This window comes from Hevea brasiliensis, chromosome 5 (genome assembly GCF_030052815.1).
Source record: "Hevea brasiliensis isolate MT/VB/25A 57/8 chromosome 5, ASM3005281v1, whole genome shotgun sequence".
Taxonomy (NCBI): Eukaryota; Viridiplantae; Streptophyta; class Magnoliopsida; order Malpighiales; family Euphorbiaceae; genus Hevea; species Hevea brasiliensis.
In genome coordinates this window covers 39,923,492-39,995,580 of record NC_079497.1, presented here as the reverse complement: position 1 = coordinate 39,995,580, position 72,089 = coordinate 39,923,492, and positions in this window count along the sequence as shown.

Genomic DNA, 72,089 nt, shown 5'->3' with positions numbered 1-72,089 from the left:
GTCATTAAAATTCGGCATTTCAGATGGTAAAAGTCAAAATTCCCATATTCTAATTAGAGTGTTAGATAAAATTTCTTCAATTGCAAAAATTTTGATTTAATTGTCCAAAATTAAAAGATTTGAATAAAATGAGCAATCAACGGAAAAGTTTGGATTTTTCTGACCAATAACTCTCAAGTAAATTATATTTTAATTTAATATTAATTTAACAATTAATTAATTATTATTACTATGATAATATTATATTACATATGAAAAATTAAAAGAAAATTACTAATAAAAAAATTCCATTACAAGTATGTACAATGGGTATAAATGTGGAATGCATGTTCTAAAAAAAAAAAACTAGTTCTTGTTATAAAAGGATGAGTTATATAAGACTGGCATTAAAACTCATAATGGCATACACTAAAATTTTCTACTAACAAAGCAAATATTAAAAATTTCACCATCAAAAAGCCTAACAATACCAAAAAAAAAAAAAAAAAAAGGCAAATGTACCCACAACAAATCTGTGCAATTTTCATAATCTTTTTCCCTTTGGCTCTATTGGTTTCACTAAGATTTGCTACTAAATTAAAAATTAAGTGGTCTCAGGTTCGCAATTTTGAAAGTGTCTTGGGTTGGATTGAACATTTCCTAAATCCACATGGACTTGGATCAAACTAATAAATCACAGCATTAACCCCCCTAAGTGTGTCCCATTCGACTAGTGTACACTTCCACATGAAGTACTAGAGATAGGCAAATGGCATAATTCAATGTGGGGAGTTAATAAATCAAGTAAGGGAGGGCAACTAAAGGTAGAGCTGATGAGAGGAACTGAAAGGGAAAAGCATTTTATGTAGAGGACAAAGAAACATCTTATGTAAAGCCCTCACTTTAGGCAGTTCCGTGCATTCTACTATTCCAGCGACTTACGTCTGTTTAAAGGGCCAAAATGTCACACTTTACCCTTTCATAAGGTATGACATGCTCCCGTAATATGTTTAATAAATTACCGAAACACTCTCTACCGATAATCCATTAAAAATATTACAAGAGATTTAACGATTTCAAATTCATTTTTTATTTAAATTAAACTTGTCGATAAAAGGTTTAATATTTATTCTAAGATTTAAGAAAAATACCATGGAATTAACAAAAAAAATAAATTCAATATTTTTAAAACTAGAAAAAAAAAATTCGGCATGATAACAGCTAAAAATTGATCTACTTAAAAATTTTAACCTGTTAAACAAAACCTGTAGCAATATATGTATATCACAAATTCATCAAATCAACATTTCATCAAATGCTTTTCTTCATTCACAACCAAAAGAAATACAATCTTATAAATTTATATTCATTTGATATCAATAAAATAATATTACATCACTTTTGCATAACTACTCAAATATTTCTTACATACATATAGTCATTATTTACATATAAAACAAAATTTAAAAGAGTAAATCTAGAATTGTACCCTGCTTGTAAAATGAATACGGCTTTTACTACGCTCACTCGGGTGTTTTCTCTTTTTCTCTACCTGCGATAATATAAAAATAGCCATCACTGAGTACAAGGACTCAGTGGTACAAAACCATCAATTTATAAAATCAACATAAAATATAAGATGTTAAAGAAAAACAAAGTATTTAATATGTTCAAATTTTTCATGAAATATGAAAATAATAATATTCACAATCATCAACAAATCATTTATTTTCAATAACACATTTATTGTAACATTTAAGAATAACTAGTGTTGCCAACATCTCACATTTAAAGCAATGACACAAAATTTCCAATCAATGCCATATTGTAGACCGCGACAAAGCTATCTCAATCCCATTTAGCCAAAACTAACTAGGGAAGCAAAGCTAGCTAGCAAATATGAGTGCACCCATCCGATCTCAACCTCAACTGGTAAACTAGAGAGGGAGGATAATATAACCAATCTCAACCCCTCAAGTAGAGAAGGAACATATCCAATCTCAACCTCATAAAATGAGGGAAGCAATCAAAATCTGTTATGCCAACTGTGGTTTTAAAACAATTTCCATTCAAATAATAAACATTTCAAATCATCACAAATCATCATATATTGTTGGCAACACATCAATTTTATAAACACTTGTAAATCACATACATCCGGCCACCCCCATGCTACAATATAATAAATGGCCAAACGTCCGCCTTTTCAGCACAATAATAAATTCCTTTCAACATTAAAAATTTCTCAAAACAATGTAAATAATTCTCAAAGACAAAGGAAATTCATATTTAAGATTGAAGAAAATTTATTCTTTTCAATTGCAAATTTAAAACACAAGAAAATTATAATTGTGTACAAACCTTATCTTAGTCTCCTTTCTTTGACCTATTTCTCCTTTTACTTCAAACTTCTCTTCTCCATTGAAACACATAATTTTAAAAGCTTCGATACTTATTCTAACTTTCACCAATAACTAACCAAATAAATTCCTAATGAATTCCTAAAATAACTACACATTCTAACTATTTCAGATTACAGGGCAGAATTTGAACATGTCTTTAGAACTCAATTTCAGTCTAGTTCCAGTCATAATTTGTCAAATTGGTCTTCATAAAAGTTGTTCCTCTATGTCTTAGATTTAATTATCATTTTCAATCACTCAATTTGGAGGTCTAGATTATTAGTTATAGCCAAAATACCAGGTACTGCTCCTAAATGCCTTATCCTGAGATTTTAAAGTTTTCTAGATTTTTACCTGAACTTGCACTCAATATCCAAGCACTTTATATCCAAAATTTGCAGCACCTCAATTGGAGATGTACGAAGGAAGATTGGCCTATTTATTACACAGAGATCATAGGGCTGAATTGCTGAATTGCAAGAACTTCAGTTTTGCAATTTTGACTTACTCTAAAATTTCAACCACTTTGTCCTAAGAATTTGGTCTGTGTAACACCCCTCTTTGTATAGCCTGGTATATTTCACTATTCCGGTGACCGGTGTCTGTCCAGACAATTAAGGAGATTAGAATCACATCTAAGACAACTAGATAAGCCCTGAAACAAATAATTAGTAATTGTTAATTAGTTAAGTATAAATAAGAAAAACAGAACATAATAAGTTAATTGAGCCGAGAGTCACAGCGATGGGTGACCTTCTCGAGAAGGACTGCGAGGTCGATTTAAACTCAAATTTTGAACCGTAAAATGTGATGCAGTGGTCCTTAGGACTATTGCGAACACAGTGGAAAGAGAAAATCACAAAAAAGAATTGTTAAGCTGGTCAAATAATTAGGTCAGGGATCCAAAAGAAATATTGAATTATTTGTAAACCGGATCGAACTGGCGAGGGGCAATCTGGTCAATTGACCCCTGGAGGTGACTCCTAACCTAACTATCAAATAAAATCGGAGAAAAGAAAATTTTGGGATTAAGAATTAAATTAAAGAACTAATAGAAAAATAAATGCAAAAGTAAAAAAAAAAAGAAAGAAAAAGTTTATGACATCACCTTCCATGACATCATGGATGACCTTATAAATAATTATTAAATTAATGAATTTATTTTGACCAAGTCAAAAATGAGGATAAAACTAAAAAATTGAAAAAAAGAAAATTATTCTTCTTCCTCACCCAATGCCGGCTCATCTCTCTCCTCACCCTCTCCCTCTCTAAACCTCCATTAGAGCTTGATTTCAAGCTTTTCAAACTCCCTAAATTAGACATAAAATCCCCCAAATTTCTAAAGAAAACTTGCTATTACCACTAGATAAGAAGATTGAAGGAGAAAATAAAGGAAAAAAGATAGAGAAATTAAGGATTTAAAATTCAAAGAAAGGTTAGTAAGCTAAACTTGAAATTTCTAGTTTAATTATTGTGTTTATAGTTGAATAAACTTAGAAATTATGAAAAAATGAAAAAAAAAAATCATACTTACAAGTAACCCCTAGAGAATTCAGCCAATATGGGAATATTGAGGTTCATAGAGTTTTAATGGAATTAAACATGTTAGAATGTTTGAATAAGTTGAGAAGTTAGGGTTTTGGACCTAGGGTTTAAGAGATAAAATTTTGAGAATTAGTCAAACGGTGTGTTTGACCTTGTTTGAGCTGAAAAATGGTCATGGATGACCAATTGTGGTGTGTTGGAACCAAATAGAAATTCGGATTGGTTATGGACATTCTGCAGGCAGCATGATCAAGGTCCCTTTTAGGGACCAAAACTAAAAATTTACAAACCCAATTGGTGTGAGGCAAATTGGGAATGAAACAAGACACAAAATGGAACATTTTTCATTTAGGAATCATGCCCAGAAGGTGACCATAACATAGTGAACAAATTGGCCAAATTTGGATTAGGCAATCTGACCTGTACAAAAATGACCAAATGAATCTGTTCATTTGGCCATAACTTGGGCTAGGCAGGTCCAAATGACCTGAAATTTTACCAGTAGAAAGTTGAGACATAGCCCTACAACTTTCATGAAGAAAAAAAGTCCAAATTATGCTCATAACCAAGTTATTTAGCCACCCAAAGTTAGTGACCTAAAACTGCTAGAACCAGGTTTAGTGCCCAGAAAATCTGGGTTAGGCCAATCCGGCCAGCCATGTTCAAATGGCTATAACTTGAGTTACAAAACTCCAAATGGAGTGATTCAAAAAGGGAAATAAAGTTAAGACAATAAGGAACAATTTCTATGAAGAAACTTAGCCAAATTCTAACAGCAACATGACCAATGGAACAGTGTAAAATAGGACACCAAAACTAAAAATTTGCAATTTTGCCTAAAAGACTTCAAATTTGAGAAAACAATCAAAACCAACAAATTAGGTAACCAAAATGTGGTATGTGAGTGAAATTGGAATTCCCATACCTATTAAGCATTAGAAAGTCAATAAATTGACTTGAATAGTATTATGAATAGTAACCCCTAAATACAAATTTTAAAGAACGTCATGTTTAGCATATTAAAGCTAGGTATAAGTAGATTTGAATTTATTTTTGGAGTTATGATAAATTGTGATACTGAAACACTGTGAAACTGTGTGTTTCAGTGGAAAGGAACATCAGGAAAGAACCTGAGGTTTCGAGTCAAGGCCAAGAGGCGACTCGTATAAGGTTTGTGCACAACATAGAATTTCTGTAAATTTTCTTCTGCAAATTATTTTTGAATGAATTGAGATATTAAATTGTGACACAATTAGATTGAAATGTTTAGTTAATTGTTAAGATAGTTTTGAAACCACAGTGTCATGACCATATATTTGAATACCTCACTAGCACAACTAGTGGGGGAAATCAGTTTCGAATTTTGATTCCTTCTCTGGCTGAAGTGTTGAGGTGTGTGCCAGTAGAAGAAGAAAAAGAATGGGTTCCCATATATTTGAGCTAGCTGGCCTTGTGATGTGACTTCTCATAAGCCTCTGGCTATTGAGATTAATATGTTTCGAATGACATGATATAACTATGTGTTTTTATGAAATTTGTTTTGAGACTTTCAAAATGAAATTATTTGGATTAAAATTTTATTAGTCATGTTTTGAATTTATTTCTCATGTTCAGTTTAATTTTTGAATTTCTCATGTTCAGTTTAATTTTTGAATAAGTATGATTTAAATTTCGCATAAAGATTATTTTAGTATGTTGTGCACCATTGAGTCATAGTACTCAGCGATGGCTGTTATTGCTGTCGCAGATATAGAAACTAGAGGAGCAGCAGAGTGAGCTGCTAAGGATTGTGGAGCCACCTTCCCTGAAGTTCCATCAGGTATATTTTATACCCTGATTGTAAAAATTATTTTGATGTATGTAAATGTAGAAAATAGTCATGAGCAGTTGCATAAAGTTCGTAATAAAATTAGTTTGGAATTTTCTAATGTAAATTTTGGATGAATGTAATTTGTTTTAATTTTAATGAAGTATGAATGAAAGTATTTTGTTTTAATTTGAATGAAATTACTTAGTATTATTTTGGATGTTATTTGTAGCACCCTCACTGTAGCAACTCCGTACATTCTACTGTTCCAGTGACCGGTGTCAGTCCGGACAGCTATAACGTCTGAAAAAATATTTAAACTAAAGTGAGGAACTATAATTAACTCAAATATTAATAAGAAAAATTTACGAAAAATTTTAGAAATAAAATACAACCGAGTTAAATGAGCCGGTGCTCTAGCGATGGGTAACCCAGTGGGAAGTTGCGGTCTTTGCAACTAAGAGCCCTACACCCAGGAGAAAATTCATAAAATAATTTTTGGGACTCCAAAGAAGAGTCATTGAGGGTTCTATGGCATTAGAATGCCAAGAAAATGCTTAGAAAATTTTTTTTAATCAGTACAGACAATTTTAGTTTGTTAAGCCAAACGGAGGGCATTTTGGTCATTTCTTATTTAGAGATGATTTTTGGCTGACTTGTCCAGTTAAGTAAATAATTATTATGACATAAAATGTGAATAAATATTGCTAAAAATTTAATTGAAAATGAGTAGAAAAGAAAAGAAAAGAAAAATGAAAGAAATTAGGAATTATGACATCACATGATGTCATTAAACACTCTCCACCCAATCACAACTTGACAAAATAATTAAAAGGGATAAAACTAAATAAAAAGAGACAAAATGAAAAACCAATCTGCACTCCCATCTTCATCCTTTGGGCAGCCAAAACGTAGAGAGAGAGAGAGGAGAGGATTTCCACCATTTTTTGGTCTTGCAAGCTTGATTTCCCCAAGTTTTTCACCCCAAAACCCTTAGGCCCCTTCACAAAATATTATTCTTACACCTTGAGGAAGTTTTTGGCTTCCAAGAAAAGCCAAGAAAGTGAAGGAAAATTTAAAATTCTGCTCACACAAGGGTTAGTGCCTATTTCTTCTCTTTTTCTTTAGATTTTATGCTAGTAACATTATTTATACTAGGAAATTGAGAAAATTGAATAAATATGTGCATGTTTGGGAATCTACAAATTTTGGCAGCTATATGGGGGGAAGTAGTTATGATTATTTTGATGGATTAAAGTGGATTAGAGGTGGTGTTTGAAGTGTATATGTAGAGTGATAATGAATTAGTATGTTTAATTGATGTATATGCATGAATGGACATTTGAAAACTAGGGTTTGAGGCATGAAGTTAGGGTTTTGCTCATATGTTGGTGAATGGAAGTCTTAATGGTCAATTAGTGACCATTTGGCTATGTTTGATTAGGAAATGAAGTGATTTCTGCCATAGGAATTGAGGTTAGGTATGCTATCCAATGTGCACTGCAGGACTGGTTATGCGTCCCGCAGGTTTGGGCAGCCATAAATGGAGTTGTATTTAAATTGGTGCAAGACCAATTGGAGATGAAACTAGATACATAATGGCACAACTTTGGTGAAGAAACCCTGTCCAAAAAACCAAATCAAGTTGACCTAAAAATTACTCTAATCTGGGTGACCAACATGCTGTCTCTGGAAAATGACCAAATGAATAGTATTTATTTAAATGGTCATAACTCAATGTAGAAAAGTTCAATTGATTTGAAATTTTACCAGAAGAAATCTGAGACATAGCCCTACAACTTTCATGAAGAACATAAATCCAAATTCTGACCATAACCTAGTCAAATTTCCAACCAAACTTAGGTCACCAAATCTAGCAGAACCAAATTGCCCAGAAATTCTGGATACAGGTCAATCCGGCTAGTTATGGTAAAATGACCGTAACTTGAGCTACAAAACTCTAAATGGAGTGATTTAAAAAATGAAATGTAACTAGACACAATAAAGAACAACTTTCATGAAGACAATGTTGCCAAATTCCTACTACACAAATGACCAATAGAGCAGTAAACTTAGTGCTTGAAATTTAGAAATTGTAAATAAACAACACTAAGCTTTGAAATAGTATTGGCAGCCAATACCAATAACTTTAGAATGCAAAATGTCGTATCTTGGTGAATTTAGGTTCAATAAATTTATTATGTATTAAAAAGTCAACAATTTGAGTGAATAGTAATACAAAGATACAAAGTGTAAAAACTAAATTGGTAGAGGAAATTAAGGCATGGAATTTGGAATCCATGAAATCTTCATGGATTACTTGGAATAGAAGTAGAAATTTACCTAAATGACTTAATGAACATTTAAGTTATGTGAATATATAATTAAGAGTTGTATTCCCATTACTAGTAGGTCTAATAAAACATGAGTGATACAACTTGAATATGAAATGAAATTAACCTAGATGGATTGTTGAGACTTATACTCCCAACACCAATGGAGTTCATAATATATTAGCAATACAACTTGAAGTATGAAATGTACTTTACATAAATAGATTGTTGAATGAATAAATGTGATAAAAGTATCATTTGGGATTTAGGTTCCCATCAAGAGAGAAAGGAAAGATGTTTTGAATGTGAATGGTACATGAGATTAAATGAATGAGAATTGTAATTAGTATGAATATTACAATGAATGCATAAATTACCTAGAAATGTGAATTTGGAAATTATGTTTCCATTATAAACAAAATTAGAATGCTATAAAAATATAAACAAAAAATATAATGAAATGATGAAACATATCAACTCTTAATAGTACTATGTGCCCATGTATTGCCTAGACAAGTATGTCAGATTGGATAGATTGGCATGCCAATAGGGTATTGTTTTAGCAGGACTGCAAAAGGCTTTATGCCTGTATTCATAACTTTATGCCCATATTTATGGCTTTATGCCCGCATTCATGGCTTTATACCCACACTCATGGCTTAATGCCCGATTATGTGTTATCATGGCTTTTTAGCCATACTGATTTCATACGTGGTTGACATTCTATGTTCCATGGTATGACAGCCCGAGACACTGCGGTGTCCAATGCCAACGACCCATTATCCAGTTTAGTCAGCCTACTGTAGGTTACTTGGGCATTCTAATTTATTAAAATAAGTTAAGAATATTAGCAATTGAAAATGCTTGAAAGCAAATAAATGAGTAAGAAGTTCTGAAATAAATTAGATTAGCTCCAAAAATTTATTTCTTAGAAGGGTCTGAAGTAAATTAAATTAGTTCTAACAATTTTAAATATTTCAAAATGATTGTAACAATTTAGAAAGTATCAAGGAAGTGATAAAAAGACTAGTAGAAGAATTATAACTTAAATAACATTACAAATGTGACTTACATAAGAATATAAGCATAAGTTTAAATTTTAGATTATTCGTATCTGGTACATTATTAATGCAAACTTCTGAACTGAGCACATCCAAAGAAGAGCATGGCAGGATAGAGGAAAGTTAATATTAGAAACTAAATTAATTATAAATATAAATTTTTCGAACTATGGTTTATTTCTACCCTCGTTTGTATATTATTTTCTTGCTATATTATTGCACCACTAAGCAGCAATGCTTAGCGTGGTGGATTTGTTTCATCGCGCAGGTACTGAAGTTACCTCCTCAGCAATGCATGTAGATAGGGCCCATATAGATTATATTATGTATTTTGTACATTATAATTAGTTATTATCTGTAAGGTAAACTATGAATTGTATGTCGAAATATAGATTATGGAACTGTAATTAATTTGTAGATCATGTAAATTATGAATTTATGTAATCAGTTTGTAAATCATGTAAATTAATGAAACTTGAGAATTTATATATATAAATTGTGCATGAATGGAAATGCATGGAAATGAATATGAAATTGAGATATAAAAATGAGTATGTGAATTACAAGAATTGAATATGAGATGAATATGATAACATGAATGATATTTTTATTATGAAATTATTATTGAATTTTTAAACAGGTGAATAGTAAATCACGTCAATATTTAATAAAATAGGGGGAACTCCGCTGGTTTCTCCATAGAAAAATAATTGATATTAAATTAAACGAATTCAAAATTACTAAAATAATAAAGTAAGATAAGATAGGGTGCTCTGGCACCGAATGTAGCACACCTCGCTCGGTTACACTGTAGACGGGTGAGGAGTGTTATATTTATAAAGGTCCCTTAGGCAAATCCCACATCGGCAAAGCACGGCGATGGTCTTGGGCTCAAAAAGTAATGATATATAAGATGGGGGAACTAATCACTAGAGGCGCCTTTTGGTGGAATGGCTTAGAGAGTTGGAAGAACTCTAGGGTTAAGCGTGCTCACTTGAGAGAAATCCTAGGATGGGTGACCTCCTGGGAAGTTCTCCATTCCACCTATGGGACAAAACCGTGAGGCTTATGGCCAAAGTGGATAATTCCTCTAGTGGTTGGAGCTCGATCATTACAATTGGTATCAGAGCCGCTCACGTGTCCTCTTGGGCGATGGTGGGGCAAACCTCAGTGAGGACGTTGAGTCCCGAAAGGGGGGGGGAGAAAGGTCCCTTAGGCAAATCCCACATCGGCAAAGCACGAAGATGGTCTTGGGCATAAAAAGTAATGATATATAAGATGGGGGAACTAATCACTAGAGGCGCCTTTTGGTGGAATGGCCTGGAGAGTTGGAAGAACTCCAGGGTTAAGCGTGCTCACTTGAGAGAAATCCTAGGATAGGTGACCTCCTGGGAAGTTCTCCATTCCACCTATGGGACAAAACCGTGAGGCTTATGGCCAAATCGGACAATTCCTCTAGTGGTTGGAGCCCGATCGTTGCATTATTTGAATTGGTAATTACTGATTTGAATTTTTGGAATTTGAGAAATGATGTTGAAATTGGTTGTGATGGAGGTTGATTTGATGAAGTTGATGAGATAAATCATTGGAAGTACTTTTTACAGGTATTTGAAGAATTGTTTTCTCAAAATACAGATGGCACTCTGCCGAAATTTTTCTAAAATTTACGGAAAAATAAAAAGGGATAAAAATTTTAACTAGTTTTTAAACTCTAATTAAATATTTTGATACCTATTAGAAAATGCTCACCACTTATTAAAAGTAAGAAAATTGTTTTAAAATCCCTTGTAGGGTACTTAATGAGTTATCGGTAGGTGAAGTTCGGTAGTTCATTAGGCATTCTACGGGATCATGTTATGCCTTATAGAGGGATAAGGTGTGACATGTTTTAGTGGTATCAGAGCAAATTTTTAAAGTATTTTTAACTTGTGAATTTGTGTCTTTTCTTTGCTAAGTACAACTGCTCAATGTCCTTATTTGTTATATACAGTGCATTACATCATAAATATGAACTAACGAAGGGAAATCTCCTTGTGTTATTTGTTCAGGAGATATCCTACTCCAGCCTATTATGGAAGAAGGGGATTGCTCAGTTGAGCAATCTGTTGAAGCTGAGGCACAAGGGTAAGCCCCACAAATGTCAGTGGCACCAGCCCCACAAATGTCGCAGTTTCCTGCACAGTTTGCACAGCAGATGGCGGCAATATTTCAACAAATGGCTGGGGTATGCCTGCTCAAACTCCACCCCAGACTACTGTGGTATAACCTCAAGCTCCAGTCAGATAGTATGACAAGCTGTTGAAGTATGTGGCCACGGAATTTAAGGGTATAGTAGACCCTTTAGAGGCAGAGTAGTGGTTAGAGAGGATGGATCGAGTGTTCAAGAAGCTGCACTACCCAGATGAACTAAAATTTGAGTACTCAGTATCGCTACTGTAAGGGGATGCGTATGATTGGTGGAAGACAATCCCCCATAGCTTGGCTAAACCACCAGTACTGACCTGGGATGACTTCATCAGAGAGTTTAGACAAAAATACATCCCAGATGCATATGTTGACTAGAAACTATAAGAATTTCTGAGTTTGAAGCAAGGTAACAGAACAATGGCAGAATATGAGAGGGAGTTCTCCCGCTTAAGCCACTATGCTGGGAGTCTCCAGTCTACCAGAAAGGAAAGGTGCAAGAGATTTGAGATGGGTTTAAAGCCCAGCCTACGGATGCAAGTAGTGGGATTCAGACACAGTAATTTCTCAGAGCTCATCTCTCAAGCACTTGAGTTGGAAAGAATTGAATCAGAAGAGATCCTAGTAAAAGAAAAATCAAAGAAAGCTAGAAAATCAGAGAAAGACAAGGGGGAAAAGTCAGTAGAGCAAAGTCCTAGTAGTACCTCTGGAAAGAAGAAGAAATTTGGGGGACCTAGGAGAAGTCGAGGTGGAAGATTTGGAAGGGGTAGATTCTCTGGACAGAAACCCCCTAGATCTGGTTAGCAGTCGACTAGGGGTTCATAACCTCCTCACCCCTGTGAGACTTATGGCAAGATTCATGGGGGAGAATGCTATTGGGCAACAGGAACCTACTTTAACTATGGAGGCAATGGCCATCTTGCTAAGGACTGCACCAGTGCCCCTAGATTTGGGCCAGCTCCTACAACTGCAGAAGGGTCTATTCAGAGTCCTACATTCAAAAGTTCACAACCGGTTGGCAGAGGAAGAGGCAGAGGTAGAGGCAATGCTTCCGGTCAAGATCAAGATAGTCGATAGTCACAAAGACAAGGAGTGCTCGGCCCAGTCTACACTATAAGACAGTGAGAAGAAGCTGAAACTTTTGACATTGTGGCCGGTACATTCTCTATCTCTGATCAAGAAGTATGTTAGTGCCAGCATAGTCAGTTCACTTGCTGTTCTATGTGTCAAAATGGGTTTTGAAGTGCTAGTAACTAGTCTGTTAGGACAAGAGATTCGGGTCAACAAAATCTATAGAGACTATCCTTTGGCGATCCAAAGACATGTTTTTCTGTCAGATTTAATTGAAATGCCCTTCAGAGATTATGATATCATCTTAGGCATGGATTGGTTAGCCAGGCATCATGCCATGATTGACTGTAGACTGAAGACAGTCACTTTTGGTCTCCCTCTATACGGTGATGTGGTAATACATGGGGAGAGGCAGTTACTGTAGGAGCAGAAGCATGAAAAACACAAGTTTATACCATTGAATTTAAAAATTTTCACTTAGGTTCACATGCATCATGTAAGATTTATTTTTATCTATTTGATTTCAATGATAAACAAAATATTAAAACACTTTTAATATGTTTTTGGATCTGTATTTGCCATTTAAGATTTTAAAATTAATCAGATTAATTTTAGAATCTTAGATTAGATCAAGAACAAATACACTAACCTCTTGATGCACTGCAGTGTATTTGTGCCTTTCGGATGCGTCTTCAGGACACCAGATGTTGTCCCTCTAGCTTGTCCACAATAAGAACACCTATGGCAGCCCTTGAATAGCTTCTAAAGCTTTTTTTATTAATTAGAAAATCAAGTTTTGCCTTTTAAGAGATTGAAGATGTAAACAGGACACTAGAAACGATTTCTAGTATTTTTAATTGAAGAGATTGTTTGCTAATCTCTTGGAATAGATGAGAGATGAAGAAGAAGAGAGGGAGAGGAGCCTTTGGGTGACGGCACAAAGAGGAGTAGCTACTGGTTGTATTGTTTTTCTTTTCATAACAACACTTATATAGCTAGGTCAACACATTAAACCCTTGCCACATGTCACCCTCTGATTAGTTCTAGGTTTAATTGACCCAATCACATTGTGCCAAGTGTCAAACCTATATTTAATCTTAATTTTAATCATCTTACATGATTAAAAGACATTTGGCAAGCTTATGTATAATGCCATGTGTCACCATCAAATGTCAAACCTATATTTAATCTTAATTTTAATCATCTTACATGATTAAAAGACATTTGGCAAGCTTATGTATAATGCCATGTGTCACCATCAAATGGTGCCACATGTCACCCTGTGAAATGACCAAAATGCCCGTGTCTTAATTTTGAGTTCTCAACCCAAAATAATTATTTCTCTTCTTCTAATCAATTTATATCAAATATAAATTAATTAATTAATCTCTATTAATTAATTTCTCGTTAATTAAATTCATATTTAAACACTTTAAATGTAAATTTAACTTAAACTATACATCCAATAACCTAAATTTGGTTTCAATCCATGCTAGGAACTTTGCAATCTAATTGCAAACCAAACCTATTTAATTAATCAATTAAACTCTTCAATTAATTAATTAAACCATATTTAATTTGGTGATTACTTGTGTATGTGTGTGACTTACTAGGCTCATCACTAATTGGCAATGAGACATGATATTAACTCTTAATATCATCAGAACTCTTTCTTACCATAAATGATTTCTCTAAATCATTTTATGCACCTCATAGACCATGGTTAACACCTAGCATAGCATGCCATGGCCACCCAATTAGTAATAAGTATGTTACCATGCACTAGAATCTCTCTGTTACAAAATCCCAACTCAAGCTGGAGTCATGGTTTATGTCAAACTCCATTTGCTATGAATATTATGTTCTCTTTTAATTCCAGTTCTTGATTAAAAAGATTTTCTCATCAGAAACTGTTTTTGAATAAATCTATCTGTCCTGGCCAGGAACTTGAAACATCAAGAATAATTAAATGAAAATAGGATTTTATCTCTATTTACTTAGAGGAACAGATTCCATCTTGATCAACACCTATCTCCATATATAACTAGTAGGAGCCAACACATGCCCATATACCCATGCATAGTACAAGTATGAAAGCAGTATCAAACTCAAACCACCTATACACAAGATAACTGTGCTATCTCAGGTCTAAAGATTATATGCACTGATATGATTTATGACAATGCATTGACAAGAGTAAACTCCATGTACTTGTCATAAGTGTCACTGGTTCAGCCTACTTATCATGTATAAGTGCCTATCATGTTTGTTATATGGCATGAGACTCACCATTCCATCTTATCTATATCTCATATAAATAACTTGGGAACAAACATGAATATAATCTTTCTGGATAAGTCATGTCCTTATTGTAACATCCCTCACCCGACTACAGTGTAGCCGAGCAAAGCGTGCTACATTCGGTGCCGGAGCACCCTAACTTATCTTACTTTATTTCTTTAAAAATTTTGTTCTCGTTATATTTAATATCGATTATTTTTTGACGGAGAAACTAACGGAGTTTTCCCTATTTTATTTTCGTTTGACGTGTTTTACTATTCACCTATTTGAAAATTCACCAATATTTTCTAAGTATAATCTCATCCATACTCATATCATCATTTGAAAAATCATTGTGTAATTCAAATATATACTTATTTGTACAAATTCATTCATGCTCCATTCTTATAGCAAAATTCTCAAATTTGCATTAATTTACATCATTTGCAATAATTAAATAAATCCTTAATTTACATTATATACAAATTAATTACAATTTGCTAATTTACATTACAATATAAGAAATAAATAGCATACATAAAATACATGATATGCTTAATGTGAGCCCTATCTACATGCATTGCTAAGGAAGTAACAACCTTGAACGCTCTGCAGATCAGAACTCCAAAATCTCTGTTTAGTATTCGCTGGGCTTTAACTTCAGTACCTGCGTGAGGAAACAATTCCATCGCGCTAAGCATTGCTGCTTAGTGGTGCAATAATATAACAAGGAAATAATATACAAGTAAAGATAAAAATAAAACATAATTTAAATAATTAAGATTTATTTATACTTCACATGCGGTTTCTAAAATTTAATATGTTTTATCCTAATTTAGTCTTCTTTGGTGGTGTTTATTTTGCCAATGTACAGTAATAATGTACATAGAAAAATGATCTAAAAATAATAAATTTAAGCTTATATTATCATGTAAGTCACATTTGCAATATTTATGTATATTATAATTTTCTTTGCTAATCTTTAAGCATTTTCTCAATACTTTCTAGGTTGTCTCAGATTATTTCATAATAAGTAAATTTTGATATCGATCCAGTTCATTTCGATTCTTCTAATAAATAACTATTCTAATTTTTTTTTAGGTCATCTTACTCATTTATTTAATTTCTAATATTTTTAATTACTAATATTCTTAACTTATTTCATTAAATTTCATTGCCCAAGTAACCTATGACAAGCTGACTAAACTGGATAATGGGTCGTTGGCACTGGACACCGCGTTGCCTCGAGCCGTCATACCATGGGATGCAAAACGTCAACCACGTATGCAGTCAGTATGGCTAAAAAGCCATGATAACACATAATCGGACATTAAGCCATGAGTGCGGGCATAAAGCCATGAATACAAGCATAAAGCCTTTCGCAGTACTGCTAAAACAATACCCTATTGGCATGCCAATCTATCCAATCTGACACACATGTCTAGGCAATACAAGGGCACATAATATCATTAAATATTAATATATTGTGTTTCATGACTTCATTATTTCATGACAAATTCCATAATTTATACATTCATCATAATATTCATATATTCCTTACATCATTCATATTGATCACAATTCACATTCATTTGATCTACTATTCAAATTCAAAACATCTTTCTTTTCTCTCTTGATGGGAACCTAAATCCCAAATGACACTTTTATCACATTTATTCATTCAACAATCTATTCATGTAAGGTACATTTCATACTTCAAGTTGTATTGCTAATAGATTATGAACTCCATTGGTGTTGGGAGTATAAGTCTCAATTAAAAAATTTTTGGTATTCATTAAGTCATTCAAATTCACCAATTACAATAAATATTTATACATTACTCATAATGACTTCTTTAATTTCTTTTATTATTTCTTATGTCTTTAAGGTTACTATTCACACATTACTATTCACTCAAATTGTTGACTTTTCATATATAATAGGTGTGTTAATTCCAATTGTACTAAGATCCCACATTTTTTGTTCTAAATTTGTTGGCATTGATTGCCAATTGCAATTCAAAGCCTTCTAAAAGTATTTCCAAATTTTCAGTTTTTATATCATATGTTTACTGTTTCATTGGTCTATGCTAAAGTGAGAATTTGGCTAATCTTTCTTCATGAAAGTTGTTCCTTTATGTATCTGGTTTAATTTCTTTTTTTGAATCACTCCATTTGGAGTTTTGTAGCTCAAGTTATGATCAAATAACCATAACTGGTTCATTTCCTAGTTCTGGTTCCTTAGCTAGGTAGATTTTGTAGTTACATTTTACAAATTTTATTGACCAAGTTGCAGTCACATTTAGGTCTAGTACTCCTCATAGAATTTGTTTCTCTATGTCTTATGGTCACTCAAAATTTTGAATCACAATTTTTCAAGTTTTGTAGAATTTATTATACCAATTTAATTGGCCTAGACTCCAGTCCCTTGTGTCTTCAGGGTCCAGATTCAGGTCAGTGACTACGAGTGGATTTTTAGGGTTCTTACATGCATAATTTGAGGAAGGTTTCTAAAACAAAGTTAGATCCCTCTATCTTACGATTCTGAAAACGTATGGCTCATCCTAAATGGAGTTTTCTAGTGGAAGATATGCTATAATGCTAATCCGGGGTCATATGAAATTGGGTAAATTTCCAAGTTTGGATATGCTAAGTTCTTTTAAGCATTTGACCTAATTCCTTTGGGTTCTATGTTTTGGTCAAAATACAAATATTGTAGACCTATGTCTTACAAAACTTTTGCCATTGGTTTCATTACATTTAAATTTTTATAGACCAAGTTATGGCTATTTTACCAAAACTGGTCGGGTAGTCTATGTCCAGAAAATTCTAGGCAGAATGGTTCAGGTCAGTTTGGTGTCCTAATTTGAGTCAACAATTTCATTAGGTTAGAAGCTTTCTGGGCTTGGTGTTCTCAATGAAAGTTGTAGTACTATGTCTAGGCTTTCTAATTATAAAATTCAGATCATTTGGACCTGTCTAAAGAGAGTTATGGCCAAATGAACATGTAATATTCATTTGGTCATTTTTCTGGGTTCAGTGTTTTAATATCCGGATTGGACCTACAAATTGGTCAACTTATGGACAGAATTTGGGCAGGGTTTCTTCATGAAAAATGGGGCATTTTGAGTCTAGTTTCACCTCCAATTGGCTCATACCAATTGGAGTCACACAACTTCAGTTATAGGTCAAATAATACCCTGGACTCATAGGTCCGAATTTCCTACATAAGAGAAGCACTCCCAATTTTCAATTCCACCCAACTTCCAAATTTCAATTCACATTTATAGCACTTCTAATAGTCAATAATCAACCTCAACATCATCAAATTCAAGTCACAACACAAAATTTCATATTTGAGCAAACCCTAAATCAACTTGCATAAATTTTAAATTCTAAGAGAATTTCTAGCACTAACCTTATTCTTCTAGCTCCAAGCAACCTTCAATCAACCCAACACTTGATTCACCTCTTTGGGGCTGCCAACCAGATTTTCCTTTCACTTTTCTTCCCACTTTCCTTGGGTTTTATGGCTAGGTATGGAGGTTTATCAACGCTGCCAACTATTTTTGTGAAGGAAGGTAATGATTTGGAAGCTTGAAATGGTGTTTTAATGATAGGAAAATGAAAGAATTTGAGAGGAAATGGAGAAAGAGAGGGTTGGATGGGAGAATGCTGGAGAAGAAGATGGATTTTTCATTTTTTTTTACTCATTTATCTCCTTTTCATTTATTTATTAAATGGTTGTCTCATGGTGATTGGTGGGGAGCTTTTTAATGATGTCATCCTATGTCATAAATCTATTTAATTCCATTTTCTTTTTCTTTTCTTTTCTACTCAATTTCGTTTTAATTTTTAACAATGTTTATTCACATTTTGTGTCATAATAATTATTTACTTAACTGGACAAGTCGGCCAAAAATTACCTCTGAAGGTGGAATGACTGAAATACCCTCCGTTTGGCTTAACAAACTAAAATTGTCTGTACTGATTGAAAATTTTTTTTAAGCCTTTTATTGGCATTCGAATGCCATAGAAACCTCAATGACTCTTCTCTAGAGTCCCAAAAATTATTTTATGAATTTTCTCCTGGGTATAGGGCTCCTAGTTACGAGAACCGCAACTTCCCACTGGGTTACCCATCGCTAAGGCACCAGCTCATTTAACTTGGTTGTATTTTATTTCTAAAATTTTTCCTAAATTTTTCTTATTAATATTTGAGTTATTTATGACTTCTCACTCTAGTCTAATTATTTTTCCAGACGTTCTAGCTGTCTGGACTGACACCGATCACCGGAACAATAGAATGTGCGGAATTGCTACAGTGAGGGTGTTACACTTATTATAAAGTATCCTCGATTGTGAACCTATTTATGATACTTTGTACTAGAAATACTGTCACTCATATTCTTAACAACTTAAGAATAGAATTTCTAACAAAATATCAATGGACCTTTTCTATTACACATAAATATATTATGTAAATGGAAAAGTGGAAATGCCTTTTATTAATAAAAACATGTACAAGATACATACTAAATGATATGCTCTAGGAAAAACTATTAACAATCTCCCACTAGCACTAGAGCCATTCATTACAATATCTTAGACCCATCTTCTCAAGATGTCTGTCTAACTAAGTCTGTGACATAGGCTTAGTGAATGGATCAGCTGGATTTTCAGCTGATGCTATTTTCTGCATGGCTACATCACCTCGTCCAACTATTTCTCTGATAATGTGGTAGCGCCTTTCTATGTGTTTGGATTTCAAGTGACACCTTGGTTCCTTAGCTAGTATGACTGCTCCACTGTTGTCACAGTGTAGTGGAACTGGTGACTTAATGGAAAGAACTACTACAAGTTTTGTCACGAACTTCTTTATCCAAATAGCTTCCTTTGTAGCATCTGATGCAGCAATATACTCAGCCACTGTAGTGGAATCTGCAGTCGTGCTCTGTTTGGAACTCTTCCAACTGACTGCACCTCTATTACAAATGAACACATATCCAGAGGTAGACTTTCTATCATCGATATCTAATTGGAAATTAGAATCAGTATAACCATCCAATTGCAAGTCTCCACCTCCATAGATCAAGAATAAATCCTTAGTTCTTCTCAAGTACTTAAGGATATTCTTGATAGCTATCCAGTGTTCTAAACCTAGATTGGATTGATACCCGCTAGTCAAACTAACAGCATATGCGATATTCGGCCTAGTACACAACATTGCATAAATTAAACTTCCAATAGCCGAAGCATATGGAATCCTGGCCATTTTTATCTCTTTCTTCAGGTGTCTTTGGAGACATCTCTTTAGAAAGATGGATACCATGTCTCACTGGTAACAATCCTTTCTTGGAATCAAGCATGTTAAACCTCTTTAACACCTTTTCTAAGTATAGACTTTGGGATAAACCAATGATTCTTTTCGCTCTATCTCTATAGATGCGAATCCCAAGAATATAGGTTGCCTCCCCTATGTCTTTCATGGAGAATGTATTTGACAATCATACCTTTACAGTTGTCAACATACTTGTGTCATTACCCATCAACAGTATATCATCCACATATAAGACAAGGAAAGTGATAACACTGTCACTAACCTTCTTATATACACATGGCTCATCTTCATTTTTGATAAAACCAAATGATTTAATGGCTTCATCAAAATGGATGTTCCAACTCCTCGAAGCTTGCTTCAACCCATAAATGGATAGCTTTAGCTTGCATACCTTGGAACCATCTTGGGATTCAAAACCCCTAGGTTGTTCCATGAAAATGTTTTCTTCAATGTATCCATTGAGAAAAGCTGTTTTGACATCCATATGCCAAATCTCATAATTATAGTATGCAGCAATTGCTAATAGAATCCTAATTGATTTAAGCATGGCAACAGGTGAGAAAGTCTCCTCATAGTCAATTCCTTGCCTTTGGTGAAACCCATAAGCTACTAGCCTTGCCCTATAGGTCTCTACCTTTCCAACAGAACCAATTTTCTTTTTGAAAACCCATGTAACACCCTCCCGGTAGCAACTCCGTACATTCTACTGTTCTGGTGACCGGTGTCGGTTCGGACAGCTAGAACGTCCGGAAAAATATTTAAACTAAAGTGAGGGACCATAATTAACTCAAATATTAATAAGAAAAATTTAGTAAAAATTTTAGAAATAAAATACAATCAAGTCAAATGAGCCGGTGCCCAAGCGATGGGTAACCAGAGGGAAGTTGCGGTTCTCGCAACGAGGAGCCCTAGACCCGGAAAAAAATTCATAAAATAATTTTTGGGACTCCAGAGAAGGGTCATTGAGGTTCCTATGGCATTAGAATGCTAAGAAAATATTTAGAAAAATTTTTCAATCGGTACAGCCAATTTTGACCCTTTAAGCCAAACGGAGGGCATTTTGGTCATTTCGCCTTCAGAGACGATTTTTGGCCGACTTGTCCAGTTGAGTAAATAATTATTATGATCTAAAATATGAATAAATATTGCTAAAAATTGAATTGAAAATGAGTAGTGATGAAAAGAAAAGAAAAATGAAATAAAAAGCAAATTATGACATCATATGATGTCATCCAACACTCTCCAACCAATCACTATTTGACAAGCAAATTAAAAGAGATTAAAATGACATAAAAAATGAGGTAAAAATAGAACAATTCCAGCAGTCCTTCTTCTTATTCACGCACCAAAGAGAGAAACAAGAGGAAAACCACCATTAAAGCTCCAAATGAGCTTGATTCCATAGCCAACTACACCAAAACCTCACCCTCTCTTCACAAAAAATTTTCCTTATCACTAGAGCTAAATTTGGGCAGCCATTAGAAGAGAAGAAAGTGAAAGAAAGTGAAGTTAAGCTTGGGAAAATTCTGCCCTACAAGAGGTTAGTGCCTATTATGCATACATCTTTCTCTTTCCATGATTAGAGACCTAAAATAAGCAAGAATTTGTGAATTAAATGAATGGAATTTATGTGTATGTATACAATGAATTTTGGCAGCACTAGGGAGGAACAAGATTAAGTGTTTTTGATGGACTTAGAGTGGACTAAAGATGATGTTTAAGGTATATATATATATATGTATGATGAATTGGTGTGCTAACTAAGGTAGTTGGTGTAATCCTTGAAAATGAGCTAGGGTTTGGGAGTGAAACTTGGATTTAGCTTAGGAAATTGTTAGAGAACATTTTAATGGTCAATTAGTGACCATTTTAGGTAAGTTGACCACAATTTGGACTAAAATGTAGCATGGCAAAGTGAATGTGTAGGCTGCCTTAGGATAGCAGCAGAGTGACTGAAATTTCAGTCCACTTAGACAGCCATAACTTTGGCTGTGTTGGTCCAATTGGTGTTTGGCCAATTGGACATGAAACTAGGCTTATAATGGCACATTTTTGCTGAAGAAACCATGCCCAAAAGACCAAATCAAGAGGACCAAAAGTTGGCCCCAATCCGGATACCCTGCAACAGCACCTGCAGAAATGACCAAAAGAACAGTAACTGTTCATTTGGCCATAACTCACTGTAGATATGGTCAATTGACCTAAAATTTTTACAGCAACAAAATAAGATATAGACAAACAACTTTCATGAAGAACATCACCCCAAATTATGCCATTAACCCATTCAAATTATTGAGCAAAGTTGAGTTATCAAACCTGCAACTCTGCAGATTTTCATTTGAGCAGTAATGTTTAGATGGCTATAACTCTCTCCAGAAAACTCGGATTTAGGCGATTCTTGAACCGATGGAAACCTGAGGCATGGTAGAACATTTCATATGAAAAACGTTAGGCCAAATTATGAACTTAACTTGATCAAATTACTGACCAAAGTCGGATCAAAATCTGCCAGAACTTAAGATACCAGTATAAACAGTGCATGTGAACAATAAACTTCATTTGGCCATAACTCACTGTAGAAAATGGTCAATTGACCTGAAATTTTTACAGCAATAAGTTAAGACATAGAAAAACAACTTTCATGAAGAAACCTACCCCAAATTATGGCCAGAACCTATTAAAAAATGCAATCACATTCACTGTTCATGTTACTGTAGATATGGTAATTTCGGCAGAAATGAAATCCGGCCAGCTGTGGTTTTTGGACCATATCTGGACCTACAAAACTCCAAATGGAGTGATTCAAAAAAATAAATTCAACTAGACAAAATAAGGAACAACTTTCATGTTTACCATTTCCTCAAATTCCCACTGCAACAAGGCTTAATGGAACAGTAAAATGGGGCTTCAAAAACTGAAAATTCTGCCCTCTTGGTTTTAAGCTTAGAAATGGTAATGGCAATCAATTCCAACAAGTTTTAAATGCAAAATGTGGTATCTTTGAGAACTTAGGTTCAATAAATTTATTATGTATGAAAAAGTCAACATTCTGGTTGACTAGTAAGGTGAATAGTAAACAAAATGACACATAATACATAAGTAATACAACTTGAAATATAAAATGTAATTAACACAAATGGATTGTTTAGAGTATAAATGAAATAAAGTTATCATTAGGATTTACGTTTTTATTTCAAATAGGATTACAATACCTTGTACAAAAATTGATACATGAGGGGTAATAATGTGAATACTAATTCATATAAATATTGTAACGATTAGATGAATCACATGGATGTGTAAATGGGTTAATTGCTCTCATCATGAGAGAAATGAAAATATTTCGATGTACAAATAGTACATGAAAATCGATTGATGTAAATTGTAATTAACGTGAATGGTATGATGAATGCATAAATTATATAAAAATGAGATTTGGAGATTTATGCTTCTACTATAAATAAAATTAAAATACTATGAACGATAAATGGAACATATAATGAAATAATAAAACTTATGAACATTTAATGGTACTAATGTGCCCTTGTATTGCCTAGACATGTGTGTCAGATTGGGTAGTTTGGCATGCCAATAGGTTATTGTTTTAGCAGTACTGCGAAAGGCTTTATGCCTGTATTCATGGCTTTATGCCCGTATTCATGGCTTTTATGCCCGTATTCATGGCTTTTATGCCCGATTATGTGTTATCATAGCTTTTTAGCCATACTGACTGCATACGTGGTTGACGTTTTGCGTCCCATAGTATGATGGCCCGAGGCACTGCGGTGTCCAGTGCCAACGACTCGTTATCCAGTTTAGTCAGCCTGTCGTAGGTTTACTTGGGCAGTGTAATTCATTGAAATAAATTAAGACTATTAGTAATTAAAAACATTAGAGATCAAATAAATGAGTTAATAAGACTTCAAAAGAATTAGTTACAATTATGAAATGATCCAACCACATAAAAATTGTTAAGTAAAATGATAAGAGAGTTGCAAAAATAGGTATAACTTAACTAAATATTTTAAATGTACCTTCTATTGCCATATGAATATAAATTGAGTATTTTTATTAATCCTGTATATCGTACATTATCACTGTGAATTTCGGAATTAAACGCTTCCAAAGCGAAACAAATGAGAACAAAAGATAATTAACATTAGACACATTGTATTAAATTAAATTGATTCTTAAGTATTCAAATTATGCTTCGTTCTTTCTTTATTTGTATATATTATTTCTTGTTATATTATTGCACCACTAAGCAGAAATGCTTAGCGTGATGGAATTGCTTCCTTGTGCAGGTACTGAAGGTAAAAACCAGTAGACTATCGACTGAGATTTTTGGAGTCCAGATCTGCAGAAGTGTTAGAAGAGTTTAAGATTGTCACCTCCTCAGCAATGCATGTAGATAGGGCTCATTTTTATACATGTTATGTATATTGTTCATTTCTAGCACATTGTAAATTATTTGTATATCTTGTACAAAATAAACTCATGTAATTAACCTATGAATTATGGGAGCTACTCAAAGTAAGTATTTTAATATGTAAATTAAAGCAGTTTGAAAATTTTACTTATGTGATTTGAGCATGAATGAGATTGTATGGACTCGAAGACAGATTTGAAATATATAGATAATGCATGGAAATGAATATGAAATTGAGATATATGAATGAGATGTGAATTATGAGAAAATTTTGAGAATGATTGATGAGATCATTATGATTAGCAAGGATAAGATTTTATTTTGAAAATATTATTGAATTTCAAACAGGTAAATAGTAAAATACGTCAACTGGTAATAAAATAGGGGAAACTCCGCTGGTTTCTCCGTAAAAAAAAAATTAATATTAAAATATAATGAGATCAAATTATGAAAGGAATAAAGTAAGATAAGATAGGGTGCCCCGGCACCGAATGTAGCACACTTTGCTCGGCTACACTATAGACGGGTGAGGGGTGTTACAACCCATTTGTTCCCTATATGTACAATACCTTCAGGTGGGTCAACAAGATGCCAAACTTAATTCTTATACATGGAATCAATTTCAGATTTCATAGCATCAATCCATTTTGAAGTCCATATTTGATATAGCTTCTTCATAGGTAAGTGGATCATCTCTATGATCTACTTCTTCATGAGTAGACAACTCTTGTTCTTCTTCATGAAGGAAACCATATCTCACTGGTGGGTGAGATGCCCTGGTTGTTTTATGAGGAATAGCTGTAGATGTTTCATTAACGGGTGTAGGTTGACTAGAGGGATCTATATCTATCTGATCTGTTGGTTGGTCAGAATTCTCCAATTCCAACTCTATTTGCTTTCCTTTGCCTCCTTCTTGAACAAACTATTGTTCAAGAAATGTAACATCTCTACTCACCACAACCTTTTGTGATGTAGGCAAATAAAAATAATATCCAAAACTATCTTTTGGATATCCAATAAATCGACCTTTTTCTGATCTGCTTTCCAATTTATCAGTGTTCAGCTTTTTGATATAAGCTGGACAACCCCAAATCTTAACATGCTTAAAACTTGGTTTTCTTCCATGCCATATCTCATAAGGTGTGGAAGAAACTGATTTTGATGGAATCCTATTCAGAATATACAAAGCTGATTCTAATGCAAATCCCTAAAAGGAGATTGGCATATTAGTATAGCTCATTATACTACATACCATATCCAATGGGGTACGATTTCACCTTTCAGATACACCATTTAGCTGCGGCGTTCCTAGAGGAGTCAGCTGGGAAACAATGCCGTGCTCTCTCAAGTATTCATCAAATTTAGTACTCAAATATTCACCTCCACGATCTGATCGAAGAGCTTTAATACTCTTTCCTGTTTGATTTTCTACTTCAGATTTCAATTCTTTGAACTTTTTAAAGGATTCATGTTTGTATTTCATCAAATACAAATACCCAAACCTTGATTTATCATCAGTAAAGGTAATAAAGTAATGAAAACCGCCTCTTGCCATTTCCTTAAATGGACCACATACATCACTATGTATTAGCTCCAAAATATTTTTAGCCCTTAGCCCTTGTCCAACAAAGGGTGATCTAGTCATTTTGCCCTGAAGGCAAGATTCACAAGTTGGAGTAGGCTCAGAGCCCAATGAGGATAGAATACCCATTTTCTCCAATTTTGCAATCCTATCTTCTGTAACATGACATAACCTTAAGTGCCAAATATATTTTGAACATGAGTTGGTTTTCACCATGGCATTGCATTCATTTAGATCACTTGCATTCATTTTGTGTTTGTCATTATTATTCAAATAATAAGGACCATCATTCACATAACCTGAACCAACATATTTATTTCCAAAATAAATATTGCAAACATCATCTGTGAATTGAAATTCATAACCATTTCTAGTCAAGCTAGATATAGAAATGATGTTCTTAAAAGCATCAGGTAAATATAAAATATTATCCAAACACAAAACATGTCCAGACATGTAAAAAGATTTAGATCCTATGGCTAAAGCTTTAATAGTTGAGCCATTGCCAATCCGGAGTCAAACATCTTGAGAACGCAAGCTGCTACTATTTGCTAGTTCCTGCATATCATTAGAAATGTGAGAACTGACACCAGTATCTAAAACCCAAGCTATAGATGAACTATGAGTATCATCAGAATCTAAATAACAAGATATGGACATACCTTCCAAAGGTGTATCCTTCTTGTCCTTCAGAGAAGCAAGATACTCTGGGCAGTTCCTTTTCCAGTGCCCATCCTTCTGGCAGTGGAAACACTTTCCTTTGCCACCATCAGCTTTAGTCTTCCCTTTCTGTTTAGCTATTTTCTTGGAAGGACCAGGAATCTAAGATTTCTATTTCTTATTGCCCTTCTTCTTGTTGGACTTTCCAGGAGAAGAAGATGCAATCAAAGCAACCTCTTTTCCTTTATTGCCTGGCATATTCTTTTGGGCAATAACCAGCATGTTGAGTAAACCAGCTAAGGTGCATTCCTATTTAGTCATATGGAAATTTGTCACAAAATTCCCAAAAGACTCAGGAAGGGACTGAAGGATCAAATCCGTCTATAGTTGGAAATCCATGTTGAAGTCAAGATGTTCCAACTGCTCAATCAGCTGAATCATCTTGTGGAAATGATCCCCAACATTCTGTCCCTCAGACATCCTCATGTGAAATAGCAGCCTAGATATCTCATACCTAGTATTCCTGCTGTGCTCACCATACAATTCTTGTAGGTGAATGAGGATCTCACTCGCACTCTGCATGTTCTCATGTTGCTTTTGTAACTCATTACTCATGGAAGCAAGCATGTAACACTTAGCTCTCATATCATGCTCCTTCCACTTGTCCAAAGTTTCATGTTCCTTTTGAGTGGCCTCTGGAGGTAAGGGACCAAAAACATTTGAATCTAGAACATATCCTATATGTTCAAGGTTCAGGACAAGTTTCAAATTTCTTAGCCAATCAGAGAGATTAGGTCCTATCAACCTATTGTGATCAAGTATGCTTGCAAGGATATTGGATGGTGGTGGTTGTTCTGTGCTCATTATTATCAGAAAATTAACTGCAGAAAATAACCAGATTAATTAGTAAATGTATCATGTAATTAACCAAAATGATTATGGTCTTTTAATCAAATTGGTCCTCTCACTAACTTAGCGAATCCTACACTTCCAAAGTAGAAAATGGAAATCCTAGTTGGATGGATTTCTAATGGATGATTGAATTCTTATAATTCTATTGATCATTCTTAGGTACATCCATTATTGGAATTACAATAAACTATAAGTGAGCAACTCCTTGCCCATCACATCTCATGTGAGGTTCAATCCTTTACTTAGCCCCTAATGCTCAAAATCTCAGGTACATCCATTATTGACTTATCTTGCATTAGTTAAGTTGATCCCATTGAGCCAGTAATTATGCAAATAATTTTAATGTTCTCAGGTACATCCAATATTGGCCAACAAACCATTTACATATTTACAACATCTCATGCTTAATAATTATTCTTAAAAAAATCTTTTAAATTAATTACATCTTATGCAACTATTTAAAATTTCATAAAATAATTGCCCCAATGGAGGGCCCATATTATAATTACTTTAATTATAGTATTTCCAACTTAATCATTTGTTTGGAAGATTTTAAGGTCATCCTAATTACTATTAAGGTCTCACTTTGCACATTATCCATTTAGCATGCATATATCATATAATTGTATATATTCCCATACATCTCATGCATTCATGAATAAGCGGTAAATATGGTATGATCATGGACTTTCTAAGGGATTCAATTTTGAGCCACTAAGAATTGAATCAGGGCATTCCTAGGTGCATTTCATTCATTCATTTTACAAGAGTTGCTGAAGGAGTACATTATCAGCACTTGATATTGAATTCCTCCCACTGGTCCCACCAATGCTCTTGACCTCCTTGATCTTCTTGCAATCCAATATTGCATAGTAATCCTTGGCATACCAAGAAGAATTTACAAGAACTAAATAAATGAAATTACAGCCCAAAAATTATTACAACCTTAATAATACATGCCCAAAATAAATTAAAATAAATAAATTAATTTACAATCCCAAAGAAATATAAAAGAAATAATCCAATCACATTGGTCTTTTATAGTCCATGATCATCCATCATGCATATCACTATTTAATAATTAAATAAAATATACATACTTAAATTAAATTAAATATCTCATATTCAACTTAAAAATCCAGATTTGAATATGATTCAAATAAATTTAAAAATTTAGATTTGAATCTCATTCAAACAAATTTAAAATCAGATTTGAATCACATTCAAACAATTTTTAAAAATTCAGATCTGAATATTATTCAAACAACTTTAAAAAATCAGATTTAAATATGATTCAAACAACTTTAAAAATTCAGATTTGAATAACATTCAAACAACTTTTAAAATTCAGATTTGAATCACATTCAAGTAATTTTTAAAATTCTGATTTGAATCAAAATTTAATTGTATGATTAAAATTCTAATTAAACAATTTAATTAGACATACAATGAGCTTTTAGATCATACAACAATTGCAAATTAAAAAGCCAAACCTTAAGCCACCCATGGACAGCTAGAAAGCCCAGAAAAATATTTAAATTAAAGTGAGGAACCATAATTAACTCAAATATTAATAAGAGAAATTTAGGAAAAATTTTAGAAATAAAATACAACCAAGTTAAATGAGCCGGTGCCCTAGCGATGGGTAACCTAGTGGGAAGTTGCGGTTCTCACAACTAGGACCCCTAGACCCGAGGAAAAATTCATAAAATAATTTTTGGGACTCCAGAGAAGGGTCATTGAGGTTCTTATGGCATTAGAATGCTAAGAAAATACTTAGAAAATTTTTTCAATTGGTACAGACAATTTTAGTCTGTTAAGCCAAACGGAGGGCATTTTGGTCATTTCGCCTTTAGAGGTGATTTTTGGCCGACTTATCCAGTTAAGTAAATAATTAATATGACACAAAATATGAATAAATATTGCTAAAAATTGAATTGAAATTTGGTAGAAAAGAAAAGAAAGAAAAAGAAGTTAAATTGGGAATTATGATGTCATGCTTATGTAATTAAGAGTTTCCACCCAATCATCACTTGACAAAATGACTTAAGAGATAAAAGGGACACAAAATAAGATAAAAAAAAAGAAGAAAAATTCCAGCAGCCATTTCTTTCCAAACCAACGGGAATATTAGAGAAAGAGAAAGAGAAGAGAAACTCCATGGAAGCTTAGGAAAGCTTGAAATCACCCACTAAATTACCTTGAAACTCAACTTTATCTTCACAAAAAATTGTTCATACATCTTGGGCAAGCTAAAGACAGCAAAAAGAAATAGAAAGCAGGAGCTTTGATAAGCTTGGAATTTACTTCATTAAAGGTTAGTGACTAAACTCACTCATTCTCTTTTGATTCATGTTAAAGGAGTGGTGTGGAATGTAAATTTGCATGAAAATTAAAAATATACCATGTGTAAAATTTTCTTAAAATTCCAGCAGCCTTGGGCTTGGTAGGGTTTTGAAGATTTTCTTGAATTAAAATGGTGCCCTAGCTGCCCTTAACACTAACCTATTGTTTAGGATGATGAAATGCAAGTTAAATACATGATTTGAGATGTTAGGGTTAGGGTTTGGGTATAAAATAAAGACTTTGGTCAAGTAATGATGAAAGTAAGTTTTAATAGTCAATTAGTAACCATTTGGTTATGTGTAAACAAGAAATGAAGTGGTTTGATTAATGGGAATTGCAGTTAGTGTTACTGCCTTGGCTGACCTGCAGGACTGAGCATGAGTCTAGCAGGTTTGGGTAGCAATAACTGGAGTTGTAGAGGTTCAATTGATGCAAGGCCAATTGGACATGAAACTAAAAACATAATGGCACAACTTTGGTGAAGAAATCATGCCCATAAAACCAAACTAAGTCGACCTAAAGATTGCCCTAATCTGGGTGACCTGCAATCTACCTTGGTAAAATGACCAAATGAATAGTGTTTAGTCATTTGGTCATAACTCAGTGTAGAAAGGTCCAATTGGACTGAACTTTTACCAAAAAGAAGCTGAGATATAGACCTACAACTTTCATGAAGAAACCTAGCCCAAATTATGATCATAACATATTCAAAAAGTAACCTATAGTCACTGCTCAAAATACTATAGATTTGGTCAGTCTAGAAAATCTGGAAAATTTGTAATCCGGCCAGTTGTGGTTTTTGGGCCATAACTTAAGTTACAAAACTCCAAATGGAGTGATTCAAAAAAATAAATGTAACTAGACAAAATAAGGAACAACTTTCATGTTGACCACTTGTCCAAATTCCCACTGCAAAAATGACTAATGGAACAGTAAACACAAAGCTTGAAATCTGAAAATTTTGAATAATTAACACTTAGAAATAGTATTGGCAACAAATACCAACAATTTTAGAATGCAAAATGTGGCATGTTAGGAGTATTAAAACTAATGTACCTATTGTCTATTCAAAAGTCAACATTTTTGTTGACTAATAGAATGAATAGTAACACATAAACTTAAATTTCAAGAATTGTATAAATTAAGAGTGTAACATGCCCTAGTACACCTAGCAAAATTAGTTTGGATAGGTTGGCATGCCAATAGGGTTATGTTAGCAGTACTGCATATAGCTTCATGCCATTCTATGTTTTATGGCCTCACGTGCCATTCTGTGAAATAATAGCCTTTAGCTATGTTATTTGAGTTGTTATACTCAGGTTTTATCCCTGATAATTATTACAACTTATTACCTGTTCTGTTGCACACCGGGAGACACAATGTAACCGATGGTGTAATGGTCTGAGGTTCTAGCTGGAAGAATTTAATGGTTTTGAAGCTTGGAAATGTTGCATCAATGGAGGAATGTAACACCCTCCCTGTAGCAACTCCGTACATTCTACTGTTCCGGTGACCAGTGTTGGTCCGGACAGCTAGAACGATCCGAAAAATATTTAAACTAAAGTGAGGGACCATAATTAACTCAAATATTAATAAGAAAAATTTAGTAAAAATTTTAGAAATAAAATACAACTAAGTCAAATGAGTCGGTGCCCAAGCGATGGGTAACCCAGAGGGAAGTTGCGGTTCTCACAACTAGGAGCCCTAAACCCGGGGAAAATTTATAAAATAATTTTTGGGACTCCAGAGAAGGGTCATTGGGGTTATTATGGCATTATAAGGCTAAGAAAATATTTAGAAAAATTTTTCAATCGGTACAGACAATTTTGACCCGTTAAGCCAAACAGAGGGCATTTTGGTCATTTCGCCTTCAGAGGCGATTTTTGGCCGACTTGTCCAGTTGAGTAAATAATTATTATGACATAAAATATGAATTAATTTTGATGAAAAATTAATTTAAAGTTAGTAGAAAAGAAAAGAAAAAAAAATCAATATAATGCAAATTATGACATCATTATGATGTCATTTACAAGTTCCCACCAATCACAATTAAACAACCATCTAATTAACTAATAAAAAGAGACAAATGAGACCAAAGAAATTAAAAAACACCATCTGCCTTCTTCCTCCCCAAACCAGCCGAATCCATGCCCTAGACCAAACCTCCATTAACACTTCAACAAGCTTCCCACTCCACTAAGTTTCACCATAAATCCTCCTACTCCTTTCACTAAAACTCATCCTTGCACCTTTAATAACCCTTAGGCAGCAAAAATAAAGAGAAAAGGTGAAGAATTAGAGCTCTTGAAAAGCTCTTAAGTGAGGTTAGTGCTATATTTTCCCTCTCACTCTTTTTAATTTTGTTAGAACATCAATTTAAGTTAAGAAATTATAAAAATTTGAAGTAAATTATACATGTTAGAGTATCTTCAATTTTCGGCAGCCATGAACTTTTTTTGAGGTTGATGGCTTGAATGGAATTAAAATCCATGGATGTCCCTTGATGTGTATAAGTGAATTAAAAACCTTAATGGCATGTATATTGTAAGATTTGAGAACTTAGGAATTAGGGTTTTGAGGGAAATTTGAGTTTCACTTTTGTAATGGTGAATGAACATTTTAAGGGTCAATTAGTGACCATTTGAGGTAAGTTGACCATAATTTGGAGTGAAGTATAGTGTTACAAACTGATTTGGTAGGCTGCCTATTGAGAGCAGCAGGTGAGGCTGTGAGTCCAGCCTGTTTGGACTACCATAACTATGGCTGTGTAGGTTTAATTGGTGTTTGGCCAATTGGACATGAAACTAGACACATAATGTCACAATATTGGTGAAGAAACCACGCCCAAAAGACCAAAGCAAGTGGACCAAAAACTGGTCCCAATCTGGATGTCCTGCAACCAGATTCTGCAGAATGACCAAATGAACAGTAATTGTTCATTTGCCATAACTCATTGTAGAATGGCCCAATTGACCTGAAATTTTTACAGAAACAAGCTAAGATATAGACAAACAACTTTCATGAAGAAACCTACCCCAAATTATGACCAGAACCTATCCAACAAGGCAGTTGCAGTCACATTTCGTGCCGTAGATATGGTCGATTCTGCAATTTTCAATCCCAGCTGTGGTTTTTGGACCATAACTGGAGCTACAAAACTCCAAATGGAGTGATTCAAAAAAAGAAATTCAACTAGACAAAATAAGGAACAACTTTCATGTTTATCATTTTCTCAAACTCTACTGCAACAGCAACTAATGGAACAGTAAAATTTAGGTATGAAAACTGAAAAATTGTGCTCCCTTAGTTTAAGCTTAGAAATGGTATTGGTGATTAATGCCAACAAGTTTTGAATGCAAAATGTGGTATGTTGGGAGTGTAAAAACCAATGTACCTATTTTCTATGCAAAAGTCAACATTTTTGTTGACTAATGAAGTGAATAATAACATCAAAACTTGAAATTCAAAAATTGAAGAATTCTAAAGTATCAAATGCCCTAGTATACCTAACAAGATTGGTTTGGATAGTTTGGCATGCCAATATGGTTCAGTTAGCAGTACTGCACATGGCATTATGCTATTCTGTGATTTTATGGCTTTTAGCCATTTTGACATTATGTTGAGACTTGGCCTCGTGCCTCATATTATTCTGACTTGTTAGCCGCTGCACATTACCGAGATACATATGTGACCGATGGTGTGACGGCCCGAGGTACTTGATACCCAGTGCCAGTTTACCCGTTTATCCAGTCCAGTCATTCAGTATAGGTTACTTGGGCAACCAAAAGAATGAAAGTGGATAAAGTTAACGAAATAAATGATTATAACAAGTACAAAACAAGTAAAACATCGATACATTCAATGCATATTTATTTCTGTTATTTCCTTCTATTTTATTATTTGCACCACTAAGCATTATTGCTTAGCGCGTTGCTTTTGCCACGCGTAGGTTCTGGAGATACTGATCGAGAGCCCAGTAGACCGCAGACTGGGTGAGACCCTCTTACAGCTCTGCATAGTGTCCGTGTCACCTCACCACCTACAGTGCATTGGTAGGACACTAGTCTTCATTTTGGTATTTTGTAATTGATTTTTATTTTCCTTTGTGTAAATGAAACTTATGTAATGTATTTTGATTTTCATGTAAATAATGAAAATTGTGTTTGTGAATGGAAAAGAGAATGTTTATCTGTGATTATACATGATATCACACGAGATGAATGATTGAGAAATGAAATTGAAAAATGTTGAGATTTTGATATTGGAGTTTGAGAGTGATGAGATATGAATATTGGAAGTGTTTTTCACAGGTTCCGAAGAACTGTTTTCTCCATTTTTAGCCGGTACTCCGTCGGATTTTCTATAAAATTTTCGGAACCTCAAATAAATTATTATTTCAATAAATGACTTAAATAAATAATATTTCACAAGTTATATTCAAAACTATGATAAAAATTAATTAAGATAAAATAGAGTGTTCCGGTACACCGTGTGACATATCTTACTCGGATACACTGTAGACGGGTAAGGGGTGTCACAAGGAAAGTGAGAGAGAGTGGACGATAAAGGGGAGGAAGAAAGAAGAAGATTAAGATGATGATGGTAAGATGATGTATTTAAAGAGATATTTACTTCATTATTTAATTTTGTCTTATTTACAAAATATTCAAATATTTATAATTATAATTTTAACTATAATTATTATAATTCAATAATTCCTCCTATGTCCCCATTAAATTTTCATACTTCTTTTTGTTAATTTAGTTTCATTCTAATACATTAATCTCACTTAATTTAATTGATATTTCAGTCAAAAATTAACTCTTCAAATGAATTGACCAAAATGCCCTTTATCGGGTTATAGTCAATTTTTTTTCAATAATACCGATTAAGTCCATAACCCGATGGTCACTTTGGCTTTTATTCTGCTTATCTTAATTAATTTCCATATCATTTTTAGTCATCGAGTTGGCTTTGAATAATACTATTCAGAGACTAAAAATAGTACTATTCGGAATTCAAAATTCTCATAATGTTACAACTCTTTCTCTCTAAAAAGAAATTTCATCCTCGAAATTTACCTGGTATCAAACTCTGAACAGCTGTAGATGTTGCCTCCTCATATCCTCGTCGCATTCCCATATGGCTTTTTCTTTAGAGTGGTTCCTCCATAACACCTTCATTAGAGGAATTTGCTTATTTATCAACTGCTTTGTCTCCTTTGCTAGAATAGCCATGGGCTCCTTATCATAACTGTAACACCCCTATGTTCGGTAGTGCGTTCTACTGTTCCGGTGACAGTGTCTGTCCGGACAGCTAGGATGCCTAGAACTACATTTAGATATGAGTGAGGAGACATAAAATAATAAAATACAAGAAAAGAAAATACAAGAAAAATAAAGGAAAAATAATAGCAATGAAATGTAACCAAGTTAAACGAGTTGAAAACCATAGCTATGGGTGACCGCACTAGAAAGTTGTGGCGTCTACCGTTGACTAGCCCTGGATCGCAGGGAACCTTGAAAAATATTTTTAAGACTTAAATAAACATCTATTGAAGTATAAATTTCATTAAAAATATCAAAGAAAAATTAATTAATTAGTACAAAGAAAAACGAGAAATCGAGAAAATGATAAAACTCGGTGTTACCGAAAAATCGGGAATGCAACCCGAATAGGGGCATTGTGGTCATTTGACACCCCGAGTTGTCTTTTGACTTAAATGTCCATTAAAAATAAAATGATATTAAACTTTGAAAATACCATGAAAAATTAAAATGAGATACATTATGTAAATAGTGAAAGTGTGGTGGCTAAATTGCAAAAATTGGAAAGTTTAACATTAAAATAGATTTTTAATCAATTAGTGCTCCACTAACATCACTTAAGTGGACCTTTAATCAACCTTTGGACAGAAAATTCTATCATCTTCAACCTTTGGAAGAGTGGCCGAAATGAACTCTAAGGGAGACTCCATGGCCACACTCACATCCACACCCATGTATTCATGATTCAAGCTTCCTTTCACCATAAATCCTTCATTAAACCTTGCATACTCAGCTTAGGGAAAACGTTGGCAGCAGAAAGAAGAAGTTTGGGTGAGGTTTTGAAGAACTTCAAAAGTGGTAAGTGAGTGTTTTGAATTCTTGTTTCATTAAAAGTATAACCAAGGTTGTGGGTAGTTGATTTATGGAAGAATTTTTGAAGTTTGATGTTTTAATAGAGATGTACATTTTGGCAGCCATGGAAATTTAGTATATGTAGCTTGTTTTAACTTGTTTATGGTTGTTTAAGATGTTGTTATTGATGGCAGCATGGATATGTGTATAATGGTTTCGAATTGGGTATGTAAATGGGGTATGTTCATGTGGTTAAATGATGTAAACGGACTTTGGAAAATTCTTTTTTATAGTGTGCATATTGAGAATGGTTACAAGCTATCCAAAATGACCAAAATGTGTTGTTAAATGTGTTAATGGTAAGGTACAAATCAGAATTTTCATGAAGGAAGTAGTTTGGTAAGTGTTGAATATGTAATTGGTAAGTGATGAGAAGTGTGTAGTAGGGCAGTGTGTGTTTTGGCTTAGAACCTTAAGTGTGTGACTCCAATTGGTATGAGACCAATTGGAGGTGAAACTAGGCACAAAATGTGCCAACTTTCATGAAGGAAGCTCACCAAAATTCTAGCTAAAAGGTGACTTGAAAAATGACCAAATCCGGATTAGTGACTTGAAAGCCTGAAAATTGACCATTTGGGCAGTAGTTAGTGTTTTGGCCATAACTCACTCAAAACAAGTCCAAATGGCCTGAAATTTTTACCATGAATATTTTATACATATATGTACAATTCTTATGAAGACATCAAAGCCTAGAAATGGCCAGAACCAAGCCAAATAGCTTGCATAAATTCAGGTACCAAAATTGGCCGAACCAAAAGTGACCTAAAAATGACCTAAAGTTACCATTTTGGTGCATTCTGTCCAGCATTGGTAAATTAACCATAACTTGGTCTATAAAACTCAAAATGACCTAAAATTTTGCCCCACGTACAATAAGACATAGACCTACAAGTTTGTAGTTTGGACGGAAACTCGAAAACCGAGGGAACTAGGTCATCCGGCTAGGTCAAATTAGTATACTGAAATTTGACAAATTGCAATAAAATGCAATATACTTAAAAATAAAATTGGTAGCAGATACCAACACTAAAGGGCTATAAAATGTGACATATTGGTAACATTGGAATTGACTCACTTAGAGTGCATTTTGGGTCAACATTATAAGTTGACTAATAAAATGAATTGAAGGGAATAGTACCAAGAAAAATTAGATATTGGATTTTATGGTTGGAAACAAATTCATTGAGTACTGAAATACTTTAAATTGTGTGTTTCAGTTGATAAGGATATTGAGAAGCATAAAGAACATTGAGTCAAGGCCTAGGAGCGACTAAAATCAGGTTTGTGCACAACTAGTTTTTAATTGATTTTGTTCTAAATATTTTATATAACTAAATGAAGTTATTTTCCTTATGTATTATGTTTATCAAGTATTGGATTTAATTCAATGATTATTGAAATTGTCATAATATGTATGAATTTAGCTTTGTGAAATGGTATTTCAACAAGTATTAAGCATTGTTATGGATTGAATAAATTATGTTTTGAAAAACTGTGATAGAAAATGTTTTGAAATGTGATAGGCAAATTGCATGGAAAACACAAATTTATGTTTTGAATTGTGATGAGCATAAAAATTATTGGATGTTGGAATTGACTTTGAATCAAATTGTATTGTGATTTATGCTCACAAAAAGGACAAAGAGATTCATGATATTGTTTTATATCTCTCTATAGATGCTTGACTAGGTTATTACCCGTCTCTCTCATTTGTTGAGGAGACAATGGAGTTAGTTTTGTTTTGATTACCATGGTATGTGCACAGGCTTAGATTCTCCTCTTATTAGAGGTTAGATTTAAGTTTTTTATGTTATGGCCCTTTCAGAAGATTCATTATTGTGGTGTGTACTGTGACGTTGATTCGATCTCCCCGACCATAGGGAGTTAGAATCCGATTCGACCTCCCCGACCATAGGGAGTTAGAATCTGATTCGACCTCCCCGACCATAGGGAGTTAGAATCACCCCGAAGATGGTGCTTTCAGATTAGTCTTGCATAGTTAGTGAGATAAAGAATGGTTTTTGAGATAAAGAATGGCTTTTGAGATAAATAAATGTTTTTGAATAGTAAAGAATTGTGATTTCAATTATGATTTATGTATAATTAATTTTATTGGAATTACCTTAAATGGTTAGTTATGATTTGATAAATTGAATTTCGTGATCAAAGTCATTTTATACAAATAATTTATATTATTGGCAATGAATATTTTGAGTTTTGGAATTTGATGTGTTAACACCCCAAAGTTCGGTAGTGCGTTCTACTGTTCCGGTGACCAGTGTTGTCCGGACAGCTAGGATACCTAGAACTACACTTTGACATGAGGGAGGAGACATAAAATAATGAAGTACAAGAAAAGAAAATATAAGAAAAAAATAAAGGAAAAATAATAGCAAAGAAAGGTAACCAAGTTAAGCGAGCCGAGAACCCTAGCGATGGGTGATCGCACCGGGAAGTCACGGCGTGGACCGTTGACTAGCCCTGGACTGCAGGGAACCCTGGAAAACATTTTTAGGACTTAAATAGACCCTTATAGAAGAATAAATATCATTAGAAAGATCAAAGAAAAATTAAATAATTAGTACAAAGAAAAGTGAGAAATCGAAAAACAGACAAAACCCGGTATTACCAAAAAATCGGGAATGCAACCCGAAGAGGGGCATTATGGTCATTTGACATCCCGAATTGTCTTTTGACCTAAATGTCCATTAAAAATAAATAATATTACACTTAGAAAATGAAATGAAAAATTAATTTAGTGGTACCTAAAGTAAATAGCCAAAAATGGAGTGTAAATGGTGTAAATGACACATTAAACTTATAATATGATTAAATAATGTGAGTGGGCCACTAAAGGAATAAAATAAAGGCATAATGGGGCAGGTGTACACCCATTATCCCATCTGCACTTCATCTTCCTCATTTGAATTCCTTCATGCCGATTTGAGAAAGAAGAAAACCACCATTGCCGTTTGCTCTCAAGCTCATCTAATCCCTCCATTTCACCTTCAATCACTTAGGTTCCTTCATGAAACTTTGTCTACACATTATAAGGAAGAGCTGGATACCAAATTTAAGAAGTTTAATCAAGGTTTAGCAAGCTCCAACCATAAGGTAAGTTAGCATTTTTGAAGATAGCTTTGTTAAATTTTGTGTGCATGTTATGGGTGTTGGATTTGTGAAGAAAATTTTTGAGTTTGAAGAGTTATTGTTGTGTTCATTTTGGACAGCCATGTAATCATGTATTGATGAAGTATTTGTACATATATTTGATGAGAATTATGTTGGTTATGATGATTTAATAAACCTAGTGAATTACTTCATATGTGTATGGTGATTTTTGCACTTGGATGGGAATTGATGAATTGTAGGACACTTTGGTGTTGAAGAACATTTTTGACAGCCTTGGGACACTTGAATAAATGTGTGTGTTCATGAAGGTGTTGGCAGAATATTGACATGGAAGTTTGATGGATATGTATATAGATTGATTGTGTAAAGTATATGCAAAAATTTGTAATGGTTAGGTGTGTATGTAATTGTATTTGGACTTTGGAAATTAGAATTATATTTGGTGTGTTGAGGATAATTGTAATATGCCCAAAGTGATGTTAATGTAAAGTGGAATATGTTTTTGGTAATGTACCAAAACAGATTTGGTAGGGAAGTAAACATATTGCAAGGTAAGTGTGTGATTGATGTGTGTTTAAGCAAGGTAACTAAGGGCAGTGTACATTTTAGCCAATAAGTTTAAATGTGTAACCTCAATTGGTATGAGACCAATTGGAGGTGGAACTAGGCACAAAATGTGCCAACTTTCATTGAGAAAGCATACCAAAATTCTGCTTGCAAGGTGATATGAAAAATGACCAATTCGGATTAAGTGCAATTGAGACCTAAAAACTGACCAATTGGGCAGCAGTTAGTGTTTAGGCCATAACTCACTCAAAACAGGTCCAATTGACCTGAAATTTTAACCATGAATAGTTAAGACCCATACCTACAAGTCTTATGAAGACACCAAAGCCCAGAAATGACCATAAGAAAGTCAAAAAGCTTGCACAAGTTCGGGTCCAAAAACTGGCCGAACCAAAGTTGACCAAATTGACCTAAAATTGACCTAATTTGATGCCATTTGACCAGCAATAGTGTAATGACCATAACTTGGTCTACTTAACTCGGATTGACCTAAAATTTTGCACCGCGGTCCATAAGACATAGATCTACAAGTTTTTAGTTTTGACCGAAACCCGAAAACCGAGGGAACTAGGCCGTCCGGCTAAGTCAAACTAGTATCCCGAAATCCAGCAAGTTGCATTAAAATGCACTAAACAAGGAAATGAGTTTGGTAAAAAGTACCAACCCTAAAACCCTATTGAATGTGACATATTAATGACACTAAAACCTAATTTACCTAAAATGCATCGAGGGTCAGTATATTAGGTAATTGAGCAAATAATAGCCTTCAGTGAATTACTTATCGAACATTATCGTTAGAGACAATTTAATTTAGTACTGAAATACTTCAAATTGTGTTTCTCAGTTACCAAAGACTCAAGAAAAGGGAAGGGAACACTGAGTCCAGACCGGGAGACAGTTATCAGAGGTTTGTGCACAACAACTATTTCTTTTGAATTATTTTCAATTGAAATAAATATTGACTATTTGTATATTATTGTTTTAAATTGTGGAAATGTATTTGAATGAATATTTATTGCTTGAAAAGCATTGTAAATGATTTGAAACTGTGAGAAATTGTTTGAATGACATTGATGGATACTTATTGATTTAAAAACATTGGAAATGGTTTGAAACCACAGCTATCATGTATATTGATTGTATTCCTCATTAGCTTGTCTAGTGGGACGAATTGAATTCCCTTTCTGGCTGAAGTGTTGAGGTGTGTGCCTGTTGAGGACGAATTGGATGAGTACTCATATTTTTGCTAGCTAGCTATGTTATTCCTCATTAGTCATCGACTTTTGGGACGAATTGAATACCTCATTAGCCATCGTCTTTTGGGACGAATTGAACTATGGATCATGATTAAGCTGTGTGTGATTTATTGATATGTATTGTGAGATTGTGAAATTGATTTAAACTCTCATTGACATATACTATCTATTGAATTCAACCATGATCTGACTTATTGAAAATTATTGTGATATTGACAAATGGAGTTTAAATTCTTGTTGACAATTACTGTCTTGAATTTAACTATGATTTTAAGTATCCACTATTGATATGATTTATGAATTGTGATTTAAATTGTATTTGGTTAATGTTGTGCACCACTGAGACATTGTCTCAACGATAGCTTTCTATTCTTTGTCATGCAGATAGGCCAGACAGACTAGGCGTGACTAGGTACAGCTAATGAGAGATTTTTGGGTATAGTGAGTATACCACATTTGGCATTTTGTACTATAATGTATATTCACTGTATGTATATTTTGTTTTTGGTTTTGAGCAGTTGTAAATTAAATTTGTACATTGGAGTTGTAAAGTAAATTATGAGATATTTTGACTTGTAAAAAATTGTATTATATTTCCTTATCTCAGACTTTGAAAAATTTCTATGGAATTGAGTTGATAAATTGTTGTGTTGAGAAATGTATTGGAGTTGAGATTTGGAAAATTATTGAAGTGTCTTTTTACAGGTTTTCTGAAGAACTGTTTTATCCAAAATATAGATGGCACTCTGCCAAAATTTTTACAGAAATTCCAAATAAATCAAATGAGTTAATTGTTTCACTTCAGTTCACCAAAGTTTTTAACACCTGTAAATAGTGCTCACCACTGTAAAAGAAGTAAGAGAAGTTTTTAAAATCCCTTGTAGTGTATTTAATGGGTTATCAGTAGACGGAGTTGGTAATTCATTAAGTATACTACGGGATCATGTTATGCCTTACAGAGGGGTAGGGTGTGACATGATGAGTATCCAGATTTCCAAAATATTTGCTGTAATTTTTGTTAAGGTATATTATACTATGTTCTAAATTGTAATTGTGCACCACTGAGTTCACCACTCAGCGATAGCTTCGTATGCTGTTGCAGGTGAAAAGAGCATAGAGCAATTGAGTAAGCTTCTTTGAAGAGACATTCAGATCAGCTCCAGGTATACCCATGTACACAGGTTTTGATGTATGCATGCAATAATATGTATGTAAATTATTTGAGCAGTTGTATAAAAACTCTTGTAAAATATTTTGGTATGTAATTAAATGTAAATTATTGTAAATGAAAATTTGAGATTTCATTTACCTGAATAATTTTGTAATATTAATTTTGACTCTTGTAATCAATGAAATGTTTCTTTTATGATGAGGTTGGTTTGAAAATAAATTGAATTTGATTATTGAGATTGTATTGTGAGATGAAATGAAGTTTATTGGAGTTGTATTTGAGAAATCATATTGGAAGTGTGTTTTTTTGCAAGTTTTGAAGAACTGTTTTCTCAAAATACAGCCAGCACTCTATCTAAATTTTTAAAAAATTTTATAACACCAGATTTTAATCAATGATTTAAATTTCATGAAAATTGATTTAAAATCCCTTGTAGTATATTTAATGGGTTACCGGTAGGCGAAGTACGATAATTTATTAGGTGTACTACAGGATCATGTTACATCTTACGAAGGAGTAGGGTGTGACAATAACTAAGATCTGGATTAACTTTTATAGACTCCAATGGTAATATGTGTAAAGGATCTGACCTATAGCTTCGAAGCATGGGTATATAGAACACATTATGAATATTATCCAACTCTGGAGGTAAGGCGAGTCTATATGTTAATGGACTCATTCTTTCTAGATTCTCATATGGTCCTATGAAGCGAGGACTCAATTTTCCCTTTCTCCCAAATCTCATGATCTTTTTCCATGGTGAAACTTTCAAAAACACCTTATCACCTACATTATACTCAATGTCTCGTCTCTTCGAATCCACATAGGACTTCTGTCAGTCGGATGTAGCCTTTAGTCTATCCCAAATTATTTTAATTTTCTCCTCAATCTGCTGCACAATCTCTGGGCCAATCAACTTTCTTTTGCCCACTTCATCCCAACATAAGAGAGTTCTACATTTTCTACCATACAATGGCCATGTGCCCTATTAATATCCAACAAGAAGCCACGTGAACTCTTCAATCCCACAGCTGACCATGTGAATATAATGGCCAGGGGTGAGATCTTCTGCCTAATTTAAACTTCTCTTCAATTTTCGCCAATTCTTGCATAAAAAAAGATAAATTTCAATTAGATAAAATAAACTCAATTTCAACTTAATTAACTATAAAATGTAAATAAAAAAATCATTAAGAAACTAAATATTTACATGAATTAATAAAATTTACTCTATAAAAATACTATATATCAAATACCCTTAAACTTGAGTTTGTATTTATCCTCAAGCAAAAGAACATATAAAGCACAAATGAGAGATTTGATAAAACCCGAAAATTTCAAATATGGTTGCAAATTTGATAAATCAAATAAAAAAAAGAATAATTCTACCCAAATGCTATAATGTAATCATCTCAATCACAAACTGAAATATCGAATTCTATAGTTCAATCATTTCAACCTATTCATAATCAAATGAAACTCTATACAATTAATAATCATTTAGCTTCCTTAAAATATCAATAAAGCAATTAAACTCCACCATCCAACCAAGCATGTAATTTTATTAGTCTATTTCCACTAATAAGATAGTATTCCTAGGAGATTCAAAAAACACAAACAAAACAAAATTGTAATAACCTGATTTTTGTTAAAATATAAATTTTATATTTTTGTATAGTATTTAAATATTATTTTAATATTATCTAACTAATTTATAATTTATGTAAAACTTTCATTTATACATTTTTAATGTTATTTTTAAATATATTTTATAAATTATTTAATAGTCCAATTTTAATTGAAATGATTAGTTTTAAATGTTAATGTTAGATCAAATAACATAACGTATTACTTCATTTTTGTTAACCTTAGTTCTAAGATTTAATTTAATTTAATTTAATTATTATTATTATTATTATTATTATTATTATTATAATTATTATTATTATTATTATTATTATTTAATTATACATATATTTGTATTTTGGGATCCGAGTGAAAAGAATTTTGGACCTATTTGAATATACTCAAAAGGTTCAGGGACTAAAAGGGTAATTAAAAGTAAAACAAAAAAACAACTCTTTTTTTATCTCTCCCTTTCCCTCTTTCTCCCCTCTCTCTCCCGTCACCTCCCTCCACCCTCTCTTCCTCTCTTGGTTGATGAGCCACCAGCCACCAGCCATGGCCAGGGAGGCACACCACCACCCAAGCAATGCTAGCAAGTTGCCTGTTGGCTAAAGTAGCAGTAGCAGTGCGCAAATGGAGGAATTTGCCCCTTCAATGCGTGCATAAGGGCAGTAACTTCCAGGTGTGATTTCGGCTTCATCTGACATCCGACTAAGACGTTTTTAGTGGCTTTAGAAAGCTTATTTAGTGAGCTTTCTTTTGATACCAATTTTGCATAGTTTGGTGGTCGGATGAGTGAGATAAAGAGGAGAGAAGTTTCGAGTTCTCATAACTTTTTGACTAGATCCTGGCCAACCGGTGACCAGTTTGGACGATCGAACCTAGGGATCATGATCTCCGCTCTTCAAGCTTTGCTTTGATACCAATTACACCTTGATCGGAGATCGAATGGAGAAGATTCTCATCGGAAGGCCTAAACTAAATGGATTGATATCGAGCGATCAAAGTATAGTTTTGATGAATCTTGAGCGGACCCATCACTAGCAGCTCATGGGCTTCTAGATATGCAGTCGAATTGATGACATCGGTGCCCCGGATTAAGTTTTTGGCCAGATCTGGCTGCTCGGCGGCCTGTCCAGGAATATAGTCAATATTACAATCGATCCCAGCATTTTCAGATGTCTCGGACGTGTTTCAGGTAGTAGAATTTGCAAAGATAGCCCTTAACTCAAATTATGTAGTTTTTACCTTGGCTAAGCTGGCTAATAAATCCATAAAATATTCCTGACTTAGTTAAATTGAGTGAAATAAATTTAATCATTACAAGGACGATGCAGAGGACTTCTAGGAATATTTTCATAATTTTTGAAGTACTGAAAATAATTATTTGGACTGTAGAGGAGTTAGGAACTCGAGCTAAAGTTTGGAAAATTGGGCCTAGATTAGGATTCTTATAGCCCTGGATAGACATTATAATTTTTATTGTGGGCTTGAGGCCCTGTGTGTTATTCATATTGTGTTTTCTTGCAGGGGTGTTAGGTCTAGTTATACTGGAGACTCTGCCAAAATTTCGACAAGACCTTAGAAAATTATTTTTGCTTCTTTGATTAGATTAATTAATTAATTATATCAATAATTTAATAAAGGTTAATGTGCTTATCCAGGTAATCGGTGTCGGTCAACCTTTCTTCTCTTTTTAGTTAGACCAGCTGTAATTGAGTAAACCAGTCTGTAAGTTGAATATTAATTATTTTTGTAATTTCAATATTAATTATATATAGCTGGCATGTTCATGCATGCTATAAATATTTAATTATGCCCATATATAGTTAATATATTAAAGGCATTTTGATTGCTACATATTTATGTATTGTTATTTATTTGTGATTACTGCCCTGAGGATAATTTGAAGTTCTGTGTGTGTGTTGACATGAGTAGGGTGTGGACGTGGACTTGGGTATGACAGATAGTAGTGGCTGGAGCTTGACTCGCCAGGGCCCAATCCTTATATATGGATAAGTTGGAGTGAGTATAGCTTTGAGTTGATCTCGCTGACTCCTGCACTTGGATTATTAAGTAAAAGTCTGGCTTAAGTTGATCTCATTGGCAGGCATTGGATTAAGAGAGTCGTATAGAGGATTAGCTCCCATATATATATATATATATATATATATATATATATATATATATATATATATATATTCTACTCACACACCCAGTGTATATATATTAATGTGATACACTGGGTGTGTGAGTAGCTCCAAATTAACTTCTCGTGTGAATATTGGGTGAATTAATTGTTATATGTGATGGATGCACATTTCATGGTAGGATTACACTAGTTTTAGATAGTTAAAGAAATTACACTTATAATCAATATCTAACCTCTCTGAGTCGAACGCTCATTCCTGTTCAAATATTTTTTCCAGTTTGTAGGAGAAGCGAGTTTATTTCTTTGAGTATAACCTACTTTTTTCCTCTAAGGGTTATGCTTCTTACTTTAATAGTTTATTGTATCTATTTATTTAATTATTTATTTATTTAACAACTAGAGCTTTGCTGTGACATTGGTTTGTGCATATATTATATTAATTAATGAAAAATTTATGATATTAAATAGTTTGTACATGATAGGCATCAGGGTTGAGCTGGGCTCCCCTAGTTTTGGTTTTCTGATAGGAATCGGGTTAAGTTTGCCCAAAATAAATTTATAACATTTTATTTTTGTTGGCATGTCGAGCCTTAATTTTAGTCTTGGTTATTGCTTTAAGAATAGTGAAGCTTACTATGGGTTTCGGGAGCTTTATGCCAGCCTAGGTCCTAGTGCCGGTCCGGCCCATGGGATCGAGTCATGACAAAAATAAAAATGAAAATCAACCAATCATCATGAATCAAAACATGCTAAAACCTTAACTTTCAATTCCCTCCTTATTACTTTATTTATTTACACTTTTTTTTTTCAGAACAACTCTTGGCACTCTTCCTTAAATCATCATTTGCCTTTTTACGCAAATACAAACATTGGTCATGAAGGCACTCGGTTACTCAATAATCATAAATTCAAGGTGCTTTGCATACTCGTAATCCAACCTGCTATTTGACTAAAAAATAAACATGGGGCTCATGAATGTTCCTATTCTTGGAACTCGAACCAGCGAAGTAGACTGTGCAATTTTATTTTGCTGCCCTTTTTTTTTATGTGCAACTATATACAACAAAAGAAGGAATATCAATTAAGATCAAAGCATACTTCACTTACAATAATTAATTAATTCTCACATTAAAAACAAAATTAATTTGCTTAATTCATCTCCCAAACACACTATTCACATTTTATTTCCATATACAAAATAAAATAAACATGCAGGGTTGGCGAAACAAATTAAACACTAATTGTATACAATCCATTTAAGCACATTACAAATCTAAAATAACTAAATTACAAATTTAACTCTCAAACTCATATTGAAATAATTAAAAACAACAATGGCCAAAATTATTTTCTTCTGAATTTCTTAATCAAAATTGCAACCATATTTAAAAAAAGATAAAAAAATTTTATGTACAAAAATAAAATAAAATATGTACCCCCAAACTTGTAACACCCCTAAGTTCAGTAGTGCGTTCTACTGTTTCGGTGACCAGTGTTATCTGGACAGCTAGGATGCCTAGAACTACACTTCGTTATGAGTGAGGAGACATAAAATAATGAAATACAAGAAGAGGAAACACAAGAAAAACAGAGGAAAAATAATAGCAAAGAAATGTAACCAAGTTAAGCGAGCCGAGAACCCTAGCGATGGGTGACCGCACCGGGAAGTCACGGCGTGGACTGTTGACTAGCCCTGGACCGCGGGGAACCCTGGAAAATATTTTTAGGACTTAAAGAGACATGAATTGAAGTATAAATATCATTAGAAATATCAAAGAAAAATTAATTAATTAGTACAAAGAAAAGTGAGAAATCAAAAAACGGACAAAACCCGGTGCTACTGAAAAATCGGGAATGTAACCCGAACAGGGGCATTATGGTCATTTGACATCCCGAATTGTCTTTTGACCTAAATGTCCATTAAAAATAAATAATATTACACTTAGAAAATAAAATGAAAAATTAGTTTGGTGGTACCTAATGCAAATAGCCAAAAGTGGAGTGAAAATTTTGTAATTAGCACATTAAACTTATAAAATGATTTAAATTGTGTAAGTGGACCACTAAGGAATAAATTAAAAGCTAAATGGGCAGGTGTAAGTCCATTACACATTCTGCAATTTCATCTTCTCCCATTTCCCTCAACCATGCCGAATTGAAGAAATGGAAATCCTCCATTACCGTGTAGCTTAAAGCTTCATCCTCTCCCTCATTTTACCTCTAATCACATAAGTGGCTTCATTAAGTTTTATCTCCACATCATAAGGAAGAGTTTGATACCAAAATCAAGAAGTTTAGTGAAGGTTTAGCAAGTCCCAACCATAGGTAAGTTTGTATTTTTGAATATTACTTTGTTAAACTTTGTATACATGTTATGGGTGTTTGATTTGTGAAGAAAATTTTCAAGTTTGAGGAGTTATTGATATATCCAGTTTGGACAGCCATGGGGTTGTATGTTAATGAAATATTCATACATATATTTGATGAGAATTCATGTTGAGTAGGGTGATTTAATGTCCTAGTAAGTTAATTCCATATGTATATAGTGATTGTGCACTTGAAATGGAAGTTGACGAATTGTGGGACACTTTGGCAAGGTGGAGTGATTCGGAAGCCTTGGGACTCTTTAATGAGTGTTTTAATTCATGAAGATATTGGGTGAATTATGACATTGAGGATTGATGAAAATGTATGTAAATTGGTTGTGGAAATTGTATGTAATAATGAGTAGTGTTTATGTAAGTATATTGTTGTATTTGGACTTTGTAAATTAGAGTTTCATTTGGTGTATTGAGGATGTTTGTATTCTGCCCAAAATGATCTTAATGTGAAGTGGTAAATGGTTTTGGTAATGTACCAAAACAGAATGGGGTTGAGAGGTGGATTTGTAGCAAGGTAAATGTGTAATGAATAGATGTTTAAGCAATGTAATTAAGGGCAGTGTGCATTTTAACCTATAAAACTAAATGTGTAACTCCAATTAGTATGAGACCAATTGGAAGTGAAACTAGGCATAAAATGTGCCAACTTTCATTGAGAAAGCATACCAAAATTCTGCTTGCAAGGTAGCATGAAAAATGACCAATTCGGATTAAGTGCAAATGAGGCTTGAAAATTGACTAATTGGGCAGCAGTTAGTGTTTAAGCCATAACTCACTCAAAACAGTCCAATTGACCTGAAATTTTAACCATGAATAGTTAAGACCCATACCTACAAGTCTTATGAAGACACCAAAGCCCAGAAATGACCATAAGCAAGTCAAACAGCTTGCACAAGTTCGGGTCCAAAAACTGGCTGAACTAAAGTTGACCAAATTTGACCTAAAATGACCTAATTTGATGCCATTTGACTAGCAATAGTAAAGTGACCATAACTTGGTCTACATAACTCAGAATGACCTAAAATTTTGCCTCGCGTTCCGTAAGACATAGATCTACAAGTTTGTAGTTTTGACCAAAACCCAAAAACTGAGGGAACTAGGTCGTCCGGCTAGGTCAAACTAGTATCCCAGAATCCAGCAAGTTGCAATAAAATGCATTAAACAAGGAAATGAAATTGGTAATGTGTACCAACCCTAAAACACTATCGAATGTGACATATTAGTGACACTAAAATCTAATTTACCTAGAATGCATCGAGGGTCAGTATATTAGGTGATTAAGCAAATAATAGCTTTCAGTGAATTATTTATCAAGCATTATCGATAGAGACAGTTTAATTTAATACTGAAACACTTCAAATTGTGTTTCTCAGTTAGTAAAGACTCAGGAAAAGGGAAGGAAACACTGAGTCCAGACCAAGAGACAGTTATCAGAGGTTTGTGCACAACAACTATTTCTTTTGAATTTTTCAATTGAAATGAATTATGACTATTTGTACATTATTGTTTTAAATTGTGGAAATGTGTTTGATTGGATATTTATTGCTTGAAAAGCATTGTAAATGGTTTGAAACTGTGTAAAATTGTTTGAATGATATTGATGGATACTTATTGATTGAAAAGCATTGGAAATGGTTTGAAACCACAGCTATCATGTATATTGATTGTATTCCTCAGTAGCTTGTTTAGTGGGACGAATTGAATTCCCTCTCTGGCTGAAGTGTTGAGGTGTGTGCCTGTTGAGGACGAATTGGATGAGTACTCATATTTTTGCTAGCTAGCTATGTTATTCCTCATTAGTCATCGACTTTTGGGACGAATTGAATACCTCATTAGCCATCGGCTTTTGGGACGAATTGAACTTTGGAACACGATTAAGCTGTGTGTGATTTATTGATTTGTATTATGAGATTGTGAAATGGAGTTAAATCCTTATTGACATTTACTATCTTTTGAATTTAAATATGTTTTGATTTCTGAGATTTATTGTGATATTGTGTTAAATTCCTTCTGACACTCATTGTCTTGAATTTAACTATGATTTTACATATCCATCACTTAAATGATTTATGAGTTGTGATTTAAAGTTGTATTTGGTTAATGTTGTGCACCACTGAGACATTGTCTCAGCGATAGCTTTATTCTTTGTCGCAGTAGGAGACAGACAGAGCAGCGTGAACTAAATTTGCTAGTACCTCCAGCGAAAGATTTTCGGGTATAATGAGTATACCAATATTTTGCATTTTGTACTGTAATGTATAACCACTGTATGTATATATTGTTTTCGGTTTTGAGCAGTTGTAAATTCAAATTGTACGTTGAAGTTGTAAAATAATTATGAGTTATTTTGGCTTGTAAAAATTATATTGTATTTCTTTTATCTCAGTCTTTGAAAATCACTGTGGATTTGAGTTGAGAAATATGTTGTGTTGAGAAATATGTTGGAGTTGAGATTTGGAATATTGAAGTTCTTTTTACAGGTTTTCTGAAGAACTGTTTTATCCAAAATACAGATGGCACTCTGCCAAAATTTTTACATAAATTCCAAATAATTCAAATGTGTTAGTTCTATCACTTTAGTTCAAAAAGGTTTTTAACACCTGTAAATAGTGCTCACCACTGTAAAAGAAGTAAGAAAAGTTTTTAAAATCCCTTATAGTGTATTTAATGGGTTATCAGTAGACGGAGTTGGTGATTCATTAGGTATACTACGGGATCATGTTATGCCTTACAGAGGGGTAGGGTGTGACAAAACTTATCAAAGACATTATCCTCAATGGCTAAACAAAGAAGCCTCTGCCATGGATATGGAAGTGCAACAGTGGACCTATAATGGAGTAAAGTGAAAATGAGTATAAAGGAAGAAAGAAAAATGTGTTGGTCATGAGAAGAAAATAAGATGTTGTTGACCAAAAGTATGCATAATAATACAAAATAAAATCACATGGCTTAAGGTAAAGTGAAATGAAAAAATGAAAACACAAGAAAGCAAAAGAACAATTACAAAAGGAAGAGGACACGCATGGTTGGAGTGAAATGGCTCATGGTCAAGCATGGAAACAGCATGGCTGGCCATGCACCTTGGGGTGATTCTCACACCCAACCATATGATTTGTTGCCTAAGAACACTAACAAATGCATGAAGGGAATCGCATGTGAGGCCATGAAGCACCATATGGTTGACCATGAAGCACCACATGGTTGGCCATGCACCTAGCAATGCATATAATGAACCTTTTCATGGCTGGCCATGACCTTTGCTACCCATAAACATTTATCCATCTATGTAAGGAACCGCATGGGTAGCCATGGAGAAACACACAACTGGCCATATGCCTAAAGAGACTACCCACGCATGAAATGAACCTTCTCATGGCTATCCATGACCTTTATTGCCATATAAACACCTAATATCCATTTTCAACTCCATTTGAATAGAAAAGCTCATGCCCAACCATGAAATTTCTTACAAACTCACATAAAGTCATGACCTTTATTATTTCTCATGAAAAATTTTTTTCTTTGCAAATTAATTTCAAACCTTTTTAGAAAATGAGTTCCATGGCTACCCATGGCTAACTCCCACCTAGCCATGAAGTTTACTATAAAAAAAATTACTTCACTCCATTTTAATGCAAAATAAGGCTCTAATGCAATAAGACACTAAAATAAAACTATACACCAAAATTGCATCTTCTTCACATTTGTCCAACAAAATGACACTATTCAACTTCACAAATATCCATCAAGCACAAGATATGCATAAGATTGCAACAACATCAAAATTGAGAATATTGCCTCAAAATCAAGAATTTAATTCTCAATGACCTAATTATGCATACAATGAATTTTATCAAGGTAATAAAAGATTGGAATCACTTCCCTTTGATGTGTGCCTTTTCCCTTTAGTCCACTTAACCTTTTACTCCTTTCATGCGAACCTTAAGTATTCTTCTTTTCTTTTTCTTCTTCTATACCTATAACCAAAAGAAGACAATGCCAATCAAAAATTGGGGAAATACTTCAACTAAAATTAAACTAAATATGAATAAAACTTAAAAGAAATGACAAAAGGAAAGGATATCAAAATCTTTTGCTTAGGTTACCTCCTAATAACGCTTGTTTTAGGTCTTTAGCTTGACCATTTGGATAATTGCTCATCAAAGAGCAGCCTTCGCCCATAGTAGCTATCATGTGTCACTCATCCTGGGTCTTGGTTTGAGACACCCTCAAGATTGGTCATATTTGGAAAAATTATGCACCTAGCATGAATGACATTTGACTTTGATTGATATGGTTAGGAAGAGTACTCCAACTTTTCCTTTAGCTTGGTGAGGAAATAGCATGGTGAGGGTGGTATCATTGGAAGAAAAAGATCCTTGAGTGGTGTATATGGTAGTACCATCAATGAGCTCACATCAATGGTTTCACATTCTTCTTCATCCACCAACTCTGTTTGCGGCTCTTCTTCATGAAGAAGCTCTTCTTCCTGTGGAAACTCTTCTAATGAACCTTCAACCTCAAAAGAATTGTGTTGTTCTATTATAGACTCTATTTCCTTTGGAGGCTCAAATTCCCATGAAGATTCTTCATATGTCAACTTACTCTTCCCACCTTTAGTGTTTGATTCATCATCATAGATTATGACCCCATTATGCACCACCAGGCTATTAAAAGTCTCATTCTCTACTCTAGATTGACTATCAAAATTTTCCAATTGAACACACAACTCTTCAAGTATTGAATTCTTCTCTTCTAATTGATTTTTTATTTTCCCATGAAGTGCCTTCATTATCTAATTTTGTTTTGCTGATAGATTTTCATTATCCTCCCACATAAAATTTTTTCTCATTATTTCTTGAAACTAAGGTATTATCTATTCAAATCTTGAATTCATCTTTTCAAATTGAAGTTCAAATTCTTAAAAAGCATTCTCATTCTCCATATCTTGTTTCACCAACTGATTTTCATCAAAATCTAACACCAATTTTTGTTTAACTCCTTTTTTAATTTAAGCATCTATTTCTTCAAAAGTTGAACTCTTCTCTTCCTGATGCTCAAGTGAAAGGTCTGTATCAATAGGCTGAGAGATATATGGAAGGTATTAGTGACTCCAACCCTGTAATGAAGGATCCCAATGCCAATGGTAGTTTAAATCTATCTTATCATTCAATAATTGAGCTATTTCCTCATGGCTTATGTGTAAAAGATGACTATCAGTTGCCCATGCTCCATTATCCACCTAACTTCTTGTAGCTTCATCCAAACCATTATAAAAATAAAGAGTAAGAAATCGATTTGAAAGATTTTGACAAGCAAATCACTCTATCATGTCATTGAACCTTCCCCAAGCAGCATAAAATGGCTCCAAGTGCTGTTGAGCAAAACTTGTGATTACCTGTCGATGAAACATCATAAAGTATCTCATAAGGAAAATAAGATAACAATGCAAAAAAATAAAATTAAAAGGAAAGAAATTTCTAGATTACTAGCAAAATTAACTATTTTGATATTAAAGCACCAATCCCCGGTAACATCGCCAAAAACTTAATACGCATCTGCAAGTGCATGAAATCGTACAAGTAATAAAGAGTGAGTAGAGTATCATTTCTATGAGGATTGTCTTTAATTACCAAAATGTATGTTAATTTTACTAATATCTAGACTATTAAATTGGATCAAATTCAAGAAACTAAAACTAAGCTAAAAATGAAATTAATTAATAAAAGCAATGAAAATTTTGGGATTAAAATCAAAGAAAAGTGGCTAGGGATATTGATTTCACTTGACCCATTAATTAATCTCAATCAATTTTGTCTAATAATCAATTTTAACTACTCTTGCAAGGGTTAATAATCAAAAGCATTTAATAATCCCTTCTAGGCATCATCAAACCTTCTAATTAAAGAATTAACCCCTATTTCCTAATAAAGAATTACTCAATTAATTAGAGCATTAAAAAAAATAAAAGACTATTTCAATAAAACCCCATGGACCCAATATTAGTTTCCACTCTTAATTGAAATCTATGATAGTTGTTATCAAATCAAATTCATAATCATGTTTTCTAACCATAGATTATAAATATAAAATTGTTCAAGTATTTGGCCAAGATACTTAAAAGCATTAAACTCAAAAATAACAACTATTAGCAAAGTAGAGAAAATTAGATCAAATATAGAGATTAAATCAAGTCAAACTATATCAAATCCCCAGCTAAAAAAATCTAGCCACTCATAATTTCAAAAACTACAATAAAACTCAAACAATCAAAACTCAATATCATTCAACAAAAATGGGTTTCTCCCAAAGAAAAGAAATTAAAAAGGAAGAAAATAAAAACTTTCTAGGATGGAGATTGATGTCTTCCTCCTTCAAGCTTCCAAAATCCACCTTTCAAATTCCTTGCTTTATAAAAAATTGGTGTATATTTTTGTGTTTGGGAGCCTCCAAAACATCTTTTCCCCTTCCAATTTAGAAAATCTTTAGCTAACTCTAATTTTGACTCTTCCCTTTCACTTGGTGAGGTGTCACAATTCTATTGGGTGAAAAATACCCTCAAAAGACCATCTCATTAACAGTCATGCATGTAGGAAGCAATCCCATGGCTGGCCATGTACCCTATTAACATCCCACAAGAAGCCATGTGAACTCCTTAATCCCATCGCTGACCATGTCAATCTCATGGCTAGGGGTGAGATCTTTTTCCCAATTTAAACTTCTCTCCAATTTTCACCAATTCTTACATAAAAAAAAAGATAAAATTGAATTAGAGAAAATAAACTCAATTTCAACTTAATTAACTATAAAATGTAAATAAAAAAATCATTGAGAGACTAAATATTTACATGAATTAATAATATTTACTCTATAAAAATAGTATATATCATTTAGTCAACCCTACTGTATGCACTGCTTCCTTGTTTGCATCAAGAGAAGAGGTAGATGGAGTGTAACCCGAACTTGATTTCAAATGTTAAAGGTTAGTTCTACATATATCACTTTCATCAGGCTTTACAATTTCATTTCTTTTATATTATAAGCCCATAAAATGTCACAATCCTAGTGGAACTCAATGAGGAACACTGAGAGATCCTTTCCACCGTTACTTCCCCCACCTCAAGATGACAACAAGATTTCTACTCTTTGCTTTGAGAATTTTCTGCAAAACTAGGATTCCAAATCTTTTTAGAACATCTTATCCAAAAACTAGCCTATTCAGGATATCTTCACCGCAAGGAAGGTCATTAGGATGAATCATCAATTTGGTTTCATATGATTTAAGGGCGATAACTATAATGCTTTCTTGAAATTTTTGAACAATCTATTGATAGGCACATATAAATTATGAGCCTTTTTATCACTCTACTAGAGGAAGCCTAAACAGGTTATGAATCCCTCTATAAGCTATAAATGTGTTCATAGGCTTGTTGCTACAAACTCCCATTAGTCTTATAAGGCTGATGCAACTAATGGTAGAACTGAGGAAAAAAGAAAGATAAAGATTGATGTTGAGAAGACAATGAAAAAGAAGCATTGCATTCCACCCCTGAGAGATTGAATGATGAGATGGATTTATGTCCAGGCTTGCCCAAAGCAAACTATATCTTTGCAGGAAGTTTTACACTTTTTGGTGAGAATGAAAAGTGGTTAGTAGGAAGTGCTGTGGGTCTTTTTAGAGACCATAGGATGGTGAATTTGATACAATCTTGCTTCTTAACACAAGGAGTGTTCTCAATCTCAACAAGTCCTTTAGGTGGCAATGCAATTTTATTAACATTTGAGAATTAAGAAGTGATACATGATGATAGTTGCTTAAAATGTCATATCTTTACATTGACTACTTAGTCTTTTGAGTTGGTTTCTTGTTTAATTAGCTTTTTCAATGTTTGTTTCTATGTTATTAGGTGTTTATAAGAGCATGGAAGAACTTATGAAGTATAAAGAGGCGAATTAAGCACAAAAAGAAACGAAGCACACAACAAGTATTTTAAGGCATATGAATGTGCGATTTTGATGAGGACTTAGCCAATGACAAAATGGGCTTAGAGGAGTCTGATTCATGGTATTTGGAGGCTAATAGTGGAAAACAAATGGATTCAAACATCAGCCCATGTTGAGCTTCTTTAGACAGCCTTAATAAAGCTTGTATATGATCTACTATTTAGAGTTTGAATATGACTTTATGATCTTAGATGGACCTTAATTGAAATATTTTAAGGTGTTATATGAAAATGAATGCAATTGGGCCATGTTATATTGAGGGTCACATGTTGAGTGTGTTTGGGCTCTTTATGTTAAGTTATGTGGAGCCAATAGTTAAGGGCTAAATTGGTGGGTCTACTTATTCTACTAAAGGCCCAAAATAAATAAAATAGAGGTGTGGGAGTCCCCAAGGTCATGCAAGTGGCAGATTTATGTAAGGATAGTTATTTTTAATTTGTTTTCCTATTTTAACTAGGATTGTTGAGAGAGAATTAAGTCAGAATATAACTAGGACTTCCAAATCAGATCAGGAGTCTTAATTAAACCTTTTTTTCTCTATAAAAAGGGCCTAAAATACAGATTTGGAGCTCATCAATTCTCTTATACTCATAGTGGTCAAATTCTCTCTTTGTGCACTTAAAGGTGTCAATTACTTAATCTAGTTGCTGGTGCGATTTCTTCTTCTTCGGCTTGCAGAACGCTTCTAAATACCTTTAGGGGGTGGCATCATTGTCAACATCATATTCAAGTTTTTCGAATTTCATTCATAAAGGGCAGCATGTTTTTCTTTATTTTTGCTATTTTGATTGTGTTTTCTTTTGTTACCATGAATGAGCAGTTTTCTTATTCAGTAGAGAGGATTGTTGAAACCATGGAATAATTATCATGAGAATATTTTGAGTTATCAATTAATTCAGTATTTTCTTTACTTGAATATCTATGTTTCTCTTGTAATTTATGAAAAGATGGCATGTTTAATTATTTAAAAGGTCTACTACTTAGTTATTCATGTATGTCTAATGCTAGTATAGTTGATTAAGTTTGTGATTACTTGATTAACTTTACATCAATAGCAAAGGTGATATTGTGTGAATTCATCATATTGCTTAGAGATTCATAGTCTAAGTTAAATGATTATGCCTCTTATTGTATAATTGTTATCTAAAATTGGTGATATGTTTCTCTTGTATGTTAAAGCTACCATTGAGCTAAATCTTATGCTTGACTAAGGTTGTTCAATTGGTTAGGGGTTAATTAGACACTTGCTTTGATTAATCTAATAAGTACGGAGAGATCAGGAAACTAACGCTTCTTTGGTTTCTACGACCAATTTGTTCAAGTGAAAGAATTACTACATTAGTGTCAATGATTGATAGTTAATTTCTATAGTGGATACATTTCTTTCTACTGAGCCGTTTACTATATTGTGTCATTTTGTCTTAGTTGCATTCTTGTCAATTTGTATGCTTTTAGTTTAATTTCCTTAGAATTAATAAAATTCAAAACCCTCTATTTTCTTTATTGTTTGAGCATTTGAGTACTTAAAATTCAATCAAAGGCAAGTATATATCCCAACTCCCTTCAAACTCAATAACACAAGCTCGAAGCATATCCTCCAAGATTTAAATTATTTGCTCAGATTGGCTATCTGTCTGTGGGTGGAATGCTGTGCAGAAATTCAATCTAGTTCCTAGAGCTTTTTGAGGACTACCCCAGAATCTAGAAGTAAATCTTGGATCTCTATTAGATACAATAGATATTGGCACTCCATGTAGTCTCACCACTTCATCAATATACAACTTAGCCAACCTATCTAGACTATAATCCATCTTCACCGGTAGGAAGTGTGTAGACTTAGTCAACCTGTCTACAATTACCCAAACTGCATTATGACTCTTTTGAGTACGAGGAAGTCCTATCACGAAATCCATGGTGATCTTTTCCCATTTCCACTCGGGAATAGGCAATGGCTGTAATAATCTTGTTGGTACCTAGTGTTCTACCTTCACTTGCTAACAAGTTAGGCATTTAACTATAAATTATGCAATGCCTTTCTTCATCCCTATCTACCAGTAATGCTTTTTTATAGTTCTGTACATTTTAGTCCCACCAGGATGTATGGCAAATGGTGAATCATGTGATTCTTGTAAGATGATCTATTTCAATCCAACACCATTAGGAATGCACATTCTACCCTGGTGTAGCAACATGCTTTCACCATTTAATGAAAATTCTGGTTTCTTGCCATCTCGAGCCTCTTCCATTAACTTTAAGTAACTGTCATCATTCTCAGTTGCTACTTTAATCTGTTCAGTTAGCATTGGCTTTACTTGCAAAGTAGCCAAAATCAGCCCATCAGTATCTATCACTAATTCTGCATGTAGAGCTTTTAAGTCATGCACCATAGATATGGGTGAAACTTTCAAGCTAGTTATATGACTTAAGGCATTTGCCACTACATTAGCTTTCCTTGGCTAATAATCAATCAAACAATCATAATCTTTTATCAACTCCAGCTATCCTCTTTGCCTCAAATTCAGTTCCTTCTAAGTGCCCAAATATTTCAAGCTTTTATGATCTGTAAAAATGTAACATCTTTCCCTAAAAAAGTAATGTCTCCAAATTTTAAGAGCAAAGACAACTGCTGCAAGCTCCAAATCATGGGTGGGACAATTCCTCGCACGTGGCTTAAGCTGGTGTGAAGCATAGGCAATGACATTCTTATCCTGCATCAACACACAGCTTAGTCCATTATAAGAAGCATCACTGTAAATAGTATACTCTTTACCTAGTGTAAGTAAAGTTAAGATTGGAGCTTCAGTCAAACACCATTTTAGCTTATCAAAGCTCTCCTGGCACTAGTTAGTCCATTGAAATTTTACATCTTTTTGTAGCAACTTAGTCAATAGAGATGCCAACATAGAAAACCCTTTCACAAATCTACGATAATATCCAGCTAAACCAAGGAAACTGCAAACTTCTATAACATTCAATTAAGGATAGCTTCCACCTTACTAAGATCCACTTTAATTCCCTCTGCCAACACCATATGCCCTAAAAAGGAAATCTCCTTTACCCAAAACTCACACTTGGACAATTTGGCATACAACTGCTTCTCCCTCAAGATCTGTAATACAATTCTCAAGTGTTTATTATATTCTTCCACATTCTTCGAATACACCAAAATATCATCAATAAACACTACCAGAAACTGATCAAGATATGGTCGAAAGATGGTGTTCATCAGGCTCATAAATGCAGCTGAAGCATTGGTCAACCCGAATGGCATTACCAAAAATTCATAATGGCCATATCGAGTCCTGAAAGCAGTTTTTGGAATACTTTGCTCCTGTACTCTCAGTTGATAGTACTACGATCTCAAATCTATTTTTGAGAACACAGTTGCATCTTTAACTGATCAAACAAATCATCAATCCTGGGCAGAGGATATCTATTCTTTACTGTTACCATGTTTAGTTGTCTGTAATCTATGCACAGACGAAGAGTACCATCTTTCTTTTTAACAAACAACACTGGCACTCCCCATGGTGACACACTAGGGTGTATGAACCTTTATCAAGCAATTCTGGTAATTGCACCTTTAATTCTTTCAATTCTGCAGGCGCTATCCTATATGGAGTGATGGATATTGGCTCCACTTCAGGCATAACCTTAATCTCAAACTACATTACTCTAATTGGGGGCAATTCTGGTAATTCATCAGGAAAAACTGTCACACCTTACCCCTCTGTAAGGCATAACATGATCCCGTAGAATACCTAATGAACTACCGAAATTCACCTACCGATAATTTATTAAGTATCTTACAAGGGATTTTAAAATCATTTTCTTACTTTTTAGAAGTGGTGAGTATTTTCTAATAGGTATTAAAACATTTAATTAGAGTTTGTTAACTAGTTAAAATTTTTATCCCTTTTTATTTTTTCGCAAATTTTAGAAAAATTTCGGCAGAGTGCCATCTATATTTTGATAAAACAATTCTTCAAATACCTAAAAAAAACACTTCCAATGATTTATCTCATCAACTCAACAACTTCAACATCCACCACAACAAATTTCAACATCATTTCTCAAATTCCAAAATTCAAATCAATAATTTCTAATTCAAATATCATCCAAAATAATACTAAGTGATTTCATTCAAATTAAAACAAAATACTTTCATTCATTTTTCATTAATGTTAAAACAAATTACATTCATCCAACCAGAATTTACATTAGAAAAATCCAAACTAATATTATTACAAACTTTATACAATTGCTCATGACCAGTTCTACTTGTACAAACATTTACATACATCAAAATAATTATTATAATCATGGGTATAAAATATACCCGGTAGAACTTCAGGGAAGGTGGCTCTACAATCCTCAGCAGCTCACTCTGCTGCTCCTCTAGTCTGTATATCTGCGACAACAATAATAGCCATCATTGAGTACTATGACTCAGTGGTGCACAACATACTAAAATAACCTTTATGCAGAATTTAAATCATACTTATTCAAAAATTGAATTGAATATGAGAAATAAATACAAAATATGATTCATAAGCTTTTAATCTAAACAATTTCATTTTGAAAGTCTTAAAACAAATTTCATAAAAACACACAGTTATATCATGCCATTCGAAACAATAATCATCTCAATAGCCAAAGGCTTATGAGAAGTCACATCACAAGGCTAGCTAGCTCAAATATATGGATATCCATTCAATTTCTTCTTCTACTGGCACACACCTCAACACTTCAGCCAGAGAAGGAATCAAATTCGAAACTGATTTCCCCCACTAGTCATGCTAGTGAGTCATTCAAATATATGGTCATAACACTGTAGTTTCAAAACTGTCTTAGCAATTTACTAAACATTTAGTGCCATTTCAAATATATACAAGTAAACTTTCAAAAATTTAAGTCAAAAGCATAATACACATTTCATGCACTTTGTAAATGAATTTTAAAGAATATTGATGTTGTGCACAAACCTTATACGAGTCGCCTCTTGGCCTTGACTCAATGCCTCGGGTTCTTTCCTGATATTCTTTTCCACTGAAACACACAGTTTGACAGTGTTTTAGTATCACAACTTATCATAAATCTAAAAATAAATTCAAATCTACTTATACCTAGCTTTAATATGCTAAACTTGACGTTCTTTAAAATTTGTATTTTGGGGTTACTATTCATGACACTATTTAAGTCAATTTGTTGACTTTCTGTTGCTTACTGACAAGTTAGGCATTTGGAAACAAATTTTACCACATCTCTTTTCATACCCATCCACCAGTAATGCTCCTTTAGCCCTCTATACATTTTTGTGCCACCAGGGTGCATGGCCAAAGGAGACTCATGTGCTTCCTTCAAAATGATCTGCCTCAAATCAACATCATTAGGAACACACATTTTGCCCTAGTGCAGCAGTTGATCGTCATCTCTTATCGAGAATTCTGGGTTTTTGCCCTGCCAGACTTCTTTCAACAGCTTCTGATACTTCTGATCATTCTAAGCAACTATTCTGATCTGATTAATCAACACTAGCTGTACATACCATGCAACTGCTGTCTGCCCCTCATCATTAATCTCTAAGCTAGCATGTAATGATCTCAACTCACGTACTATAGACAAAGGAGTAACGCATAGACTTGCCACAGTCTTGCGACTTAAGGCGTGAGCCACCACATTAGCTTTCCCTGGTTGATAGTCTATCAGACAAGCATAGTCTTTTATCAACTCTAACCATTTCCTTTGTCTCAAATTCAACTCTTTCTGAGTGCCCAAATATTTTAAACTCTTATGATCTGTGTAGATGTAACACTTTTCCCCATACAAATAGTGTCTCTAGATCTTAAAAGCGAACACAATAACTGCAAGCTCTAAGTCATGTGTCGGATAGTTCCTCTCATGCGGTTTCAGCCGGTGTGATGCATAAGCAATGACATTCCGATCTTGCATCAGTACACAACCTAACCCATTATAAGAAGCATCACTATATACTGTGTATTCTTTACATGGGGTAGGTAAAATCAGGACTGGAGCCTCAGTCAAAAACCTCTTCAATTCATCAAAACTCTGTTGGCATTTATCCGTCCACCGAAATTTCACATCTTTTCGAAGTAGCTTAGTCAATGGAGATGCCAACATGGAGAATCCCTTCACAAATCGACGGTAGTATCCAGCTAAACCCAAAAAACTACAAATTTTAGTGATATTTTTGGGTGGCCTCCAATTAAGGATAGCTTCTATCTTACTTGGATTTACCTTGATGCCCTCTACTGATACTACGTGCCCCAAGAAGGATATTTCCTTTAGCCAAAATTCACACTTCGACAATTTGGCGTATAACTGTTTCTCCCTCAAAGTCTGTAGTACAATCCGCAGATGTCTATCATGCTCTTCTGCACTCCTCGAATAGACCAATATATCATCTATGAATACCACAATAAACTGATCAAGGTATGGTCTGAAGATAGTGTTCATCAGATCCATAAAAGCAGCCAAAGCATTAGTTAACCAGAATGGTATGACCAAGAACTCATAATGGCCATAGCGGGTTCTAAAGGCAGTTTTAGGAATACTCTACTCTTGTACTTTCAGCTGATAATAACCTGATCTCAGATCAATTTTGGAGAACACAGCTGCACCCCTCAACTGATCAAACAAGTCATCAATGCGGGGCAATGGATATCTATTCTTTATTGTCACCTTATTCAACTGCTGGTAGTCAATATATAAGCAGAGAATGCCATCCTTCTTCTTAATAAACAACACTGGCGCTCCCCAAGGTGACACACTAGGGCGGATAAAGCCCTTGTCAAGCAACTCTTGCAACTGCACTTTTAACTCTTTCAGTTCTGCTGGAGCCATTCTATATGATGTTATGGAGATTGGGTCCACACCAGGCATAACATCAATCTCAAACCGCACTTCTCTTTTTGGATGTAATCCTGGCAATTCATCAGGAAACACATCCGAAAAGTCACATACCGTAGGGATGTTCCTCAGTGCTGGACTCCCCACTTGGGTGACTATCACATGTGCCAAGTATGCTTCACACCCCTTTTTGATCATCCTTCTAGCTAGTGCTGCTGAAATGATGTTTGATGGTAGTAACTGCCTCTCCCCATGTATTACCACATCACTGTACAGAGGGAGACCAAAAGTGATTGTCTTCAATCTACAGTCAATCATGGCATGATGCTTGGCTAACCAATCCATGCCCAAGATAATATCATAATCTTTAAAGGGTATTTTCAATCAAATCTGACAGAAAAACATGTCCTTGGATCACCAAAGGACAATCTCTATAGATTCTGTTAACCAGAACCTCTTGTCCTAACGGACTAGTTACTAGCACTTCAAAACCCATTTTGACACATGGAACAGCAAGTGAACTGACTATGCTAGCACTAACATATGAGTAGGTTGAACCTGGATCAAACAACACAAATACTTCTTGATCAGAGATAGAGATTGTACTAGCTACAACATCAGAAGTCTCAACCTCTTCTCGTTGTCTCATCGTATAAACCCCGGGCCAAGCACTTCCTCAGCCGATCGCCAATAGTACCGATCGCTCAAGCATTGCCTCTACCTCTGCCTCTTCCTCTACCAACCGGTTGTGAACCTCTGATAGCAGGACTCTGAACAGACCCTTCTGCAGTAGTAGGAGCTAGACCAAATCTAGGGGCACTGGTGCAGTCTTTAGCAAGATGGCCCTTGCCTCCAAAGTTAAAGCAAGCTCCTGTTGCCCAATAGCATTCTCCCCCATGAATCTTGCCACAAGCCTCATAGGGGCGGGCAGGATATGAACCCCGTCTCATCAGCTAACTGCATCTAAGGGGTCTCTGCCTAGAGAATCTGCCCCTTCCAAACCTTTTACCTCAACCTCTGCTTGGTCTCCCAAATTTCTTCTTTTTTCCAGATGTACCACTGGGACTTTGTTTAATTGATTTTCACCTTTATCTTTCTTTGTTTTCTTAGTCTTCTCTGATTTCTCTTTATTGGGGTCACTTCTGATTCAATTCTTTCCAACTCAAGTGCCTGAGAGATGAGCTTTGAGAAGTTACTGTGTCTGAATCCCACTACTTGCATCCTCAAACTAGGCTTCAAACCATTCTCAAATCTCTTGCACCTTTCCTTGCTAGTAGAAAGGAGACTCACAGTATAGTGGCTTAAGCAGGAGAACTCCCCCTCATATTCTGCCATTGTTCTATTGCCTTGTTTCAAACTTAGAAATTCTTATAGTTTCTGATCTACATATGCATCTGGGACATATTTCTATCTAAACTCTCTGATGAAGTCAACCCAGGTCAGTACTGGTGGTTCAGCCAAGCTGTGGGGGATGGTCTTCCACCAATCATAAGCATCCCCTTGTAGCAAAGATACCGAATATTCAAATTTCAGCTCATCTTGGCAGTGCAATTTCTTGAATACTCTGTCCATTCTTTTCAACCATTACTCTGCCTCTAGTGGGTCTACTGTACCCTTAAATTTGTGGCCTCATACTTCAATAACTTATCATATTGTTTGACTGGAGCTTGGGGTTGCACCACAGTAGTCTGGGGTGGAGCTTGAGCAGGCATACCCCCAGCCATTTGTTGAAACATTGCCGCCATCTATCAGGCGAATCAGGCAGAAATCATGCGGCATTTATGGTGCCATTGACCCACTGACATTTTATAGAGTTAGGGCTTCCCTTTGTGCCTCAGCTTCAACAGATTGCTCAACAGAGTGATCCCCTTCTTCCATATTAGTTTGGAGTTAGGATATCTCCTGAACAAATAACGCAAGGAGATTCCCTCCGTTAGTTCATATTTATGATGTAATGCACTGTATATAACAAATAAGGACATTGAGCAGTTGTACTTAGCAAAGAAAAGACACAAATTCACAAGTTAAAACATACTTTAAAAATTTTCTTTGATACCACTAAAACATGTCACACCTTACCCCTCTGTAAGGCATAACATGATCCCATAGAATACCTAATGAACTACCGAACTTCACCTACCAATAACTCATTAAATAACCTATAAGGGATTTTAAAATCATTTTCTTACTTTTTAGAAGTGGTGAGCATTTTCTAATAGGTATTAAAATATTTAATTAGAGTTTGTTAACTAGTTAAAATTTTTATCCCTTTTTATTTTTTCGCAAATTTTAGAAAAATTTCAGCAGAGTGCCGTCTATATTTTCATAAAACAGTTCTTCAAGTACCTAAAAAAAAAAAACACTTCCAATGATTTATCTCACAACTCAACAACTTCAATATCCACCATAACAAATTTTAACATTATTTCTCAAATTCCAAAATTCAAATCAATAATTTCCAATTCTAATATCATCCAAAATAATACTAAGTGATTTCATTCAAATTAAAACAAAATACTTTCATTCATTTTTCATTAAAGTTAAAACAAATTACATTCATCCAACTAGAATTTACATTAGAAAAATCCAAAATAATATTATTACAAACTTTATACAACTGCTCGTGACCAGTTCTACTTGTACATACATTTACATACATCAAAATAATTATTACAATTAGGGTATAAAATATACTCGATAGAACTTCAGGGAAGGTGGCTCGACAATCCTCAGCAACTCACTCTGCTGCTCCTCTAGTCTTTATATCTACGACAGCAACAACAGCCATCGCTGAGTATTATGACTCAGTGGTGTACAACATACTAAAATAACGTTTATGCAGAATTTAAATCATACTTATTCAAAAACTGAACTGAATATGAGAAATAAATACAAAACATGATTTATAAGCTTTTAATCCAAACAATTTCATTTCGAAAGTCTCAAAACAAATTTTATAAAAACACACAGTTATATCATGCCATTCGAAACAATAATCATCTCAATAGCCAGAGGCTTATGAGAAGTCACATCATTAGGCTAGTTAGCTCAATATATGGATATCCATTCAATTTCTTCTTCTATTGGTATACACCTCAACACTTCAGCTAGAGAAGGAATCAAAATTCGAAACTGATTTCCCCCACTAGTCATGCTAGTCAGGCATTTAAATATATGGTTATGACACTGTGGTTTCAAAACTGTCTTAGCAATTTACTGAACATTTACTGCCATTTCAAATATATACAAGTAAACTTTCAATAATTTAAGTCAAAAGCATAATACACATTTCATGCACTTTGTAAATGAATTTTAAAGAATATTGATGTTGTGCACAAACCTTATACGAGTCACCTCTTGGCCTTGACTCGATGCCTCAGGTTCTTTCCTGGTACTCTTTTCCACTAAAACATATAGTTTCACAGTGTTTCAGTATCACAAATTATCATAAATCTAAAAAAAAATTCAAATTTGCTTATACCTAGCTTTAATATGCTAAACTTGACGTTCTTTAAAATTTGTATTTCGGGGTTACTATTCACGATACTATTCAAGTCAATTTGTTGACTTTCTGTTGCTTAATAGGTATGGGAATTCTAATTTCACCCACATACCACATTTTGGTTAACTAATTTGTTGGTTTTAGTTCTTTTCTTAAATTTTAAGTATTTTAGGCAAAATTTCAAATTTTCAGTTTTGGTGTCCTGTTTTGCACTGTTCCATTGGTCATGTTGTTGCTAGAATTTGGCTAAGTTTTCTTCATAAAAGTTGTTCCTTATTGTCTTAATTTATTTCCCTTTTTGAATCACTCCATATGGAGTTTTGTAGCTCAATTTATAGCCATTTGAACATGGTTGGCCAGATTGGTCTAACTCAGATTTTCTGGGCACTAATTTGGTTCTGGCAGTTTTAGGTCACTAATTTTGGGTGGCTAAATGACTTGGTTAAAGGCATAATTTGGACTGATGTTATTCATGAAAGTTGTAGGGCTATGTCTCAGCTTTTTACTGGTAAAATTTCAGGTCATTTGGACCTCCCTAGCCCAAGTTATGGCCAAATAAACAAACACTGTTCATTTGGTCATTTTTGTACAAGTCAGTTTGCCTAATCCGGATTTGGCCAATTTGTTCACTATGCTATGGTAACTTCTTGGGCATGATTCCTAAATTAAAAATGTGCCATTTTGTGTCTAGTTTCATTTTCAATTGGTGTCACACCAATTGGGTCTGTAAATTTTTAGTTTTGGTCCCTGAAAGGGACCTTGGTCATGCTGCCTGTAGAATGACCATAAGCAATCCGAATTCAAACTTAATTCCAACACTTCCTACACACCACAATTGGTCACACATGACCATTTTTCAAATCCTACAAGGTCAAACACATCATTTGGCTAATTCTCACATTTTTATCTGCCAAACCCTAGATGCCAAAACCCTAATTTTCATGTTTAGCTCATTTGATGAGATCTAAATACATAATTAGTACTTATACACTCATTTACAATGAACTACTTCATTATTTGCATCAAAATCACTCAACCCTAGTTCACTACCTCTAGGCCGAAATTCATGTAGGTAGTCCACATACTTGATTTAATTCACTTATTTGTTAATTCCAAGTGTGACTTAGCTACTTAAACATAAATTCAAAGAGAGAATGAAGAAAGAACACTAACCTTAATTCTTAGATTTACAATCCACCAATTCTTTCACTTTCTTTTTTCTTCTTCTCCCTCAATCTTCTTTTCTAGTGCAGATTGGAAGCTTTTTAGGGCTTAGGGTTTATTTTGGAAGGCTAAAATCAAGTTATGTAAGCTTGATGCATTCATCAATGGTGGTTACACATGGTGGTGAGGGAGAGAGGTGCCGGCTTGGTTGGGAGAGAAGACTAAATAATGTTTTTCTTTTCTTCTTTTTTTTTATGTATTATAACTCTTTAATTATCTTATAGTTTCAATTTTTAATTATTAAGTTTATTACATCATGCATGATGTCATGCATGATGTAATAAACTTTTTCAACTTTTTCTCTTTTTTCCTTTTTTTTTTTTCATTTATATTTCCTTAGTTCTTTAATTTAATTCTTAATTCTGAAATTTTCTTTTTTCCGATTTTATTGGACAGTTAGGTCAGGATTCAACTCTAGGGGTGAATTGACCAAATTGTCCCTCGCTGGTTCGATCCGGTTTGCAAGTTGTTCGATATTTCTTTCGAATCCCTGACGGAATTATTTGACCTGCATAACAATTCTTTTTTGTGATTTTCTCTTTTCCACTGTGTTTGCAATAGTCCTAAGGACCGCAGCGTCACATTTTACAGTTCAATATTCAAGTTTAAATCGACCTCGCAGTCCTTCTCGAGAAGGTCACCCATCGCTGTGACTCTCGGCTCATTTAACTTCTTGTGTTCTGTTTTTCTTATTTATACTTAACCATTTGACAATTACTGATTATTTATGTTCAGGGCTTAACTAGGTGTCTTAGAGGTGGTTCTACTTCTCTTAATTGTCTGGACTGATACCGGTCACCGAAATAGTGAAATATATCATGCTATGCAAGTAGGGGTGTTACAAAAACATTTGGAAAGTCACACACTGTAGTGATATCCTTAAGATCTAAACTCCCCATATGTGTGTCTACCACATATGCCAAATAAGCCTCACACCCCTTTCGAATCATCTTCTTAGCTAGTGCAGTTGAAATGAGATTAGAAGGCAACAGCCATCTCTCCCTTTGTATCTCCACATCTATATACTCAGGGAGGCCAAAAGTGACTGTCTTCAATCTACAGTCAATCATTGCATGATGCCTGGATAGCCAATCCATGCCCAAAATAACATCATAATGCTTGAAAGGCATCTCAATCAAATCAGACAAAAATATGTTGCCTTGAATCACCAATGGACAATCCCGATATAGTCTATTCACCTTCACCTCTTATCCTAATGGGCTAGTCACCAACACATCATAATCCATTTTCACACAAGTTATAGTAGTATAGAAAACAACTCCAGCACTAATATATGAATGAGTAGAGCCAGGGTCAAACAATACATATATATCTTGATCAAAGATAGATAATGTACTAGCCACCACATCAGAAGTTTTTGCCTCATCTCTCTGACGCATGGTATATACTCTGGCCAGTGCACTAATCTGCTCAGGCTGATTAACTGTACCCTAATTAGTGGTAGTACTGCCTCGACCCCTACCTCTGCTTTTGTTAGCAAACTGTGAAACTTTTGGGGTAGAACCCTAAACTGACCCTTCTGCTGCAGTGTTAGGCATAGGTCTACATGTACTAGTGCAATCCCTAGCGAAGTTTCCAGTTCCTCCGCAATTATGGCAAGCTCCTATGGCCTTGAAACATACTCCCTCATGCATTTTGCCATAGGTCTCACATGTGTGAACAGACTATAATTGTAACACCCTCACTGTAGCAATTCCGTATATTCTATTGTTTTGGTGACCGATGTTGGTCTGGACAGCTAGAACATCTGGAAAAAAAATTTAAACTAAAGTGAGGAACCATAATTAACTCAAATATTAACAAGAAAATATAGGAAAAATTTTAGAAATAAAATACAACAAAGTTAAGTGAGCCAGTGCCCTAGCGATGGGTAACCCAGTGGGAAGTTGCGGTCTGCGCAACTAGAAGCCCTAAACCCATGAGAAAATTCATGAAATAATTTTTGGGACTCCAGAGAAGAGTCATTGGGGTTTCTATGGCATTAGAATGCCAAGAAAAGGTTTAGAAAAAATTTTCAATTGGTACAGACGATTTTGGCTCAATAAGCCAAACGGAGGGCATTTTGGTCATTTCGTCTTCGGAGATGATTTTTGACCGACTTGTCCAGTTAAGTAAATAATTATTATGATCTAAAATATAAATAAATATTGCTAAAAATTGAACTGAAAATGAGTAGAAAAGAAAAGAAAAGAAAATGGATGAAAATTTGAATTTTGACATCACATGATGTCATTAAACCACTCCTACCCAATTACATTGTGACACCTATCTATAAAGTTAATTAAAAGCATAAAATGGGCAGAAAATTTGAAGAAAACAATCAGCTCTTTCTTCTTTTCCCAACCAATGAAAACCTATTTCTTCTTCCACCTCCATTGATGCTCAACAAAAGCTTTAATTCCCACTTGATTTCACCATAAAACCTCACCCTCTCTTCACAAAAAATTTCTCTTACCACTAGAGCTAGACTTAGGCAGCCATTAGAAGAGGAGAAAGTGAAGGAAAGTGAAGGGTAAAAATTCATCCAAGAGGTTAGTGCTAATTTTCTTGCTTCCATTCTTTTCTAAGCATGAATTTAAGTTGAGTTAAGTTGAAATTTTGATGAAAAATGAATTAAAGATGCATAAACGCCCCATGAAATTTTGGCAGCCTTAGGGTACCTAGGGTTTCAACAATATGATTGCATAATAGTTATGTATGGCTGCCATTGAACATGATTTTGCTGTTTTAATTCATGGATTGTTGTATATAGAGAATTGAAATTGTTGGAGTTAGGGTTTGTGCACCAAAATTTGCATTTTGTTTAAGTATTGGTGAAAAGAGGTTGTAATGGTCAATTAGTGACCATTTGGTCATGTTTGAGTAGGAAATTGAGTGAATGGTGCCAATAGAATTAAGGTTATGTATGCTGTCCAGTGTGCACTGCAGGACTAATTATGAGTCCAGCAGTTTTGGGCAGCCATAAATGGAGTTGTATAGGTTCAATTGGTGCAAGGCTAATTGGACATGAAACTAGACACATAATGGCACAACTTTGGTGAAGAAACCCTACCCAGAAAACCAAACCAAGTTGACCTAAAAATTACCCCTATCTGGGTGACCAACATGCTATCCCTGGAAAATGACCAAATGAACAATGTTTGTTCAAATGGTCATAACTCAGTGTAGAAAAGTTCAATTGATCTGAAATTTTACCAGCAAAAAGCTGAGACATAGCTCTACAACTTTCTTGAAGAACACAAATCAAATTCTGACCATAACCTAGTCCAATTGCCAACCAAACTTAGGTCACTAATCTGCCAGAACTAGTTTTGCCCAGAATTCTGGATTCTGTCCAATTCGGCCAGTTATGGTGTTTAGGCCATAACTTGAGCTACAAAACTCCAAATGGAGTGATTCAAAAAAAGAAATGTAACTAGAAACAATAAGGAACAACTTTCATGAAGACAATTTTGTCAAATTCTTACTGTACAAATGACCAATGGAATAGTAAACCTAGGGTATAAAATCTGAAAATTTTGAATAATATAAGATAAGCTTTGAAATGGTATTGGAAATCAATACCAACAAAAATTAAATGCAAAATGTGGTATCTTGGAGAACTTAGGTTCAATAAATTTATTATGTATTAAAAAGTCAACAATTTGAGTGAATAGTAATACAAAGACACAAAGTATAATAACTAAATTGGTAGAGGAAATTAAGGTATGAAATTTGAAATCCATGAAACATTCATGGATTACTTGGAATAGAAATAGTAATTCACCTAAATGACTTAATGAACCTTTAAGTTATATGAGTATATAGTTAAGATTTGTATTCCCATTACTAGTAGGTCTAATAAAACATGAGTGATACCACTTGAATATGAAATGAAATTAACCTAGATGGATTGTTGAGTATAAATGGGATGAGGTTTACATTAAGATTTATGTTTCCATTACAAATAAGATAATAACACCTTGTATGAGTTATGAATTCATGTAAATATTGTAATGAATAAATGAATCACATGAAAATATGAATGAAACATTAGTTCTCTTTATAAGAGAAAGGAAGAATGTTTTGAGTAC